Below are 53591 nucleotides of genomic sequence, written 5' to 3' on the forward strand. Positions count from 1 at the left end.
CTCAAAATTTTGGCTCAAATAAACTCAAAAAAACTTTTTTACAGGCTGGACATTCTTTCCTCCACTGAAGTTGGCTGAATCTTGCAAAACACCCTGCCCAGGTCCGTTCCAGGTTGGGGAGACGCCAGCAGAAAGGTCTGGAGAGGCCGGGCCTTCCCACTGCAGAAAGTGGGCAGCAACGGCCTCTGGTGGCCAGGCCCCTGGATTGCCTCCTTCCCGTGCAGGCGTGTTACTGATTTCCAAGGGCTTCGCAGGGCTGGAGACTCCTGAGAGGGTCGGGCTGCACCACACTCCCTCGTATTGCAAATGGGGAAAGTGAGGCCCACAGAGCAAGGCTATTTTTCCCAGAAGTCACTTACAAAGGAGAACTGAGAACGGCACCTAGCTCTCCGCTCCACGCTTGTGGTTCCAAGGGACTAGTGGTTTTTCAGATTTTTATTTTTAAACAAATCTTTAATTTTATTTTTAGAGAGAGGGGAAGGGAGGCAGAAAGAGAGGAAGGAAAAACCATCGATGCGGGAGGGAAACATCTTTCAGTTGCCTCTCGCAGGCGGCTGGACTCCACAAACCGGGTGTCCTGACCGAGAATGGAACCAGAAACCCCTCGCTTTGCTTGCGGGGCGGGGCGGGGCGGGTTGCGGGGCAGCGGACGAAGCACAATCAACTGAGACACACCTGTCAGGGTGACTGGTGTTTTTATGAATCGGCACTGTTTTAAGCGCGTTTGGAGGGACGAACCCTTTAAAGAATTCCAGAAGGGCGAACAATCAGCTCTTAATAAGGTACTCAGCAAAAGAAAGGCCTACAGAGTGCTTTTAAGGGAAAGTATAAGATTTATTTCCGGGATTCTGAATACTTTCGCCGCCGTGGTTAATCCCGGGCTCTCAATTCCTCCCTCAAGGCATCTTGGGAAATGTAGTTCCAGCTTCGCCCAGACGCAAGGTGGCGCCGTTCTTGGAACTGCATTTCCCAGAGGGCTGTGCTCTCCGACTCCGTAACGGGGCTACGGAAGCGTGGGGCGAACCCCTCATCCAGTGCTTTTTAAATTCTCAGGGAGGATGACTGACGGTGGACAGAGGTCTTTAGGTGCGCAATCCGTAGGCTGCGTGGCCTGGCAAAAGTGGAAGCAGACACCTTGGAGCTGGCCCTATAGCTCTGCTTCCGGTCGCGGAGCAAATAGCCGAGGCGCTGCGTCTCCTTTAATTGCGGTGGGCGGGGCGCGGGGACGCGACCGGTGTTGCTATTGGCGGCGATTAGGGGCGCGGAAACTGAACGCACCGTAACGGCAGCAGCCGCTGCCACCTCGGGCTCCTCCGGCGCCTTGGGCGCCCTGGTCCCCACCATGGCCGCGCCCTGTCCGGTAAGTGCTGCCTTAGTCTCCCCCCGGGACTATGGCCACCTGGCCGCGGGTGGCGAGGCGGCGGGTGGGACTCCGGGTTCCGAGCCCGAACTCTCGGCCCTAGTGCAAGGGGCGCTGGGTCGGGGCACCTAGTGGGCGTCCCGGGGAGCACTCCGCAGCCCTTGTTTTGGGAGGTTGTTTCCAACGTGCCTGGCTTTCTGCCTGGGTGGAGAGTCTGGGAGGCTGGGGGGTGACCTTTTTATCCCCGCAAGCATCTGAGGAGTTGAGCCGAGGGCCCAGACTACGACCCAGGCATTTTGACCCCTAGTGCAGTGCTCTTTCCACAAGACACTCCCCCGGCCCCAATACGTAAACCACCTTTGGGGGAGATGAAGAACCACACGGCCCGTGGGATTGGCGCAGAGGGTGTTGGGAGATTTCAGGGGTGAACCTAAACTTGCCTCTGCCCACTGAGCCTAGACGTGGGCACTGCCTTACTCTTGTTCTTCCCAGAGACGCGCGTGAGGCGGTTGCTGCTCTGTTGGGGGCTGTCCCCCAGCTGCCACTCCCTCTGGTTGCGAGGGAGACTCGGCAGGTGTGTTGGGAGTGGGGCTGGCACTGGGCCATGGGGACCTTAGTTTTGGCTACAGCTCTGTAGGTTGGCAGTGGTCCTGGTGGGCTCCCTGGTGCACCCCAAATGCTTCTTTGAGGTGTCTGATATTCCGGGCAGAGGGAGATGTTTGTACCCCGGGATCGAATTCCTCAAGTTCAGGAGGAGCTGGCCAGGAGCTGCTGTTGGATGGACAGTCTCCGGAGTATTAGCTCCTAAGCAGGGTCGTGAACTCGGGCTTCTCCCTCGCTAGGTGGGGTGCTGCCACCAGGGGGCCTCTCCGGGGTGGACCTTTAGGTTCACCGGCCATTCCATAGCGGGGTTGAGCGTGTGGGGTGTGGTTCCTGCAATGAGGGGTGCTGGGACACCCCAATTTTCTCTCCTTCGGCTAAAAAATAACTTTATTGAGACGTTATTCACATAGCATAAAATTCACCACTTTAAACATAAAATTCAGTGATTTTTAGTGACGGCTTCGTGATGTTGTGCAGCCGCCATCACCGGCTAATTCCAGAACAGCGTGTCACCCCAGAGAAACCCCCCCACCCACTGAGCGGTCACTGCCCGCCCTCCCTGTCTCCCTCTCCCCCCCAGCTCCTGGCAAACCCTGATCTGGGTCCTGTCCCTATAGACTTGCCTGTTTGGGGTGTTTGTGTCAATGGAATCAGACAGAATGTGGCCCTTTGCACTGGCTTCTTTCACTAGGGATGTGTTTTCGGGGTTCATCCGTGTTGTGGCGTGTGCCGGAGCTTCGTGGCCTTCAGGGCTGAAAAATACCGCTCATCACGTGGGCGGGCCACCTGTTGTTGATCCATTCACCTCGGGGGGCGCCCGGCCCTTCCACTTTCTGTCTTAGGCCATGACCCTCGCACACTGGTCTTTGAACACGTTTTCGGTTCTTTCAGGGGTTGGCTTTGAACTGCTGGATCATTTGATAAAAACTCTGTTTCAAGTTTTTGAGGAACTGCCAAGCTGTTTTCTACAGGGGCTGGTTTTTCTTTTTCTTTTTTTAAAGGTTTTTAAAAAACGATTTTGTTTATTCCGGCTGTCTCCCATTTTCATATGAGTTTTAGGGTCAGCTTGTCAATTTCCGCCCCCAAAAAAGGCACCTGGGATTTTCTTAGGGACTAGGTTGGTGTGTAGAACAATTTGGGGAGTATTGCACCTTAGAAGTATTAGTTTTTCTGGTCCATGCAGATGGGATGTCTTTCCATTTAACTAGTTCTTCCTAAATTTCTTTCAACAATATAGTTTTCACTGGGTACATTTTGTACTTCTTTTGTGAAGTTATCTGCATGTTACATTTTTAAAAAATATATCATAAATGGAATTGTTACCTTGCTTTTTTCAGGTCGTTCCTTGCTGGTGTACAAAAATATTAAAACAGCCCCGGCTGGGGTGGCTCAGTGGACTGAGTGCTGGCCCGGGAACCAAAGGGTTGCCGGTTCAATTCCCAGTCAGGGCACATGCCTGGGTTGCCAGGCTAGGTTCCCAGTTGGGGGCCTGTGAGAGGCAACCAATCACTGTAGCTCTTACGCATTGAGGTTTCTCCCTTCCTTCTCTTCTCTCTAAAAATAAATCTTTAAAAGGGTATCAAAACGATTGACTTTTGTATGTCGGCAATGTATCACATACCCTTGCTGAACTTGTGTGCAGTTCTCCCGGTCCTTTAGGGCGCCAGGCCTAAGTCCCCCAACCCCCGGCCGTCACGGGGACAGGCTCAGCCCTGGGACAGCCTCTTCTCTCCCGGCTGCCACACTCTCGACCCCGCTCTCCCCAGGAGGACCCCTCGCTGGAGAGGCATTTTAAGGGACACCGGGATGGAGTCACCTGTGTGGACTTCAATCTCAACTCGAAGCAACTGGGTAAGAGGGGACACCTTGTCCTGGGTGCCGGGTTATGAGCCGGGAAGGCCAGTCCCCACCTGGGAGGGGGGCACGGGTGGGCACAGGATGCGTGAGGACCCACGTGCTCTGCCCAGACCTGCCTCTTGCTCCCGGCTCCCGAGCTCCCTTCTGCGTGCAAGGAGGGTGGGGGGCAGAGTGGTCGGGGGCTTCCAAAGTCAGCACTGCCTCTAAGGGGGGGACCGGGTTCCGGGGTTCTCCCTGAACACCCAGCCCACTCTTGGGTCCTGTCCTTGGGTCTCCGTGGAGTCTGTCGTCCGCAGCAGTGTGGGCACGCCTAGCTGGAGATGCCCACCAGGAGAAGGGTGTGGAATAGTGCCCTCCTCCCTCCCCCGCTGTCCTTGTGCTGCAGTTGTGCCCCCGGTACCCCTCAACCTGGCTGCTTGGGGGCGGCGGGGTGGGGGGGTGGTCACGGCTGCGCTTCCTGGTTTCCGTGGGCAGGATTCCCCCTTCATCTTATGGTCAAGGTCTCCTGCCGGGGCTGCTGGCCTTGTAGTCCCATAGGATTAACAGGAAACAAATCATTTTTGGCCCCTGTTGGGGACCTCCTCTGGGCTCCTGGGGGGTGAAAGGCCCAGTGGGCCGGGCTCGCGCCCCAGGGCTGGGAGGCCCTGCTCTGCAGTGCCTCAGGGGTGTTTGGGGGACCTGGGAGCCACCCCACGGGGGTCGAGTCTTCCCTGAGGCCCCCTGGGTTGCAGCTCAGGGCTGGCCACGAAGGGCATCTCTTGGTCCGGTCCCCACCTGGGCCTGCTCCAGACTCCTGGTCAGCGTTCGCCAGCGGTGTGGCTGGTGCCCGTGGGGACCGGGGCTGCCGCTCCCCGCTTCACGGTCACCCCGGAGTCCCGGTGGAGGCCTGAGGCCTGCCAGAGCCAGGGTCTCAGGGTCCCTGTGCCCCTCAGCCAGCGGCTCCATGGACGCGTGCCTCATGGTCTGGCACATGAAGCCCCAGTCACGTGCCTACCGCTTCACGGGCCACAAGGACGCCGTCACCTCCGTGAACTTCTCCCCTTCCGGACACCTGCTTGCCTCGGGTTCTCGGGACAAGACGGTCCGCATCTGGGTGCCCAACGTGTGAGTCGCAGACTGGGAGGGCCCTGCCTGAGTCCGAGGCCCTGGTGCCAGCACTGTCCCCACCCTGGCTCTGGACCGGCCACGGGGGGGGGCATCTTCCCCCTCCCAAGGAGGTGCCATCAGAAGCTGAGGCTTCAGCTAGGAACCCCCCCATCAGGCTCAGGAGGGGAACTCGGGGTGGACCCCAGTCCTGTTTTGGGGTGGGGGGCGCCTGCTTTTGCCAGCACCCGGTGGCCGGGGCCCTGCTCCTGGGGTTCTCGGGTATTCGGGTGGGCGTGGGAGGGTGCCGCCGACTCCGGGTGCCTGCCCCCACAGCAAAGGCGAGTCGACTGTGTTCCGAGCCCACACGGCCACCGTGAGGAGCGTGCACTTCTGCAGCGACGGCCAGTCCCTCGTGACGGCCTCCGATGACAAGACGGTCAAGGTGTGGTCGACTCACCGCCAGAAGTTCCTGTTCTCGCTGAGCCAGCACATCAACTGGGTCCGCTGCGCCAGGTGCGCGTCCGCCCCAGGCCCTCGGGGAGCCCGGGCTGGGGCAGCAGAGGGCTGCGGGGGGCCGGCACCGCGGCCGGGGGAGACGCCACTCCTCCACGTCCCGAGCCGCACCCCTCTGCTGGCCGGTGGGAGGGTGCAGGGACAGCTCTGATGTCATGAGTGGCTGCGTGACCCATCAGTTATCCTGCGGCACACGGGGCGGGACCTTGCCCCCGGGCATGTGGTGGGCAAGCGGCAGAGCCGGGGCTGGACCCGAGGCTCTGGCGCTGAGGCCTGCCCGCTCTCTCTCCTGGGGGCGTTCTGCCCCGGGTCACTTTGGCTGCAGAGCCGCCGGACGGGGGCAGTGCCATGGGACAGGCTGATGCAAAGGGCCTCCCAGGTCCCGGAGTCGCAGACACAGGTCCGCCTGCTGCCCCCGTCTCTGTCCTCTCGACAGAGACCTCGCCTGTGGAGTCTCTCTCCGGTGGGAGAGTTTGGAGGAGTCTGGGGACCCTGGACCCCGTGGAACCTGGGGTCGGGGACTGTGGCTTTGTTCTGGGGACCCCGTGCAGGTTGCTTGTTCTCCAGAGCACCCGTTCCGTTGTCCTGAGGGGACTCAGGGCTCGGAGAGGCCTCCCCATCGGGCTTCTGAGAACGGGAGGGGCCAGGCCAGCAGACAGGGGTCAGGTCTGCACTGGCCTTTGGCGGGGCCCCAGGGCCCCCACTCTGATGGGAGCTGTGTGCTGCTGACCCACTCTGACCTTGATGCCAAGCAGCGCCAGCGGCCAGCGAGAGCACCACTGCGTGCTGCGTGCGGTGGCGGGGGCCTGCTGTGCCTGCCGCAGCTCACAGGGTCGCCGGGTCGGAGCAGGGTGTGTAGCCCCACCGGTCCCCGGGGCCTGGCAGTGGGCACAGCAGGCAGGTGCCGTGCGAGGTGGCGTGTGGCGCCCGTGACGCCTGCCAGCCCACCGTGCGACTGGTGCCCGGCCCGACACAGGTTCTCCCCCGACGGGCGGCTCATCGTGTCCGCCAGCGACGACAAGACCGTGAAGCTGTGGGACAAGACCAGCCGGGAGTGCGTGCACTCGTACTGCGAGCACGGCGGGTGAGTCCCTGGGCCCTGCTCTGCCTGCGGGGCCGGCAGCCACGGCGCTGCTGCCCCGGGTCCCCCCTCTCCTGTGTGGCTGGAAGCTTCAGCCTCTTCCCTGGCAGCCTCCAGGCGGGTCGTCCTCGGGGCACCCCCTCCCTTCACCCTCTGGCTCTCGGGGCTGTGACGTGTCAGTCTGGCGGTTGCGCCCAGATCCCAGAAGGCACCTGGCTGTGTCCTCTGCGCTGGGGGCTCTGCCAGCAGAAGGGTCCTCTCGGCCCCGCAGCGGACGGCGGCTGTTTACGCTGCCCAGTCATCAGGAGAGGGAGGGGCCTGCGTCTGCGCGGGGCCTCACCTGCCCTGGGTCCCCAAATGAGCCCCGTCTCTGCCCCTGCTGCCGGGGCCCCGCCTGAGAACTGGCCATGACACCAGCCTGGAGGCCCCGCGGGGCGGTGGGGGGGGGCGGTGAGGGCCCTTGGGTCGGGCAGGGACCCTACAGGCCCGAGCAGCCGGCTGGCCCTCGGCCTGAGGACTGGTTCCCGTCCCCCGTCCCTGTGTGCAGCAGGCGACGCTTTCTGGTGAGCCCAGCTCAGGTCACTGCAGCCACTGCTGCTGCCGCCCACTCCTGCAGAGACAGGGAGGGAGGGGGCGTTTGGGGACAGCGGGGCCAGGTGTGGGGCGGGACAGTGCCGGGTGTTGGGTGTCTGCTCTGAGCCGGTGCAGAGTTCCTGAGCCCGGGCGGCCTCGTCTCTGCAGCTTCGTCACCTGCGTGGACTTCCACCCCAGCGGCACGTGCATCGCCGCCGCCGGCATGGACAACACGGTGAAGCTATGGGACGTGCGGACTCACCGGCTGCTGCAGCATTACCAGCGTGAGTGTCCGCGAGCAGCCACCTGGACCCAGGCTGCCGGCGTCCGGCTCATCACTGGGGGCTCACGGGGGCCTGAGGACAGCCCTGCGGGCGGGGGGGAACCCCAGGGCGGGTGGGGTCTCCTGGGGCTGCAGTCTGAGGCGTGGCTCTCCCGAGTGAAGCCTCCGTGTACCCGGCGCCCACCACGCCCTCTGTGCCCACTTAGGAGTCACAGCCCGGCCACAGGCGGAGCCCTCCACGGGCCACTGGCCAGGGCTCCCCTCGGGAAGCGCCCCTCTGGGGCCGCCCGTGCCACTGGCCTCCCCCTGCAATGGGGGCTCTGCCCTCCGGGTCCATGGTGGCACCCTTGACCCGTGAAGGGGCCAGGTCTGTTGAAAGAGGTCAGTGTTGGCGGGACACTGGCTGCCTGGGGTCCCACGGTGTCCCCCACAGATGTGGGGCTGTGAGCCGTAAGGAGGGTCAGTTCAGCCCGGTCTGGGTTCGGGGGCCAGCCCCGGGCCTCACCCCTTCTTTAGTTGTAACCCTGGGAAGGCAGGGCCTCGGGCAGTCGAGGTGGGTGGGTGGCAGGGGCAGACCTCAAGGGGTTTGGGGGAGGTGGCAGCCGAAGGGGCTGGGGCGTCTGAGCAGGTGTGACCGGCAGCGCCGCGGGTCCCCGGTGTGGGCCTGGGGCCCCGGGGGCACCTGGGAGGCAGTGCCGGCTGGTGGGCCTGTGGGCTCGGGCCGAGGCGAGAAGGGGCAGCGCTGGCTGTGAGAACTGGGGTCGGTGACCTGGGGCGGAGCTTAAAGTTCACGCCTGGAAATGGGAAAGGCGTGTCCGAACAAGGCGAGGGGCCTGGGGTTCAGCGCCCCTCCCCCCCTGCCCCCAGGAGACCCCCCTGGCCGGTTCTTGGAGGCTTGAGGACAGCACTGTCTTGGGGTGACCAGAGCGACAGGCCTTGCACGCGGGGGGAGCCATGGTCCCGGAAAGCTCGTGGTGGTGGAGGGTGGGCACTGCAGCCAGCTTCAGCTCCCGGTGGGGCCCCCAACCCCCCGGGCTTCCGGGGACAGGGACAGGCCTGCCTTGCAGGGCTGTGGGCGGGACGCTGAGTGGAGTGGTCCGTGTGGAGGGCTTGGACAGAGCCTGCCGCCAAGCGGGGGCCAGATGCGCTGCCCAGGGGTGAGGCTGAGGAGGACACCCAGCCTCCGTCTGGAGTCAGGGGGCCTGGAGTCCCGGCAAGGCCAGCCTGCAGTACCCCGCACCCCCACCAGGTGGCAGAGGCCAGCCACGGGCCAGGCCTTTTCTCCAGGGGAGCCCTGGGGTCTGTCGCTGACCTGTCTCTTTCAGAGACTTCTGGAACAGAGCTGCCCAGGTCTGCCTGCTAGTCAGAGACGGTGCCTCTCCCTCCCCGCCCCCCAGGCTCAGAGGCCTTTGTTCTGGCCCAGGCTTGGACTGGAGACTGGGGGAGGTGGGTGGGCGAGGAGGAGTGCGGGCGGGGCGGGAGGAAGGGCTGGGGCTGGTCGGGCTGGTCCCCATCTGCGGAGGGATTGGCAACAGGGCCTTCTCCGTGGGTTTCTGAGGCTCACAGTATGGTGCCGGGGCGTGTGGTGGGAGGGCCCGGCCCCCCTCTGACGGGTCATGAACTTGGCCTGGTGTTGGCGGGACCCACGGGGGAGGGCCTTGGAGGCCAAGCTCCGGCCCAGGTTCCAAAGACGCAGGCAGAGTGGCCGGGCCCGGGCCCGGGACCGGCCCGTCCCTCGAGCCGGGGGATGGGGAGCGTACCAGGACGGCAGTGCTGAGGGCAGCCTGGCAGGGAAGCCGAGAGCCTGTGGGACTGGTGGGTGGGCGTCTGTGTCCGGTGTCTGGGTGAGGGCCGGGCGTCAGGGTGGGGTGGGGTGGGGCGGGGCAGCCCAGGGGCCGAGGGCGTGAACAGGGGCGGGGCCACATCCTGGGTCCCTGTGGCTGAGGGGCCATGGAGGAGAAGGTCTGCAGGGCAGGGCGGGGTGGCGGGGGGGAACGGCAGAGCTGGGGTGGAGGAGTGTGGGGTCTCGTGCAAAGGGTGGCCAGGAGGGCATGACGCCAGCACTCGAGGAGAGAGGAGGGTTCTGCGGAGAGGTCCCCGGGTTCCTGACCCCTCAGGCTGGGCGGCGGGTGGGGCAGGAGGTCCTGCTCCCGCAGCAGAACCTTCTCCCGGAGAGCCACTCTCCCTCCCTCTGGAGGGCGGGCTCCTGCGTGCAGGCTGATTCCCCAGGAAGGGCTCCCAGGCCTCCGGCAGCAGGCACCTGAGCGGTTTCCCGTCCTGGGCCCCGGGGGAGCGTGTTTAAGGACACCGCATCAGCCAGAGTGTCCCCAGTGACTCTGGGGGAGCTCCAGGCACCCCTGTGTGGGCTTCAGGGTATGAGGTTGTTGGGCTCTTCTGCGAGAACTTGGTTCGCGGTGCCCTGGTGCGTGGCCAGCCGCCCTGTGGCCGTGCTCTGTGGGGGGCACTTGCTGGCCCGGGCCGGGTGGCCGGGGTCACTTCGGGCTGCAGCAGCAGGCGATGCCGCTTGTCTCAGGCAGGGCGTTCGGCTCTGGCCGATCACTGTGGGGAGCAGCTCCAGTCTCCCAGTTGGGCGGGATGGGGGGGGGCGGGGGGCGGGGCTGCGGCGTCCCCGAGCGCCTGTCCCTGCGGAGGTGGGTGAGGCTCCATATGCTCCGAGCCCACACGACGGCTGTTCAGACAGCTGAGCAGCAGTGCTGGTCCCAGAGCCGCGGTGTGCCTTATGGTTTCTGGACACACGCAGGTCCGTCACCCAGGGACAGGCCTGGGTGCTCGGCAGGACAGGGCTCCACCTCCCCGAGTCATGGGTGGGGGTAGACTGAGGCTCGCCCGTGGTCCTGCAGCGGAAGCTGTGAATCTGGGTCTCCGACTCAGGGCTCCCCCCCACCCCCCCAAGTCTGGTGTCTGCCCGCACCCCGCGCTGGGCTCCTCGTGGGTTCTGGTCACTGACTCGCTCAGGCGCCTGGAGCTCTTGGCCTTCCTCTGCCGCTGCAGCTGCAGCCCGGAGCCCCAGGGCCTCTGTCCACCAGGCCTCAGCGGACCCGCAGCCCCCCGCCCTGCCCTGGGTGGTCCCAGGGGGCTTTAATCCAGCTGTGCAGCCAGCAGGGCAGGCTCACGCCCTTCGTCACTTTGAGACCAGAAGCGTGGTGAGAAGGCAGTGCTGTGGCTTTATTTCTCTGCTCTTCCTGCCACTGGCCCTGCTAAACCCTCAGGGTGCGGTCCTCCCCCACAGCCTTGGATTAGACGGCGTCCAGACGGGAATGCAGAGCCCTGGCCGCCTCCCCGTGTGCATGGGTCTGAGCTGTGCGCTGAGTGGGGGGGGCGGTGCCCCGGCCCGGCAGGGGTCCCTGGGCTGGCCCGGCCGTGCCGGGATGGGGCTGGTTCTGAGTCTGCCGTGAGACTGGGGCAGCTCTGACTTCGAGGGCTCTCGTCATCTTGGCCCTGCTGGGCTCTGCCCCCAGGCCCGGGGTGATGGGCACCAAGGCGCCGGGCCTTCCTGAGAAGCTGCGATGGAGCTGTGGTGTTGCTGGTCCACAGGTCACCGTCCCCATGCAGCCCGCCCGGGCCCCACTCGCCCGAGTCCTGAGCCCCACCCGAGCCGGGCACGGAGCTGGGAGCGGAGGGCTCCGCGCAGCCCCTGCCTGGCGGGGCACGTGGTCTCGGGCGCCCGGTCTGAGTCCAGCGGCCTCCATGAAGAGGGCACTGGCTGGAGACCAGCCAGGGGGGTGGCCCGGACAGGGGGTCGAGGGAGGCTCGCCCGAGGAGGTGACTGCACAAGGGACTTCAGGGTCGGGCGAGAGGTGGGCAAGTCTCGCCCACCCGCGGAGAACAAGGGGTGGAAGTCCCACAGCTACGGAGCCGACGGGGCTGGGTGGCCGGGTCTTGGAGAGCCAGGGACGCCGGGACGGCTGGCAGGGGTTGGGCTGGGAAAGGGGGAGGAGCGGGCAGTGGCCAGGGTGGAGCTGCTGAGGGGGACACGGCGGGACTGGCAGTTGCAGGGCACGTCTCGGGCAGGGAGAGGGACGTCGGAGGCCCCTCTGCAGCGCTCCGCCGGGCTTGACCGGGCAGCATCCCCACAGCACCCCTAACTCGTGGGCGCCGTGGTGGAGGACACAGGCTCAGGGTGCTGGGTGCTGGCTCAGGCCACAGGGTGGGCTGGTGGGGGGCCGGGCCAGGAACCCGGCCCGACCTGTCTGCTCACTGCCCCCACACCCCTCCTCCAGGGCGGAGGCATCGGGGGCGTTTCCAGGGCCGCGTGGGAGACAGTGTCATGTTGCAACGCCCTGCTCTGCCCTGTGTGGTGGCTCAGGGTCAGGGGAGTCACTGTCTCTCTGGCCAGCTGCAGGCCTCCATCGCCCTGCACCTCCCACTGCCTGCCCTCTGCCCTATGCCCTCTGCCCTCTGCCCTCTGCCCAGATGAGTCTCCTCTTGCCCGTGGATGGCACCGCTGTCCTGGGCAACCCCTGTGGGGTCCTCACAGCCCCTCTGAGCGGTGGCTGCCCCAGCCTGGCCTCGGTCGGCCCCGACGGCTCCTCCCCAGGCTGCAGAGGCGCCCGGGCCTCCCAGCCCGGGCCTGACGGTGTCCCTTCCCCAGTGCACAGCGCGGCGGTGAACGCCCTCTCCTTCCACCCGTCGGGGAACTACCTGGCCACGGCCTCCAGCGACTCCACCCTGAAGATCCTGGACCTCATGGAGGGCCGGCTGCTCTACACGCTCCACGGGCACCAGGTGAGGGCGTCGGCCAATGCGGCAGGGAGGGGCAGGTCGGGCCCAGGTGGGCTGGGTCCCTGGGGCCCCTCCCTGCCTGGGCCACGGGGCGAGCCGCAGAGACAGGTCTGTGCCGGGGTGCTGGGCCTGGCCCCGCAGTGGAGAAGGGGCCGTGGGAGTTCAGTTGGGGGTGAGGGCGGGGAGGCACCTGGACGCGGTTGTTGGACTTCCCCTGGGCTCAGTGCTGACTGTCCCCTCGTGACCTCGGGCATCCCTTGGCCCCCCGAGCGGAGCCCTGGAACCCGTGCGCTGACCTGCCTCGGGGCTCTGCAGACACGCGGCCGTGGAGACTCAGCGGCACAAGCAGGGGGGGTCTTCCTGTGCGTGCCTTTGGGAGTCCCTGGGCTCGGGCGGGGTGGGGGTGTCGGACCGCACGGGAGCCCCGATGAGGCGGGGGGGCGGAGAGGGAAGGCCTTCCCACCAGCCTCCGCCCTCGCCCAAAGCCTCGCGCCTGAGCAGGCCCGCAGCCCTGTGCGGTGAGCGTGCGGCAGCGTGCTGAAACAGAGCTCTGTTTCTCGGTGTTTCCTGAAACATCTCAAGCCGTGCTCACTTGGTGTACGTCCCAGAGCTGCTTGGGAGAGGGGGTGGGCGGGCCGGGGGTGGGAGCTAAATCCGGTGTTCGCGGCTGTGCAGTGGGTGTTCGTGTCGCCGTGGAGCCCCGGGTGGCAAGAGGCGGCACACGGCCCCTGGTGCCGCCCCAGCCAACCCGGGCGTGGGCACGCAGCCAGCGCTGGGCTGCCGGAGCCTGGGGGCTCGTTTCAGGCTGGGCCCCCGCTGGGGCCGGGACGGAGGCCGGGGGGGGCCTCAGCCGGCAGGGAGCCGGGGGCCTGCGGGCTGCCCCTCGGGCCGCTCTGGGGAAGGGGAGCCAGACTCCTGGCCTGGGCAGTGGGGCACCTCCCAGAGAGGGGAGCGGACCTCAAGGTGGGTAAGAACACACTTGCCTCCACCTGAGCGCCCCAGCTGTGTGTCCAGCCCGCTGACCCCTGCCTGCGGCCCCCAGTGGGAGGCCGGGGGCGGGTGTCCTGAGCCGTGGTCAGCAGAGAGCCCCTGCCTTCCTGGGCAGCAGCCCCTCCCTGAGGTCCTCACCCCTGGCCTTCCCCGGGACACACACCAGCCCACGGCAGAGGCTGGCGGGAGAGTACAGGAGCGCCCCGCCCCCCCCCTCCCCCCAGGTCTGTAGAAGCAGCGGCCGGAGTGCAGGCGGGAGACCAGAGTGCCAGCTCCAGAGGCCCCGCGGGCCTCGCCGGGTGCAGCTGTCCTCCTGCCTGTGACTGGGGCACGTGGGGGGCGTTCCTGTTGGTTCGATGGCAGCCACCAGAAAACTTCAAAACCCTTCCCCCATGGTGGTGGGTGGGGGGACCTGGCTGGGCTTTTGCCCGAGCAGCTGTTGTGGGCACGAGGGTCAGCGTTCAGGCCTGCAGGGGAGTCAGGCGGGGGGCGGGGGGGTGGAGTGGAGAGGTCTGGACGAGCTGCAGGGCTGCAGGGTCACCAAGAGCTACGGGAGCTGAACAGCGTGGGCCCCTGTGGCTCGCCTTTGTAGCATTCCCTCTACCAATGCTTTGTCGTGGGAGAGGGAAGGAACTAGTTACCGTGGGCCCCTTGGTCTGGAGGCTGGCGTGGCGGGGGGGCCGTGTGGTGAAACGGCTGAGCGCCGGTCCCCCAAGGTCCCCCAAGCTCCAGGGCGGGTGGGGCAGGGGTCAGGAGGGCGAGGAGGTGGAGCCGGGCTTCGCCCAGCTCTCGTGAGGATCGGGCAGGACCCTCTCTCTGGACAGGCGGTGGCGGGGCCTGGGTGGGGACCAGAACCCAGACAGGTGAGTGCCTACGGCAGTCAGGGGCGGATGGGCTCCAGGCTGCTGGAGGCCCCGCCGGGAGCTGCAGGGACCCTCAGGAGCGGCGAGCGCACCAGCCGGTGGACGACCTCATCACGAGTGACGAACAGAAGCGAATAGGCCAGCAGAGGGCGGAACGGTCTCAGAAAGCGAGTGTGTTCTGTCTGACCACCGTCGGTGGTGGGAGGGACGCCTGAGCCCCTCGGTCTGGAAACCGGACCGCCCGCCGCGGTCACTGCTGGCTGAGTGACGGGGACCTCAGCGCGGAGGGGGGGCCGACCGCCCGAAGGGGAATGGCCTGGAAAGCACTGTGCACTGGAAACTTTTGGAATCTAGCTAAGATGCTAATCAGAGCCAAATTTACAGCCTTAAGCGAATTTATTTAAAACCAAGAAGGACTGAAAATAACCTGGTGAAGAGCTGAATTCGGGAGGCTCAGGAGGAAGGCGGAGGAGGAGGAGGAGCCCCAGCAGGGTGTCTGAGCAGCGGGTGGCCCACGGGGCTCCGGAGTGCTGGGAGGGGCCGGGGGAGCGGGCCTGGGCGGTCGCCCTAAGGCCACGCAGCCCCTGTGCTGTGGTCGGCACACCTGAGGGGCCCCTGACGGGCACGCACGCAGATGGGCGGGCAGTATCCCGAGGAGGCGCCTCTTTCCAGCAGCCCCGAGGCCCCCAGTGCACGGGGGTGCACGGGCGCTGTGGCGGGGTCTGTGGCGGGGACTGCAGGCCTCCCGCCTTGGGGCTCCCCTGCAGCTCCCTCCCGGAGTCTCCCGGCAGCTGGGCCGGGGCGGGCTTCTAGCGCTTCCTGCCCGCAGAGCTCCCAGCCCCTGCCTCCTGGTGCCCGCGGCCTGCAGAGCCTGGGGCTGCTGGCCGCTGCAGCCGCCCTTGCTGGGCTCCCAGCATCCCGTCCCCCGGTCTGGCATCTGGGGGCTGGGTGACGACGGGAAAGGTGACTGTGACTTCTTGGAAGCCTGCCACCCCAGGCCCGCTCCGGGCAGGCAGAGCGCGCCCAGCGTCTGGGGCGCTCTGTGTGCTGGTTTCCTTCCCTTTTCTTTCTTCCCTTTGTTTTTCCTCAGAAGGAGAGTAAGCTTTGTCATTTTGTTTTTATGTTAATGTAGCAGAGCCACATGTTGTTGAAAACTCAAAGTATGGGGGATTGCAGAGGTTGCCCAGAGCCCAGTGGAAATCGCCTGAGGCCGGGCACGCGCACCCACGCCCGTCCCGTCGGTCTCGTTAACCTCGCAGCCCTCGGGCACTGTCACCTACAGGGGCCTCCGAGCGACGCTCAACCTGCCCCAGCCCACACCCGGGCCCTGGTGCTGCTGCTGTGCCCCAGCGTTTCACACCGCGCCGACTGCACCGGGGTCCCACCGGGAACGACGGGGCCCCTTCGTCCCATGGGGAGCCGGGCAAGACTGCCGGCTGCTGTGACTCCTGGCTGTGACTCCTGGCTGTGATTCCTGACGGACACAGCAGGAGGCGGTGTCGCTGCCCCCGAGGGAGCGTGAGTGCACAGACCATCCCCAGGACTAGGGGTCAGTGCAGGCGAGGGGCTCCAAGCCAGGCCCAGCACTTGGGGTTAGCTGGCCTTGAGCCTAGCTTCTCTCCCGCACCCCCCGCCATGGGCACCGTGGAGAGGAGCCCTGGGCAGATCCCAGCAGTGTGGGTGGACAGCTCCCCCCTGCCCAGCAAGCGTGCCTCTGCGGAGCTCGGTGGGGGGAGACGGTGTGGGCTGAACACACTGTCTCCCCGAGCAGCCCTCACGCGTGTGGCAAACAGCCCCCTCTCTCCGCTGGGAGATGCTGCCCCACCCCGGGGTGCTGCTCAGGCCTGGCCGCTCAGGTGGGACCCTCAGCACCTGGGAGCCAGAACGGGCACCCCCGCCCCCCCCGGGTGGGGTGTCCTGTTGCTCCTTTGGTGACCCTGCCCCAGCCCCCCTCTGGCCCCGGTGCTGGCCTCTGGGGTCGTCTGGGGCGCCCTGCTGCACCTGCCACCTGGCTCGTCCTCGGGGCCCGGCACTTGTCCGGTCGGCTGCAGGCTGGTGTGGGCGGGCATGGCTTCCTCGGAGGGCCGAGTCCTGGTCTCGACACGAGGTCTCGGGTGAGCTGGCGTGCCTCTCTGGCCCCCTTGGGAAGGGGGGCAGAGGTGCTGGCCTGCCAGGGCTGCTCAGTTCCCTCTGCCCACCCACAGCCCCCCAGCCCGGCCGTGGTCCCGTCGCTGGTGCTTGAGGGCCTGTCAAGGTCTTGGGGTGGCCAACATGCACACCTGCGCACCCGCAGGTCCCCCCGCGTGGGCTGGGGAGGGCCGTGGGCTGAGGGAGGCCCTCAGTCCTCTTCCCCGTGGCCGCGTCCACCAGCCCCAGGTCTGTCCCCGCGCGCTTCAGGATCTAGAGTGACCGTGGGTGTTTGCTCTGTCCCGTTTGTCCTGCAGGGCCCCGCCACCACCGTTGCCTTTTCGAGGACGGGGGAGTACTTCGCCTCTGGAGGCTCCGATGAGCAAGTGAGTGAGGGCGGTCCAGGGGTCTCTGCCGAGGCTGCCCAGGATGGGTGGGGGGCCAGGAGGCCGCAGCCGGGTGGGGTGCTCAAACCGGGGCCCTAGTCTCGCCGGGGCAGGTGCCAACCCGGTGGCCGAGGCATGACACCCTCCCTGCCCACGCCGGGGCGGGGGATGGCGGGGCCTGGGCTGCTGGTCTTCAGTGGCACCCCCCCCCCCCGATGAAGGCTCGCTCAGAGGGTTACTGGACACCGACAGCAGGCCTGGTGGGGTGGGCTGTGTGGCCGGGGCTCTGCCTCTGTCTGCACGGCAGCCCTGGGGGCAGGCCCCGGTCGCCCACCCTGTGCGGGGGGGACTGAGTCTCAGCCGCCGCCCTCTGCCCCCGGCTGCCTGTGGGCTGTCGAGGGGCCGGCGTGTCCCAGCTCCCCGGCCCAGAGCGCCATGCGAGGACGCCGGTCCTGCTTGGTCGTCCTGTGGGCGGAGGCCCTGGGGCCCCTGCCCAGACGGCCAAGCACCGACGGCCTGGCCCCTGGGAGGCCTCAGGTGCTGCAGATCCTGACCTGGGGGGCGTCCAGAGTGTCTCTCCCCTTGGTGCCGGGACTCGCGGCTCTGAGGCCGGGGCCGGGGCTGGAGTGGGGATCCTCACGCCGGCGGTCTGGGCCGGAGTCCGTGTGTGGACGGCCCCTCGCAGCGCGACGGGCCGGCTGCTGCCCGCGGGAGCCCTCGTTTTCGTGGGGGGTCGTGACAAACGGGGAAAGGGGACGGAGAAGCGGTGCCCCGCGGCCCCAGTGCCCCGAGGGAGCTGCCGGGCGGGGGCCGGGGGGGCCCTCTGAGAGGTGGAGTCGACGCGGACGCTTCAGCCTGGGGACCCCGCCCCACGGAGCGGCCCAGGGACAGTCCAGGCAGGAGAGGCCCCCGAGTGCGAGAGCCTGCCGGGGCGCAGCCAGGGGAAAAGCCTGCTCCCCGGGGAGGAGGGGCGGGTCCCAGAGCCGGGTTGGGGTGTCAGGCCGGGGCTACTGTCCTGGCCCGGCCCATTTTCCCCATGAAGGACTGGGGGGCTTCTCCCTAATTCTGAGTGCCCGTTGGTCTCGAAGGTGATGGTCTGGAAGAGCAACTTCGATGTCCTGGATTATGGAGATGCCCCGAAAGCGCAGAGGCCACCAGCCACGCTGGCCAGCTCTTCCCGGCGTCTGGTGAGTAGCCTGGCCGGGCTGTCGGAGGCTGGGGGCCGGCGGCCTGGGTCCCAGTGGCCAGCACCGGGCTCGGGGGCGGCGGGGGTTGGAGGCTGAGGCTGGTCACAGGGAGGGGCCCCTAGTAAGACCCTGTCACTCAGCAAACGACCCTCTGGCCCTGGTGGTGCCACTTCGCTTCACGTCTGCCGTGGACAGGCAGGACGCGTGGAGGCCGTCAGGGTGGGCGGGCTCCGGCCGCCACCCGTGCGCTCCCTGCAGGGCCCAGGCCCGCCCGGTTCCTGGAGGGCCCGCGCTGAAGCCGCAGCTGGTCGGCGCAGGCCGCCCCAGCGCTCTCGCTTCCTCCGCTTTCACCATGAGGGGAAGTGCCTTGCCGCAAACCACCTCTGGTGCTTCTGTCGGCGGGAGGGCGCGTTCGGTGCTCCTGGACGCACCCAGTTAACGGCGTTTCCGACAAACACGTGGGGGAAACGGGTGCCTGGGAGGTCGCGCTGGGCTTCGGCGGGGCTCACCGTTAAAGCCGAGGCCGTGGAGCCCGCGGGTCCCAGGTCCCAGAGGCTGCAGGCTCTGCAGGCCTCCCCCCCACCACCACCCCCGGGCCTCGGAGGGAGCGGGGCCTCTCGCACGCCCGGAAACGCCCGGGCAACAGGAAGCCTCTTGCCCGAGGCTCCCGCGGGCCAAGGCCGGCCGGGAATAGAACCGGGAAGCTGGAGCAGAGGGACCCTCCCCCCCACGCTCCCCTCCCCTTCCCCCTCCCAGGGGTGGTGCTGCCGGGATCTTGGGAAGGTTGGTGCCCCCCAGTACGGGGCCCTGGGCTCCTGTTCCCAGAGGATTGGGGGACTTACTGGACACGCTGCCTCTCATCCCTTCGGTCCTGGCTCCGGCTCCGGGTGCAGGGGGGCACCTGCTCTCCCGAGCCGTGGGCCTCACCGTCCAGGGAGAGGCCTGTGGGTGGGGGAGCTGCGGGACAGGGCAGGGCGGGCGCGGCGGGCGGACGCCCGAGGGCTGGGGACAGCCGTGCACCCCCATGCTGCCTTCAGGCCGCAGCCCGGCCCTGCGGTGGCGCGGGGGCTCTGGGGTCCGGGCCCTGACCGTGTGGTTCCCGGCACGGACCCCCCCACCCCAAGCCTGGGTTTCTAACACAGGCCCAGTTTGTACAAACGTCTGGCTGCTCAGCCCGCGGAGCCTTCCAGGGGTGATACTAAGTAACAGGAAGAGACCTTTAGAACTCGGCGTTGGTCCCTTACACAGGAGAGGACGCTTGCCCTGCCCCCGTGGGCCTGCCTGGTGCCGGGGTTGCACCTAGTGGGCGGTCTGGAGGCGGGCCACGGGCCCGCTTCTCCGAGAGCCCACGAGCGCCACCGCTGTGCCCACGAGCTCTCGGCCTGGGACCTGACCCCAGCCCTGCGGGCGCACTGGGCCCCGGCCCCGGCCTCGGAGCTGCGTGCATCATGCCTGGGCACTCGGGGGCTGTAGGAAGCCCGCTGGGCCAGGTGCTGGGCCTTGAATTCCTGACCGTGGGGCAGTTAGATTGCGGCAGTCGGAAGCCACGGGGCAGGGCAGGGCAGGGCAGGGCAGCCTGTGAACCCGAGGCGGCCCCTCCACCCTGGAGACCCCTGCCCAGACCTGGCCCTGGGTGTGGCATGGAGCCCCGCGTCTCAGGAGGAGGCGGCCCTTGAGCCCACTCCGAGGAGAGCCGTGTTCGCCGCCAGAGCTATTTTCAGCCTCTGGTTGAAATTCACAGCTTATTTTTAGGCACATTTCATGTTGAAAAGCAAAAGCCATTTCCCAGCCCTTCAGAACGAGGATGAGGGGCTCCGTTTTCTCCCCGGCCTCGGCTGAGTCGTGATGGAGGGGTCCGGGGCTGTGGCCGGGGGCTGCCCCTGCCCGCAGGGCTGCGGCGAGGCCGGGCGGTGCCCAGCGGACGGACACGCGCTCCCCAGGGGCTCGCGTGGGGCCCCGCGGCCGTCCGCGCAGCCTGTGTAGCTCTCAGCCCCGCTCCCCGCGTGGGCCTGGCCCTGGAGCCTGCGTCCTCACGGGCCTGCCCTGCCGCCGAGGCGCGAGGGCCGCTGCGTCTTGGCTGACCTTGGACTCGGCACCTGCCCCGGGGCTGGTTCTGCCTCAACCACGGAAGGAAGCGTTTTGAAACCACTTTGAGCAGCAAAGATTCATTATCTGATTGGCTCTTGCCCTGCCCCCAAACACCTCTCCGAGCCCATTATGCAAGTGGGAGGGAGGGTTGTGCCGTGGGGGAGGGGATTCCTAGTGCAGAATTCTAGGTAATTCGGTGGAACTGAAAACCCACTTCCTGAGTTCCCTGGGCCGCCTGCCCTCCAGCGCAGGTGGTAACCTTGACTTCCAGGGCCGGGCCGTCTCCGCTCTCCCCCCTGGAGCGACGCCAGGCCCGCCTCACCGCGGTTTCGGGAGCAGGGGGCACAGGCCAGCGGGAGCTTGGAACCGTGCCGGGCACCTGGGAGGACTCACCAGGCTCTAGCTATTTTTAAGATGTTTCTTTCCCTTCCTCTGCCCGACCGAGAGCTCGGTGAGCCCCTGCCCCCAGTCGGGGTGACGGCGCGTCCAGACCCTGTGGGCCGTCTGACCGGGGCCGTCCTCCGTGCCGGCTCCGCTCTGCAGGCTGCGCCCGTGGGGTCCAGCAGGTGCGGCGCTTCCTCGTGGGAGGCCCGGTCCTCGGTGCTCCCAGACACGAGAGCCAGGCCCCCCCACCCCAGGTGGGCGTCCTCTCTTCCCCCACCCCCAGAGCCCCTTGGGCCAGGCGCCCAGGGCCTCGGAGCCCGTTCTGTCCCTGCACGGGGAGGCCTCGGTCACTGAGGGCCTCGGACCCAAGGCTCCACTCACCCCGAGGATGGCCTGTCCCCTCCTCCAGGCCCCTCCGACTCAGGCCGAGGCCCAGTGGCTCCTGTACCCTTGCTCCAGGGTGTTGCCCGCGGCTGGGCCTGACCTAGGTCTTCTTGAGCCTGACCCCTGGCCCAGAGGGGCTTGGCCCTGAATCTGGCCGGCGCTGAGGTTCTGGGGCTCCAGGGTGAGGCCGCTGAAGGTCTGGGCTCTCACCAAGGAGGCTCTGGGCCTGAGGAGCTCTAGGGTCCGGGTGGGGGAAGGGCTTGTCCCCACCTGCCTTGTGGATTTGCTTTCTCTCTGGGGAGGGAGCATGGAGGACACGGGTCTCGTACTGACAACACCAGTGTTCGGCTGGCGTTTGCTTGTTGTAGTGAGGAGAAGCGTGGATTTGAGGGGGTGCTTGGCAGATGTGGGTTATGGCGGGGGTGAACCTCAGACGTACAGGTCTTAGAGAGGAGCTTCTCCTCTCCGCCCTTCCAGGCTGCTCCTGGGGGCTCTTGGCAGCAGGGGAGTCGGTGCCCAGGCCGCAGGCATCCGGAGAAAGGCTGGTTTCCTGGCGCCCGGGCTCCCAGCGCGTCCTCTGCCTGGTGCCTGGGCTCGGGGCATCCGTGGGGCCGAGAGGGGCCTCCCGATGTGTTGGGGGCTCGGGCTGAAGAGCCGGCCTTGTCCACAGCCCCCTCCGCTGCCGTGAGGGTGAGCCTGGCCCTCGGCCACACGAGGCGCAGCGCTCCGGGAGCCCCGGCAGCTCACCCGGGGCCTCTGTGCCCAGCTGTCTCCCCGCCTGCCTACAGGACAGCCCTCGGGCACTTTTCACTCCACGGCTCCTCTGTGGAAGACCACTGCGGCGTGGTGGCAGGGCGTCCGGGCGGCCGTGGCCCTCCCGCTGCACGGCAGTTGTGGGGAGTGCTCTGGGTCTCTCAGCTCCTGGGGGAGGGCAGAGGAGACTAGAGTTAAAGCAGATCCAATACTCGTTACCAAACTGTACAATTTTTAGGAAGTTTTTTGCTTGAAACAGCACGTTCCTGGACAATGGCTGGGGGAGGGTGGCTGCGCAAAGCTTAGGAGCCCCGGAGACTCCGGCTCCTCTGGGGCCAGGGACGGGGGGGGGGGCGCTGGCCCTCCCCTCAGGGTCCCACCTGTGGTGCCCACCCCTGGGAAGCAGGCGGGACACCTGTCCTCCTTCCAGAGGCCACAGCTGTGTTGGGAGGGGCCTGGGCCGTGCCCTGGCCAGCGTGAGAGACCTGCTGCGCGTCCGTCCCGGGGCGGGGGGGGGGGCCTTTGATGGGCGGGAGGCCGCCGTGGGCAGCGGCTTGGCCATTCAGTGGGCCTGCGGGCAGTGCGGGGAGGAGGCAGGCCTGCCCACGCTGGACATAGCTGCTGGAGGACGCTTGCTCGTAGCAGCGCCCTGCGTCACCCCATGGCTGGGACACACATGGCTTACCCCGGCCCCTGGTCTGTCAGAGGGCCCGCTGCCCGCGTGACCATGGCATCCCGGGCGGGGACGGCGGAGAAGGGTCTGCCGTGGACGGGAGGTTCTGTGGCCCTGGGGACTGCAGCGTAGGAGGCGCTTGGGCAGCTGCCGGCGGCCTCTTCCTGGACAGCAGCAGGTCCTGGGTCCCCTCCCGTGCAGTGCTGAAAGAGAACCTCAGCTCCCCCCGCCCACCCCCCCGGGCTCTTCAAACCCAGAGGCACCTGCTGGGCTCTGGTCGCCGCTAGGCAGGCAGCATGTGGCTTTGTCTCCAGCCAGGGCGTGCGTTAGAGGCAGGGCGGGGCCCTGCTGGGCCCGCTGCCCCGTCCATCCTGGGCCTGCCCCGCCCGCTGGTGCTGCTGCATCCGCCCAGTCACCTGGTCTTGAGTCCTCAGGCTGCTGCCTCCTGCCCTTGCCCTGCAGATGGGGTGCCTGAGTCAGCTCCCCTCCTCCAGAGCCTGGGGGACTTGGGGGAAGCTGGCAGGAGACAGTGCCTGACACCTGGCCTGAGGCGGCCTGGCTGCTGTGGCCCTACATGTAACCCCGCCCCCCCCAGGGAGCGAGGGAAGGACCAAGCCCCCCAGGGCGGTGGCGGTGACCGATGACTGCAGTGGGGATGGAGGGTGGGCTGTGGGTGGGCTCTGAGCTGCCCCCTCGAGGGGCTGGCGGGAGCTTCCTGCCCCTGGGAAGCCCCGTCCATTCTGCAGGCAGTGGGTCCCTGTCCAGAGGACAGCGGCCTGCTTCTCAGGAAGAAGGCCCAGTTAGTGACCTAAACCACCAGGAGACAGAGCCGCAGAAATCCAGGGCAGGCGTTGTAAGACGGCCACAGTGTCTTGACAATGGACGACCCTGACTCTGGAGTCCTGGCCATGCCTGGTGGCGCTGCGTCCGCCTCTGTGCGCGTCACAGCACGCCTGGACGCGCCCCTGGGCACGCGCACGCACCTTTGGGAACTCCGTCCCCTCCCTCCAGGGTCTCGGGACTGCTTAGGACTTCCCTTCCCCCGGCAGCCGGGGGTCGGGTTTGCGGCCAGCGGGGACCCCACAGCTGCCCCTGAAGAAAGAGCCCGAGCTGCGGGCAGCGGGCAGCGGGCAAGAGGCCCTGGCGCCGGGCGGCTCCCTGCGAGGCAGGTGCCCCCAGGTGGGGCTGGGCACTTCCTGCAGCGCTTCTGTCCCGGCCCTGCGGACAAGCCTGCCCTCTGTGCGAGAGCCCGCGGAGGCCACCGGCGAGATGCAGAGCAGAGAAGGTGGACAGGAGCTGAGGCCGTTGGCCCCTGAGTGTCCCTCCCTCCCTGTGTCCCCCGCCTTCTCCCTGCTGCTGCTTCAGACCCGCCACCGGGGAGTGGAAGAAGTGACCCCCACGAGGCAACAGACCCCGTTGCTCAAGCCTGACTGCGGTGCTCTGGGCCGTCCTCCCAGGGCGGACAGCAGGTTGTGCTTGCTGGGGCAGCCCTCCGCCCCCGGACTCAGCTCCTCACAGGCCTCGCTCGTGTGCCGGGGGGCTGGGTCCTCGGTCGCCTGTGGTGCCCAGCATGTGTCTGGAAGGGGTCGCTCAGGACGGCCGAGGTCAGTGGACACGAGTCTGTGGGCAGCGTGGGGGCAGCGTGCGAGCCCGGGGACAGGCCCTGGCTCTCGCCTTCTGGCAGGTCGGAGGGTCCCCGGCTAAGTGAGGAGGCCGTTTTCTGTCCTGGTGCGTCAGCCTGGCCGGAGGCGGGGGCACAGGTGGCCTGGGCGCGGGAGGGGCCCGAGCCTGCAGGTCCGGGCCGGAGGTCTCAGCGCTGCTTCTGCTCTCCGTGGAGCAGAGCCCTCGCAGCTCGCGTGCTCCAGATCGGGTGGCAGCCCTGCCCATGTGGTGCACGGGTGCTGGGTAATCCTGTGTTCGTGTTCTCACTGGTTACCATGGAAAAAATCAGAACAGAGGGTTTCCATGGAGATTATCTTAAAATTAGTCTCTCTGAAGGTCCGGGCATTGCCGCAGGTTCCCTGGATGCTCCGAGTGCCGTCCGGGGCTTTCTCGGTGGCGGCGCCCACAGACCTGCCTCCTGGGCTGGCGGAGGCCGGGGCGCTGGGCGGGGTGGCCCTGTGACTGTCCGTCTCTCGGGGTCCCGCTCGCCTGGCCTCGGTCGGCTCTGCAGCTCATTCCTGTGAGAAGGCCCGGGGGCTTTCTCTTCCTTATTAAGACAAGCAAACATCTCCGTGTTGTGGGCATTTGGAGCAGCGCAGGAGGTGGGGAGAAGAAGGGTGTGATGGGCCCCACGGACCCGTCCCCGAGCCGCGGCACCGGCCCGCACTCCTTTCTTGGTCTCCGCACGTTTCTGGGAGAGGCGGGGCCTTTTCACTGGGTCCCAGACGCGTCGTCGTCGTACCCCAAGACAAGACGGTTCCTGGTTACATAACTGCAGTGCTCTTGTTCAACAAGACGAACAATTTCTAGTATAAGACGCCTAGTCCCTAGTCACACATTTCCGCACGGTGTCTCGACTGGCGTTCGGTGCTTCCTGTCGGCGCAGAGGGACATGGAGACGTGGGGAAAACCCACGACCCCCTCCCCTCAAGGTCCGGTGGCGCAGCGGCTGCACGACCTTGGCCCAGAGCCCGAGCTGGGCCGGGGGCTGGAGGAGCTTCCGGGCCCCACCTGCCCCCGCCCTCAGGGACGCGTGGCTGTGAGCCCCAGGACGCCCCGTCCTGGCCCAGAGGTGTGTCCTGCAGGCAGGTCGCCTGCGGCCAGCTGTCCCGGGGCCAGTGTCCTGTCCACTGGGGGCACTGTTTCTCTTCATAGCCTGCAGTGGAGGCAGGGGGGGAGGCGATGTCACTGGGCCCCCGCAGCGCAGCTGTGTGCGGAGCTGTTTTCTAGGACAGGGAGGCTGGGGGGCCCCGGGGGGCCCTCAGGGCAGCGGGGGCTGAGTGAGGGCTTGGCTCACCTGCGGCCGGCCCCCTCCGCGGGGGAGGCAGGCCTTGCTCCTGCTTGAGACGCTGCACGAACCGTGACTTGCCCAGACTGGGAGCAGCGCCCAGGTGTGGCTGGTGCCTCTCACGCTCTCCGTTGAACTGAGTGCAGGCAGGGTTTAAAATAGCCAGCCTTTGTCCCCGAGGTTCCAACCCCAACCCCAGCAGTGACAATGAGCTGCCTTCAAGTGGGCCTGTAAATAGACTGCCGCCGTGCCTCTTTGTCGCTGCCGAGAGCCTCCGCGCCGCCCTGACACGCCGCCCTGCCGCGCGTCCTCACGGGGGGCCTCTCCTCTGGGTGGCAGCTGCAGCCGCCCGCAAGCCGGGCTGACATGCGGAGTCGTAGTGACAGCCACACGTCGCCTTTGAAGAGCCACGGTGCTCCTCCAGGGTGAGCCGCACAGGGAGCACCGCGACTCAGCCCGGGGCACACCCGGCGGGAGGCCCGTTCCCGGGAGCCCCGCGGCGCTCTCACCAAAGAGCGCACGGCCTCGCTCCGGTCACGGGGAAACACCAGGCCCAAGTCGAGGGACACCTGACCGTACAGCTGATGAGTGCTCTTCCAGAGGGCCAAGGTCGCGAGAGACCAGGGAAAGCCGAGGGGCTGGCTCCACTGCAGGAGACGAGGGAGGAGGAACCGAGTGCAGCGGGGGGTCCTGGGTCAGAGATGGAAGGGCAGACAGCCATCTCTGCTCTGAGCAGGTGTTAACGGTTGACCACCCACCCGCTAGAGGGGTCGCTCTGTCGGGTCAGCCGTGGGGTTGCTGTGGGAAAGCTGCAGCCACTCCTGGCAGCCGGCCTGCTGTCTGTAGACAGGACAGCCGCTGCCTGGGAAACCCCGTCTGGGGACAGCCGGGTGCTGACAGCCGGGGAGACGGAGGCTCTGGGCAGCCCCGAGCTGTGACACTGGCTTTCTGCACTTGGAAGCCGTGATGCCGGACCAGCAGGGGACCTCACAGGCCGCCCCGGGCACCTGCAGCCTGGGCTTGGCCCGTCGGCGGTGCCCCGTGGAGGGGTAGTGACTGGCACCCTGGGAGCAGGGCGGCAGTGACGGGCCGTGTCACAGTCACTGCCGTGTCGAGGAGCAGGGGGGCTCCCAGGGCGTCTCAGGTGCACCGGCCTTTACAAAGAGTCAGGCCTAGTGACCCCTGAGTAGTAACGTTCACCACGTGAAAAGGTGAAGCGTTCTCTGCGCTCCGACAGACGCAGAGTCGCGTAGTCACTGCCGCGTCGAGGTGGAGAGTGACTCCGCCTTTCCCCCCGAAGTGGCCTCGCGCCTCTTTGTAGTCGGTGCACCCCCTTCCCAGCCCCAGTCACGGGGCGAGCGTGTGGTTTTCAGCGTCGGGCATCAGCGGCTCATACAGCTGTGTGTTCTGTGTGGTCTGGTTCCTCTCACTCCGCCCGACCATTCTGAGATCCACCTGTGCCGTCTCATTGCCTTTTCCTGCTGAGTGGTGCCCCGTCGGGTTGTTTGTCTGCCTGCCAGTGGAGTCTGGGGTATTCATAATTTTTGGCTCTCACAGATAAAGCTGCTGTTAACTTTCATGCACATGTCTTTCTGTGGATATATATTTCCGTTTTCCTTGGGTAAATACCTGGGAGTTGGATGACCGGGACATGCGTGTATTTGTCACTTTGGGGGACCGCCAAACGGCTTCCCCGAGTGCCTGCACCACCCCACCTTCCCCCCGGCGGTGAGGCAGGCCGCGTCCCTCCGCCTCCCCGCCAGCGCTGGGCGCGCTCGGTCGCTCTAACTGTAACCACGCCAACAGATGTGGGGGGGTGTCTCGCTGTGGTTTTAACTTTCATTTGCCTCATGGCTAATGATGTAGAGTGCCTTTTTTTCTTTTAATTCTAGAGAGAGGAAGTGGGGGAGAGAGAGAGAAAGAAACTTCGATTTGCTGTTCCGTTTATTTATGCATTCACTGGTTGATTCTCGTATGTGCCCTGACCGGGGATCGAACCTACAACCTTGGTGTTTCAGGACGGTGCTCTAACCAACTGAGCTACCCGGCCAGGGCTGTAGAACATCATTTTAGGTGTTCGTTTGCCATCTTTACATTTTCTTTGCTGGAGTATCTGTTCCAATCTTTTGCCTTTTTTTAAAAAAATTAGACTGTCTTCTCATTGAGTTTTGGAGGTTGTGTATGCTCTGGATATGAGTCTTCTGCCAGTCATGTGACTTGCGGGGGTTTTCCCCCGGTCTGTGCTCCGTGTTCTCATCTGAATCGTGCCTTTCAAGGAGCAGATGCTTTGAGTTTTGATGCAGTTCCTCTTTGAACTTGTGCTTTTGTGGATCACGCTTTTGGGTGTCATGTCTAAGAAACCTGTGTGACCCAACCCAAGGTCACAGAGGTGTCTCCCTGTACTTTAGAAGAGAAACGTACGTCAGCATTGTCGATCTAGGTTCTACTTTAGCCTACGATCCGTCTTGAGTTACTTCTTTAACATGGTACGAGATACAGGTTATGTACCAAAGTTCATTTTTTTTTTTTGCAGGTGGAGATTCTGTTGTTCCAGCAGTTGTTAAAAATACTCTTTTCTGTACTAAGTTGTTTGTATACCTTTGTTAAAAATTAATTGGCCTGGCCCTGAGTGGTGTGGCTCAGTGGATCGAGTGCCGGCCTGCGAACCAAAGGGTCACAGGTTTGATCCCCAGTCAGGGCACATGCCTGGTTTGCAGGCCAGGTCCCCAGTAGGGGGCGCGCGAGAGGCAACCACATGTTGATGTTTCTCTCCCTTCTCCTTGCCTTCCCCCTCTCTCAAGAAATAAATAAATAGTTTTTAAAGGTTAATTGGCCCAGTGTCCGTGGGTCTGCCCCTGGGCCCTGTCTGTCCCGTCGCTCCGTGTCTGCGTTGGCCAGAAGCTCACGGTCTGGGCTGCAGCTTCAGCCCGAGTGCCAGGGTCACGCAGAGGTGAGTCCTCCAATGGTCTTCTTCTGAAGACGGGTCTGGCCTTCCTGCTCCCGTTGCCTGTCCGTGTAAATGTCAGATCCAGCGTTCCCGTTCCTGCAGGTGGTTTGGGGGGAGTGGGCGTCTGAACCCAGCCAGGCCGTCGGTGCGCGAACGCGGCGCGTTTCTTCATGGACGCGGGTCCCCTCGGTGTCCACATCGCTGTGTCACAGTGGCCAGCGCGCAGACCTCGTGCCCGCGGTGCTCGGTCTACGTCCGAGCACTCTGCAGTGGGTCGGGCGGCCACCCCGGCCCGGAAACATGCGTCCGCCCGGAACGCCCGGAACCTGTGAGTGTGACCTTACCTGGGGAGGGTCTCCGTCACTGTGATGAATATGAAGCTGAGGGTCTCCAGATGAGCTCCTCCCGGGTGACAGGGTAGGCCGGAAAGCCAGCGGTGGGGGCGCAGGGAGGAGACCCCGGTGAAGGCAGGGCAGAGACGGGAGTGCGCGGACCCCTGCAGCCCCAGAAGCGGAAGAAGCGAGAAAGGGCTCTGTCTGCGTGTCTCCAGGGGGACTGCGGCCCTGACGACGCCTTCCCTTCGGACCCCGAGAGAATCCGTTTCTGTTGTCTTAAGCCACCGAGTGACCGTTTTCTAGAGCAGCCCTAGGAAACAAGCAGTACGTTTTTGGGGGTTTGGTGCTGTTGGAAAGATAACGGCCAAGAATGTTTTAAAATCAACAAAAGGCATCAAACCACAGATCCAAGAAGCTCAGGGAAATGACAGGAAAGCTGAAGAAATGGAACAAAGGAGAACCCCATACAAACTGCACTGAAGCTTCTGGAAACCAGAAAAGCTCAAAGGCGGACAAAGGAGACGCCGTGTGCACAGGGGTCGGAGGCCGGGGTCACAGAGTCGTTCCCCCGTGAAAGCACACGAGCCAGAAGGCACTGGAGTAACCTCTCCAGAGTTTTCACAGGGGAAAAAACCATCTGTTAACCCAGAGTTCTATACTCAGCAAAAACGTCTTTCAGAAATGGAGAAATAGAGACTTTTTTCAGATACACCAGCACACTTTTTAAAAAAAGAAATCTCTTTTTTTTCTCCCTCTGGGAGTCCAGCCACCACGTGTTTGCAGGGGCAGCAGGGGAACCGGGGACCCCAGGCGAGCTTCCCACAGAGTCGGACCGAGTCCTCCACCCCAAGTCTCCCCTGTTCTCCTGTTTTGATGTTACGATGTTTTGATGTTATGATTTGGCAAAAATGGAAGTGGTCAACTTTTCCTGGCTGGTATGACTCAGTGGTTTGAGTGTCCTCCTGCAAACCAAAAGGGTCGCCGGTTCAATTCCCAGTCGGGGCACGTGCCTGGGTTGTGGGCCAGGCCCCCAGCGGGGGATGAACAGGAGGCAACCACACGTTAATGTTCTCTCCCTCCCCTTCTCCCTCCCCTCCCCTCTCTCTAAAAATAAATACAACCTTTTGTTTAAAAAGCTGTAAATAGAGCAGCAAAACATTTTTTAGGGAAGGAGGGAGGAAGGAAGTTAGGAAGTTGTGGACTGGCGCGGCCCCGTAGGCGTGTGCGGGGGTGGATGCTGCGAGGTACCCGAGAGCCACTGGGCAGCCCCCCCCCCACCCTTCCGTGTCCGACGCAGCCCAGGTCCGGTGTTCCCCCTGTCGCTGCCCTGCGCATCCTGCCGCCGTTGCTGCCCACGGCCCTGGCGCACGTGTCTTCCCAGTCTTGCCCGTCACCTCCTCTCCGCTTCGTCGCTCGCTCGGCCCCGCCCTTGGGGAAATGCCACATCTCCAGAGGGCCCCGGAGTGCAGGCGAGGGGCTGCAGTGCGGGGGGGTGGGGGACGGGGGGGCGCGTGGGGCTCTGGGCCCAGCCGAGGAGAGCACGAGCCTCACCCGGCACGTCACTCCCACAGGGAACAAGTCCACAGGGGGTTGTAGGTCCCTAGACCAAACGGGGGCCCCTGCTGCTGGGTCCATGGGAGCCGGGTGGCTTGGGAAGACCCGCGCTTTCCAGGTCAGGGGAAGCCCCGCCTGTGCGCAGGGTGGTGCCCGATTTGGGGGACGTGTGGGGCCAGCAGGAGTCTCCTTATGCAGTCACTGTCCTTCCAGGGGTGGGGGGAGTCGAGGGACTGGCTTGTACCTTTGGAGACTGAAGGAGCTTTGGCAGGAACCCCAAGCCTTGTTGGAAGTAGCCGGGGCCTCAAGCCCACAGCTGAGGGTGCTGTCCGGCCCACCTGCCCCCCAGCCCCCCAGCCCCTCCAGTCCCTCCAGCCCCAACTGCCAGGCGCTGGATCCCCCTTCAGTCACAGCCTCTGCTCCGAGGGGCAGGCCTGCACTGAGGGGTCCCTGCTGTGGCCTTTTCTCCCCGACCTTGGGGGCCTTTGTCCCCACCAACGCCCCCGTGAGCCCTCGCTCAGGCCTGAGGCCCCTTTCCTCTCGTTGTCCACAGCTGGAAGGGGACTTCCCTGTCCCCGCGGGCGAAGGCAGGAGCCAGGAGACGGTGCGGAGCCTGCCACCGGAGCCCGGCAGCGTGCCGCAGGCGCTGACCAGCACGCTGGAGCACATCGTGGGCCAGCTGGACATCCTCACCCAGGTAGGCCGCCCCCCGCTCAGGAACGTGGCCGCGACGGGCCCGCTTCCGGCCCCAGCGAGTGGAACGAACGGCAGTGCCCTGACGAGCCACTGGACCCCCCAGATCGCCAGGGCCAGATCCTGCCGGGGCCTGCCCGCCTCGTCCGGTGGGTCCGGCTGTCCTCTCTTGGGTCCTGGACGGTCAGGGGCTGCCCTTGGGCCAGAGTCCTGCTCAGGACGGCCCGAGCTCCTGCCATGGGGCTGGGTGACAAGAGGCTTATTTCCTCCGTCGAGAGGCTGCCTCCCGGGGGCAGGGATGCGGCACCCTGCGGTCTGGGCCAGAGACGCTCGGGGGGGCTGCCCGCAGTGGCCGCGGAGGGGCTGGGCCTCAGCCCTTCCCCAGGCCTGCGCTCCTGTGGGCAGTTTGCTCCCTGGGGCCTGCCCACGCGGGGCATGGGCAGGCCGTGTCTCCCTGGGCCGGGCCGGGCCGGGCCGGCTCGTGCGTGTCCCTGCACGGGGTCGGGCAGGAGCCCGGTCTCCCGTCCATCTGTGGCCGAGACAGACGGCGCCCCCACCCAGAGAAGCTGCGGGCGAAGGCTGCTGCCGTCCAGAGGGGCTCGGGGCGGCTGCGGCTTCCTCCGGGGCCTGGGAATGGCCTTGGTTGGGTGGGCTTTCCTGTGAGGCCCTGCGGGCCTGGAGTGGGGCGGGGGGCGGGGCCTCACTCTGAGAGGGGGGACGAGGGAGGCTCTGGAGGTTTGCTCTCGCTCTTCCGGGGACCCAGTGCTCTCCAAGGAGGAGTCGAGCCCAGACCGCCAGGAGGGGCCCCTGTGAGTATTGTGTCTGGGACGGGCAGCCCCCAGCGGGCCTGCGCGGCTCTGCCGGTGGCCACAGCGTGGCTGGCCTGCAGCCCTTGGCACCCTCGCAGAGGAGGCACCATCTCGGGCATGGCTGGGTGCAGAAACGGCAGTGTGAAGCCTCGGACTCAGCAGGACCGGCCGTTTGGGGAGCGGTCCGGGCCCAGCTGCTGGACGGGGGAGCCCAGACGCCGCTCCCCAGGGCAGGGGAGCCCACGGGCCCGTCGGGTCCCTGAGCGGGTCCTGTCGGGGGGTGGGGGGGCGGCAGCCCCAGGTCGCCCAGGCCCCCGGGGGGCTGGGGGCCGCTGCGTGTCGTCAGGCCTCGGCGAGTCGGTCCCCTCACACGGTTGGCCGACACGGCAGCCTGTCAGAAGTGGGGCGCAGATGTCGTCCAAGGCTGCGGTCCCCGCCCCGTGCTCGGCCCCTGGGGCCGGAGCACAGCAGGGCCTGCCCGGGGCTGGCGAGGAGACGCGCTGGGACGCAGGCCAGTGTCGGTGGGGTGTGCGGCCCAGGCCCCCCCCAACCCCCAGCTCGGGGGGTTAGCGCCCCGTGGGTCCCAGGAGCATCCGGTTTTCTGGGTGGTGGTGAGAGAACTCACTTTTTATTGCTTCTCCTTTGGGGGCAATGAGGAAAAGCCCGTGTTTATGGAAAAGGAGTTGCCGTAAAACCACAAGGAAAGCAACTCAGCCGGGGTTCCTTGGTCATGCGGCTAGTCTAGCAACGGAAAACTCTGTTTCACGTACTTCCCGCGGAGAGTGGGCCCCCCGTGGGGCGGGGCGGGGCGGGGGTGCGGGCAGCAGAGGGGCCCCAGCTCAGTAAACGACGCGGAGAGGCGCGCAGTCGGACTGTGGCCCCGGGACAGACCCTCAACCGCTGTGCGTCAGCGGCAGGCTGGGCGCGAGAGGGGCTGTGGAACAGATGGTCGCTGGGCCTGAGAGACTGGGCGGACCTGCTCTGGAAACCGGGTTTGTTGGTGCCTCAGCGTGTGTGGGGTCCTGGGCGGGTTAGCCTGGCAGACGTCAGCCCAGGAGGGAGGCTCCGCCCCTGCCCCTCGGAAGGTGAGGACAGGGAGCTTTTGGTGCTCATCAGATCAGGACGGAAGGTGGGAGGGGGTGCACCCCCACTTCCCGCCGAGGCCAGGAGGTTCCCTCCCTCCCAAGCCAGCCGGCAGGGCCCCTCCAGCCCGCCCACCCTTGCCTCCCTCCCCTCCCTCCCCTCAGGCCCGCCAGGTCCAGGGACCGGGCCCGGGGAGCATTGCAGGCGAGGGCCGCCTTTAGGGGCCGGGCCGGCCGGCGCAGGCCTGCGTGCTGCGTCCCCAGTGCCCACAGCCCGTGCCCCCTCGGCGCTCAGCGTGCCCCTCTCGTGGGCCAGCGGCTGTGCCCGGGAGCGGGAGGCCGGTGTGAGCAGGAGCAGGCAGAACCCCCATCCGCCTGGCGCGGGCACCGGTGCGGCGTCGGCGGGCTGCTCGAAGGGCTGGCGTCCTCCCGGGGCCGGGGCCGACGCGGGGCCTCACTGCGGGGAGGCCGGCCGGCCCTGCACATGTGGATGCGTGTGCACGCGTGTGCGCGCGAGCACTCCCAGACACGCACGCATGCACGCGCGCAGACGGGAGGGACGGAGATGGGGCCGGCAGGAGGCGGGGCAGAGCCGGCCGGCGCTGGGCCCGGCAGCCCCTCCGCGGTGCTGGCTCACCAGGCCCCACGGCGGGAGCCCCTTCGGTTGCATCTGTTTCAGATCTTCAGAGTCTGAGTGAAGTCAGACCACGCCACGGGGGAGATTAATCCCACATTTTTCCATCTCTGCAATGAAACCCCAGGCAAGTCTGACGTCCTGTGTGGCACAGCCAAGGCGGGCGCTGAGCCAGTGGCCAACCCCAGGAGGTTGCCCGCCGCCTGGCTCTGTTGCCCCCGTGACCTTGCTGGGTGACCGTGCCCTCTCCTTGAGACCCCGGGCAGCTGGGACCCTCTGTCCCCTGGTATTCGGGCTCCTGTGTTGGGGGTCAGGGGACTGAGGCACCCCAGCCCCCTGGGGAGTCTGCCTGGCGGGGGGCACAGCAGCCGCTGGCTGGGAATGAGCAGAAGGGTTAGGGCTAGGGTTAGTCCCCACACTCGGAAGCCAGGCCACTGGAGTTCGCGGCTCACGTTTGTCACGTGTAAGCTGTGTGACTTCAGGCGAGTCGCTGATGTCCCCGTGCCTCAGTTTCCTCCCCGAAATGGGGGCGATGAAGGCCACGGCCGCGAGGAGGGCTGCTGAGGGGCACTCGGCGCCTTGGGAGCAGCCCCTGGAGCGGAGCGTCGGGGACCATCAGTCCCCCACCCCCAAAGCCCGGCCCTGGTCCTCCCGCTGGTCTGCCCTCGAGCCTGGGCCCCCGCCCAGTTGTGAGGGCACCCAGCCTGGCTGCTGGAAGGCAGAGCCGAGAGAGCGGCCTGGCCCCCCGGGCCCAGCAGCCGGGGGTGCTTGGGGCAGGCCCTCCTTCCTGGCCGCCTCGCCCAGACAGGCCTGCCCTGCGGCCGGGACCCTGCACTGGGCAGCCCACGTCAGGCAGAGCCGTCTCCTTTACTGGCACCCGTCACCAGCCCGCCCTCCGCAGGGCCTTCCTGAGGGGCTGGGACCTCTGGCCCCTGTTCCTCTGGGCACGGGCAAGGCAGGGTGAGGGGCTGTGCTGGCCGCCTGGGCTCAGGGCCACGGGGTGCCGGCTCGGCGGCACTCCTCGCCCTCTTCCCTGTGCCCGGGGCCCGCAGGCAGGCCGAGGCCACAGGCCACCGTGCGCCGGGCACATGGCGTGGGGCCGTGGCTCCAGGCTGGTCAGCGAGGGGCCCGCCGTGAACAAGGCCGCAGGGCGTTACCGGGGATGCCTGGCGGCCTGAACCTCTCCCGGATGCTCTTCCTGCCTCCCGCCGCCCCAGCAGCCGGGCGGTGTGGCGGCGCGGCAGTGGCCCTGCGCCTGCCCAGCCCTGGGGACACCTCCCCCCCGGTGGAGAGAAGGCTTGTCGACACGCGTGCTCGCGGCCCAGCGTTTCCAGGACTCGCTCCACACCGTGTTCTCCCTGCGGCCGGGGCTGGAGTGGGGCTGCGAGGACAGTCCGGCCCTGGGCCAGGCGGCCCAGCTGGTTGCAGCGTCGTCCCAGACACCCGAGGGTCGTGGGTTTGAGTCCCAGCAGGGCACATAACGCGGCTGCAGTTTTGATTCTCCTGTCCAGGTGCCTGCAAAAGACAACTGATCAGTGTTTCTTTCTCTCTCTCTCCCACTCCCCCTCCTCTCAAAAGCAATGAAAAAATGCCCTTGAGTGGGAATTTTAAAAAATAGAACAATTGTGAAGCAGAGAATACAGTGCTAACATAGAGTAATCCTCATTCGTCCTCCTCCCGCCGGCCTGTCCTTCCAGCCCGTGGGGCAGCCTGGTGGGCAGGACCCCTGGCTGGTGGCTGCCACCCAGCATCTTGGCCGAGGCGGAGGGGGTGGAGAGGTGGGGCCCCAACCCAGCAGCCTGGCGGGGGGCGGGGGGGCTGCAGGGCTGAGGTGCCGGACTCGTTTGAAACCTGTTTGTCTATAACGTGGTGGGAATCTCCCCCTGAACCCCCCAAAGAAAGGGCCCCCCGCTGGGCCAGCACACCGGGTCCGGGGGCCGGGTGGGAGGGAAGTAGGCGGTGTTTTTCTGCTCAGAGAAACGTAACATTGACAAATGCAGCGGCTGTGTCTCCACGGCGCTGAAGGAAGGACGGGGGGCCCCTGGAACTAAGGGGGGGCCCGGAGACTCGTGGTCACGCCCCTGCTGCTGCTGACGTGGCCCTGCACCCCCCACAACCTCTGCGCCTGGAGGGGGGGTCCCTGGGAAAGCTCTGGAGGAGGCGGGAGAGGAGAGCGCTCCCCCGCCGTGGCCTGGTGTCGGGGCCATCAGAAGAAGTCTGGGTGAAGAGTGGTTTTGGTGCTTGGCTCGGTGCGAGCAGTCTCGGCAGCCAGTGGAAACTTCCAGGAATGCTGCTGTGGGCCGGCCCGGGGCTGTTTCCGCTGCCGCTTTTACGAGACGCAGACCCCTTCCCGGCCAGCAGCCAGCAGCCAGCAGCCAGCACGGGGGTGGGGCGGGGGTGGGGGGGCCATCTCGGCCCAGCTCTGGCCCTCAGGGCCCAGTTCCCAGTCCCAGGGGTTCCTCAGCCTGTGCCGTGGCCCGGGGCGTGGAGCTGGGGGGCCCCGCCAGCTCAGTCAGGAGTGCTGGCCGCCAGGAGGGGCAGCCCCCACCAGTGGCCGGCGGCACGGGGGACCAGCAGCCCCAGCGGAAACTCCTGCCCCGGGACGTCAGCGGTCCACTCCGTGTGTGAACGGGAAGGCGCTTGTCCGCTGGACCGGGGCCAGGAGCCTCCAGGGAGCCCCTGGGGCGGTGGCGGAACCTCCCGGGAAAGGCCACGGGCAAACGGGGAAAATTAGCAGGAAGTTTGTTTCTTAGCTGACCCGGTTCTGAGGCCTGTCCCCAGTGGGCTCGCCCAGTGCCCGGCGGGGGCCTGGCACGCATAGGCCCTCAGCCAGCCCGTGGTGAGGGGAGTGGGTGGTGGGCCCCGCCGCCCACCAGCAGGGTCAGGGTGGGCATGATGGGTGGGGCGGGCCCGTGGGGAGCAAGGCCTCGGCCTCCGGAAGCCACCGTGACAGCAGGCGTGTCCCAGTGGCCAGCGCAGTTCGGTGGAGCCGCTGCGCCCCGTGCTCAGTCCCCTCCTGGTCTGCAGGGGAGCTGTGAGCTCAGCGTTGCCCTTCCCGTTCCCGAGGGGGACATGGGCTCAGAGCTGGGGGGCTGGGGCCTGCGCCCCGGGCCCCTCGGACCCAGGCGGGGTGCCTTCCTCGGAGGGCGCGGTGCTCTCACCTGCGGAGTGACGATGGTGGGTGGTGTCTGGGTGTTCACGGGCAGCCTGGCCCCGGGGCAGCAGTGGTTCTGCTCCGGAACTCCAGTCCAGACACCAGACCGCCAGGGCCAGGGACGCCCGGCCTCGGCTGTCTCGGGAGTGACCGAGGGCTCTGGGACCTGCTGCCACCTTTCTCTCGCCGTGCCTCCCCCCGCCCGCAGACCCCCGAGAACAACCGCCAGAGGGTGGGGGGCGCAGAGGTGAAGGCAGGAGCTGCCCCAGTAGCCCCTGGAGGTGCGGGGCCGGGCGGGACCCTGGGCAAGAAGAGCTGACCGCTGGCCTTCCGAGTGCGGGCGGAGCAGGACCGGCGTGGGGGGTCCCCAGGGCGGCGCGCCTCCTGAGCCTGAGCACCTGCTGTCTTGCAGACGGTCTCCATCCTGGAGCAGCGGCTGACGCTGACGGAGGACAAGCTGAAGCAGTGCCTGGAGAACCAGCAGCTAATCATGCAGAGAGCACCACCGTGATCCAGGGAGCAGCAATTAGGAACTCAATCGATTTGGGGGGCGGGCAGGCAGGGGCTGGTGCTGCGGGACTTGGGGGAATACACAGGGTTCGGCGCTGCGGGAATGGCTGCGGGGACGGCGTCCGTGCGGGGCGCGGGGGCTGTGCCCTTCCGCCCGCCCTGCGGTCTGCGCTGGAGAAGCTCCGCCCGACGCAGGAGGCCCCGTCGGCACGGCCCACCCGTCCACAGCAGACCACGTCTGGTTTGACGTAAAACCACTTGAGAATGTTTGCCACCCTGGACTTCTAAGGAGCCCTGGGACCCCGGCTCCCCCAGGGGAGGGAGCCCCAAGTCGCTTTAATTCACTCGCCGCGCAGCCGAGACACGGGCTGCTCCTGGAAGGCTGAGCTGGGACCTTTCGGAGACCCTGATGGAAGCCCCCCCGCCATGGGCCTGGTGACTCCGGTCCCCCCAGAAGCGAGCACTCTGGCTTCGCGGCGGCTGGGGTTTCTGCTCTAGCCAGGACCTGGTGGCTTCCTCTGCGTGCACACGGGTGAACGAGTCTCAACATTAAAACGAATTCTATGGAAGCTGTCATAGAAATGGCTCCTTCTGAGTGAGGCCCCTGCCAGGGCCCCCCCCCCCGAGGCCTGGAACACCCTTGTGTGCATGGGGGAGCGGGGACAGCCTGACCCCTGCCTCCTGCCTCCTGCTCCCGGCTGGCCCCAGCCGGCTCCCATGGGGACCAGCAGGCGCCTGCATTTGCATCGGCTCCTTCCTCCACGCCCGTGCGGGAAGCCCGGGGTCTGGGTGTCCACGCGTCTGGGTGTCCACGCTGTCGGCATTTGGCCCTGGGCCCGGCTGTCTGGGGAGGGTTCCCTTCTCCCACGCACCTGCCAGGGCGGGGGGCGCTCGGACTTCCCGGGAGCTGTCAGTGCCGCCCACTAACGAGGGTCGTGGCCTCTGCGGCTTCCAGGTGGGAGCGGGGCCGAACGCCTGGGCTGCCTCCCCAAGCCGGGCGGGGGGAGGGCGCAGGCTGGGTCGGGCTTCAAGCGCTGCCTTTGCTCCTCCTCCGTGTGACCTCCACTGGTGGCATGGCCCAGGTGCTCGTGCGAAGAGGTGGTGACGAGCCCCCTCCAGGTGATGACGAGCCAGGTGCTGCCCTGGGCCCCCTGCCCTCCCGCCACCTGTCCCGCTAGGACGGCGGGCCCTGCTGCAGGTGACCCACTCCCCGGGGCCCTGCTGCCGCCCTCGATGGGGCCCGCCGGCGTGCGGGTGAGCTGGCGGCCTCTGTCTGAATTGGTAGGTGAGGCCCTCAGCTGCCGTGGCAGGTCAGGGTCCCCCATCCCTGGGGGCTTTTAGGGAGAGTCCGGGCGGCCGGCCCCAAGTCTGCTCAGAGGGGACACGGCTTGAGGGGCCAGCCCTGCTGCCCACCCCACGCTAGCTCTCCGGACTGCAGACCCCTGGGCCATCCTGTGCTGGCGCCGGGCCTGGGGCTGGAGCTCCGGGGAGCTGGGGCTCTGGGGACGGGAGCTGGTGGTCCAGGGAGAGCCCGTGGGTTCCGGGAAGGGGCCGGGCGGCGGCGGCGGCTGTGCCTGGAACCCCCTCCGGTCACACCTGTGTGAAGTGTCCGGAGGGGCGCCCCCACCACACACCTGCCACCTTGTCCTGTGGGCCCCCTTCCTGGAACTCGGCCCCTGTGCCAACGGGGATGGGGGCTGGTGGTCCGAGGGCCCCTTGGCTGTGAGATTTGAGGTGGCCAGTTACAGCCACTCGACCCCTTGGTCTCAGCCATGGGCAGCCTGAGGTGAGGAGGGGTTGAGCCGGTAGGGGGCTCGGGACAGCCCCCTGCTCTCAGCGAGGCTGCCTTGGGGCGGGGGTGTGGTCGCCTGGAACCCTGGAAACCCTGCCGGCTGAGCCCGTGGGAGCCCAGTGAGTCGTCCCGGCCGGCTGTCCCAGCCCCCTGTCCTGAACCTTGCTGTCCTAAACGACTCGCTCAGGGTGGCCCCCATGACTCCCACCTTAACTGGTGTGTGATCACTTAATGGGACAGAGACCCCCGGGGGTTCTCGCCAAGCACCCCTGCCCCCGGCTGCCGAGGGAGCCCCCTCACCGAGGTGTGTCCCGGGGCATCCCCGTCCCGCCTCCCGGGAGCCTTGCCGCCCGTACGCCCTGTCGCCTGGCAGGCCCACCCCAGCCGACCGGCCGGCAGAGCCCACGGAGAGCCAGGCCGGGGTGCTCCCCCTTCGTGTGAGGCCGCCTCCAGCCCGCCACCCACACCCCTTCCTGTGGCAGGGCCCTGGGCCCCCACCAGTGAGGGGCCTGAGCGCCAGGGCAGGAAACCCGGGTGGGACGGGACCCCGAGGCCCCCCTTCTCAGCCCTAAGCTTCTCTCAGGCACAAGTGTGTGTCCCTGAAGGGACCCCGCCACCGTTCGTGGGCACCTGGTGGGCAGGGCCCTGGCCTGCGGGCGCCGGGCCGGTGCCGTGTGCGTCTCAGCCCCGCCCATCACTGTTCTCCCCAGCTGGAGGCACCTGCGCTCGGCCTGGGGGGCCGAGACAGACAGCCACGGGTGCCCCTGAGCGCCGTGGTCCACACCAACCTCGTCCCAGTTACCCCGTCCCAGGCCTGACCGAGGGCACAGGCGCGCTGCTCAGCCGGCCTCCGGCCCTCCGGCCTCCCCTGGCCAGCCTCCACCCAGGACCAGGACCTCGCCTCCACCTGGCGGATCTCCCCAGAACACCGGGGCAAACGCCAGGCCCGCGGGCCAAATGTGGGCCTCTACCTTGTTTCTGTCCCGCGGCAGTGGCGGGCTCCCTGCCCCAGTGAAGGAGCAGTGACGTGTACACGGTCCTCAGTGACACTCGGCCCCTGGAAGGCCGCCGCGAGGCTGGTGCGGCCCCCGGTGACATGAGTTCGACACCCCTGTGGGTGGTTCTAGAGTCCAGGACCACCCAGCCTCCCCAGAAGCCCCTGCAGTGCCCCACCCCACCTCTGCCCTTAGCCCCTCCAACTCGGACCCTGGCCAGGGCCACCACCAAGCCAGGCCCTGGTGCCCAGGGGCAGGGCGGAAGCGCTTGCCCGCTCCCCAGGGCAGTGCGTCCCCCGCCCCAGCCAGCTCCGCGCCCGTGTCCCCTGCCGTGACAGCCGCTCCTGGGCTGGCCCCCCAGGCCCTCCTGCAGCGGTGCGCTGCTGCTGCTCACGGGAGACAGGCGCTTCCTGCCCGGGCCTGCGCTGGCCCCTGTCCCCACCCCGTCCCCCGAGGCCCCTGTGCCACTGGCCTCGCTCCCGGGGTCGCCCTGGCCCTGGGATGGGCCCCAGCTCCCCAGTGGTTGCCCTGTGCCCTGGAATAGGGCCATTTGTGAGGCCAGCCGTGCCCTCTGAGATGTTCCGGGCCCTCCTGTTGGGGACACGTGCCTCTGGTTGGGAGACCCTCAACCCCGTGGGCCCCTCCGGGGAGGGCAGGGAGCCCCGGGCTGCGGGAGGTCAGGTGCGGGCCCTCCCGACTCCCCCCAGGGGCTCGGGCCTGCCCCCGCCAGGAGCCAGGGCTCGCCCCCCCCACGCCCCTGCTTGGCCCTGGGCCCGCCCCATCTGTTCTCCATTGCAGCCCGAGTCTGCGAGATTAAAACAAACAGTAAAAAGAAAACTTGTAAGACAGCTTATATCCTCCCTGCTCAGCACCGCCCCGTGGCTCCCCAACCCCTCCCCCACCCCAGTGCGGGCCACAGCGCCCACCACAGCCGGGGCAGCCTCCTCCTGGATCCTGCCTGTCCCCACCCCCCTCTGCTGTCACCTGCCACTCTCCCCTCCTCACCCCCCTCCAGCCACATCAGCCACCGCACCGCTCCTTGGACACACCGGGCAAATTCTGGCCCCAGGGCCTTTGCACCAGCCATTCCCGCCGACAGGGACGCTCTGGCTTCCCCCTTCGTGCCTCGGCCTCCTGACCCGCAACATGGAGTGAGAGCAGGCGTGGCCGCGTGGGGCAGTGGGGAGACTCGATCAGACACACCACACGAGAACCGAAGGGCAGGCTTTGCCCCTGCTGGGCGCCGGCGCATGACCTGGGAGGTGGCTGGAGGTGGGGGCGCAGGGCCGGGCCCCCAGCGCCAGGCTCGGTCTCTCTCGGCCGGCCAGAAACCTGCGGCCCAGCCAGCGCTCCTGCGAGGGGGCCCTGGGTACCCTGTGAGGCCCTCAGGCTCCGCCCCCCAACTGCGCACCCCCTCCCACACACTTGGCAGCATGGATCCCCACAGCCTTTCCCTAGCGAGGCTTCCAGCTGCCTGGCCCACCTCGGTGCCCATGCACGGCCCCCACTGGACAGGGAGGGAGCGAGGGAGGGCAGCCATCCCCACAAGCCAGGCCTCCCTGCCCACCTGCTAGCCGAGGGGGCAAAGGTGAGGGTGTGGGCTGGCCGGGTGAGTGTCCTGGCTGTGCGCAGGGACCTCCGGTGGGGCGGGGGCCGTGGGGCTGGACCTGGACAAGCGTGTCGCTGCCCGCTGGCTGGCTGTGGTGGCGCTTCCTCAGCCACGGCCCCTCCCGCCCTCGGGGCTCTGTCCTGCCCCTGATGGCTCAGAACCCCAGCAGAGCGGGGCCAGGGATTGGGGGCTTTTCTGTGTGAAGCAGAAGACTGGGCCTTCTAAGGGGTCTCTCCCACCACCGCCACCACCCCCGCCCCGCAGACCACTGGCCTGGGGTCTCCTGCAGGGGCCCGGGAGCCCGGAGTCAACCCTGCAGGTGAGGGGTGGTGCCAGGACCTGGGGGAAGAAAGTCTCCCCCAGCTCTTGCCTCTTCCACCCTTCCCCCCCCTTCTCCCCGGCTTCCTCCAGAGCACGTGTTTCTCATCCCCACTCAGGCCCCTCTCCCCTCCCCAGCCCGCTTCCTCCCCGAGCCATCCATCCCTGCATGTGGAACTCATTAGGAGACCCTCAGGGCTTGTAACCCAACTCCGGCCTGGGCACGGGGAGGGGCCCCCTCCACAGCCCCCATCTAGAGGGCGGTGCAAGGGCGGGGGACGCCCTGTGTGGCCCCTGTGTGGCCCTGTGCAGCCGCATGCTGGAGAACGGGAATCGAGCACGGCCAAGAGCCGGCTGAGGCTGGCGGGGCAGCAGCTCGTCTCCCTCCCCCCAGCCTGCTCCCTGGCGTCACTCCGCCGCGGAAGCCCCCCCCCCGGGAGCCAGGCTGGGGGTGCTGTGGATCCCGGGGGCAGCACGGCAGACCTCGGGGCCCCTGGAGAGCCTGAGAGGGCCGAGGGGCTCTGAGCTGCAGCCCGGACGGCCCCCAGCTCCCCACCCGAAACCGCGAAGCAGAGAAGGTGGTGTGGACGGCTGCTAGGCAACGTGAGGCCGTCCTGTCCCCAGGAGGACATGCCCAGGGCACGGTCCCACACGCTGGCCATGGAGGTCACGTGAGGGACTGACACCGCGGCCCCAGAGTCCGGGGAAGGCCAGGCGAAGGCAGCATAGCCAGCGGTGTGCCCGCAGGCCTCGTCAGGGCCTTGACCACGGTCCCGTGCGGGGCGGCTGGGGCCGCGGACCTCGCCGACCGTCCCGGGCATCTGGCCACAGGGGGCCTGTTCCTGGAGGCGCCCCCGGCGGGCCCGGCATCCCACGGAGCCCACGTTGGACAGCTCTGCAGCGAGAGCCCCGAGGAGGCAGGAGGCCTGGGCCCACGCGGCCCCCTGGGAAAGGGCCACCGAGGTCGGAGCAGGCGCTGCTCTGGTTGGGTCCGAGCAGAGGGGGGGCGACCAAAGGGGTGACGGCGAAGGAAGGGCGAGCAGGAGGCAGCGGGGCCGAGGCTGGGAGGGGGAGCCGTGCCCGAGCCGCGCCAGGGCCCTGGCGACCCATTTCCTCCCTGCGCTTCCTCCTGCGAGGGCAGGCGGGTGGGTGGCCAGGCGTGGGCACAGAGGCGGAGCCTGGCCCACAGGACAGGACCTGCACGGGCAGGCCCCGGGTGTCGAGAGAGCCCACGTCGCCGCCCCCACCACGGGGCCTCATGGCGGGGCTGCCTCCGGCCCCAGGCCCAGAACTGCCGCTGTCTCCCGTCTCCGTCCCCCACGGCTTTCCCGTGGGGCGGGGCCGCTGCCTGCCCCCCGCCCCAGGGCCTTCTTCTCCCCACTGTCCAGGCCCAAGGGGTGTTTGCTGTCACCTCACAGCAGTCAGTCCTGCAGGAGCCATTGCCCCCACTTTACAGAGGGTGGAAACCGAGCCCCCGAGGGGGCGGGCTGGTGGTTGAGGCAGCATTAGAGCCAGGTCTCCAGGGGGAGCTCCCCCATCTCCACCCCCTGCCCCCACATCTCACCCCCACCCCCTGCCCTGCCTGTCCCAGCACACGTGGCATGCTCACGCCTCGGGCACCTGAGGGCCGCAGTGGGCTGTCCCGCTGTGGTGCCCAGGCCGGCACCCAGCAGGGGGTCAGCCCTTGGCCTTGGGCCAGGCCAAGCAGCTCATGGGTGTTGGGGGTCCGTGCCCAGCACCGTGGGCCCAGGAGCCCCTCCCCCTGCCAGTGCCAGTGCAGACCCTGCCAGCTGCCCTGCGCCCCCCCGGGAGTCAGGTGGGCAGAAGGTGTTGCCCCACTCTGTGGATGGGGAGTCTGAGGCCCCCCCAGGGGCCGCCTGGGGCCGCAGCAGGCAGAAGACCGTGCCCCCCACTCTGCTGGGGCTCCACTTCCTGCGGCGGCACCGCGGCCGGGGACTCCAGCCGGTGCCCCAGCCCATGTGGGTGGGCCAGGCCCGGTGCCTCTGGGGAAGCTGCAGAGGCTCCTGGGAGGGTTTCTAGGGGGGGGCTCTGGCGCCCCTCACGCCCGCCAGCCCCAGGCCGGAGGCTGTCCCATGCGGAGGTGGAGGTGGGGGTCAGGACAGAGCTGTGTCCCGGTGGGAGAAGGCGGAAGCCATGGCTGTGGGGGGGAAGGGGCGGGGGCCCCAGGCAGAGCTGGCCCCTGGCCCGCCCAACCTCCAGCTCAGGGGGCTGCTGGGCGCCCTGAGACGCAGAGGTCCTCGTGGGAGCCCTCCTCTCTCGCAGGAGACCCGTCTCTTTGTGGGAACTCGTCTCCGAGGTCCTGGGGCGTGGGCCCCTGTGGCCGGAATAGGGCTGGGTGGGGCCAGGAAGGAGAATCCCCAGACTGTTTCCTGCCCCCGGGCTCGCCTACCTGGGAACCGAAACACTCCCCCCCCCACCCCGCCCCTCCCGTGCAGCGCCAGGCAGGTGCGAACGGCTGAGCCCGTGGGCGGGCCCCCGAGCCCGCCACCGGCGGCGATGGGGCTGGGCGCTGAGGCCTCAGTCTAGCGACCTCGTGCCTGGACCGGGCCAGCTGGCTCCCAGGACATGTCCCCAGCCTCATCGTGGTCCCATCGTGACCGTCACTGTCACCACCGGTGCCTCGCAGGAGGGATTCCTGAAAGACGGGGCTGCGTGGGCCGGTGGGGAGAGGACCAGACAGGCCTGGGCAGCAGGCAGAAGCGAGTGAGGCAATTAGGCCTGGCAGCCACCGAGAGACTTACCAGCACCCGCCTCCCGCACCCCCGCAGCACAGCCCGCCCAGGCCTCTGGCACATCCGCCCGCCGGGCGCCCCAGGAATTCCCAGCCTCCTTCCTCCACCCGCCCGGCCTCACAGGTCAGACCGGCTGTGAGGTTCGGAGCTGGAGCCTGCCGCTGCTGGCCCCCCTAGCCCCCAACCTGTAGGCTGGTTGGGCGAAGACAGACCCGGGGTCCCCTTCTCCTGACCCCACCATGGTCTCCTGCCTTTTCCCCTGCCTGGGGCACCCTCCCATGCCTCGCCCCCATTCCAGCCACCAAGCCTTCAGGCCCTTCCTGGCAGTGGTGGCCTCAGAAGGCTCAGAAGCTTGGAGCGGGAGGCCAAGGGTGCCCTGGTGGCCGGAGGGGCAGGCAGCTAAGGACACCCGGCCCCTGCACAAAGCGCTGTCTTGGGTCCCTCAGAGCACCGTGTGGGCTCACGGGTGCTGCCCGGAAGGCCTGCAGTGTCCTGAGAGGGAGGGGACAGCACCCAGATAAATACTCCAGGGAGGGGGTGTGAGAGCAAAGGGCTCTGGCCCTCGCCTGCCTGCGGCCTGGGGGCAGGGGACTGGCCCGCCTGCACTTCCCTGGATCCTTTCCTCCTTCGCCCCACCTCCCTCTGAGCCCCACGGGAATCTCCCAGGGGCCGTCCATCAGCCGCTCCTGGCCCTGCAAGGCCTCGGTGCCAGCAAGAGGGGCTCCCAGCCGAGTGGGAAACTCCCACCCAGTGCAGCAGCCCCTCCAGGGTGGTGGGTGCAGGACCGGGGCCCAGCCTTGTTCAGCCTCCAGGGACCCCTGAGGATCGGCCGCTCCTGGACAGTGGAGGGAGCCCTCGCTGAACTGGAAACTGCGGCCTGCCTACCGCCTGAGGCTGGGATGAGGCATGGGGGGGGGGGGGGGGAGCCCTCCGGCAACAGCGAACCTCAGCCTCGCTGCGGAGTGGGCAGGCTGCGCTGGGCAGGCGAGGCCCAGGGGGCGAGTGCAGTGAGAGACCGCCGGCCGGCGTCACCCCCAAGACAGGGAGAGCCCGTGGCGGTGTACGCCACACGCTGACCCCATGCTGGCCGCAGGGGTCCAGAAGGAGGCTGGTTCCGGTTCTGGCTCAGCCACTTCCCAGGTGCCTGCTCTGGCTCTGGGGGACAGTGGGTGTTGGGGGGAGGATGAAGAGACAGAGGAGGGAGCTGGGAGAGGAAGGTTCCGGAAGAGGAGCCAGTGTGTGCAGAGACCCTGAAGAGACAGCAGGGAGGACATCGGAGGGGTGGGGCTGGGGGAGCATTCAGGGGAGGAGCAGGGCCAGGTCACCAACAGCCACACTGGCCACAGAGGGGGACTCCACACTGGAACCGTGGGAGACTTTGGTGCAGGGGAGGGCCAGGCCCGAGTCACATGCTCGCAGATCCCTGGGGCTGCGGCTGGGGGGTGGGGGGCTGTGGGATGGAGGGGTGAGCTGAAAGGAGGCTGGGGAGATGGGCCAGAGGTGGGGGGCAGGGCCCAGCCTGGGCGGGCAGCAGAGAGAGGCCGGACCGGGTCCTGCGAAGGGTGAGGCGCACGGGAGCAGAAAGGGCATTTGACGGTGCCTGAGCTGTGTACGAATGGCCCCCCTCGTGTGCGGGGAGTGGCTGCCCGTGCCTCCGGTGTGTTGCCCTGCGTGGGTGGTCCACGCTGCTGCAGACACGAGAGCAGCTGGTAGAACAGCAGCTCCCTGGGGCTCCCCGTGGACCGTGCTTGGGCCTCCTCCTGCAGGAGTCTGGGCCCCCACCCCCTGCCACAGCTCGATCCGTAACCACGGGCCTCAGTTTCCCTCCCATCAGATGGGTTGCCAGCCCTCCCCGGGCTGATGGGAAGCCCTGAGCCTCTGGGGGGCGGAAGTCCACGGCGGGCAGCCCCAGGCAGGGCTGTCCGCCCTCCCCTAGACCACTCCCCTGACTTATTCATGTTTGTGTGTTTCCGTCCCATCACCTGGGCCACCGTGACTCAGCCCGGCCCACTGGGCGGGTGAGTAACCGGCTGGGGCTGGAGCCAGGCCCTCGGAACAGCCATCTCCCTTCCCGGCCTCAGCGCCCCCATCTGCGGAGCAGACGCGCCCGCTCTGCTCGCCGCGCCGGGGCCGCGGGGCGAAGGCGGGGCTGCGCGTGTGAAGGCGGCAGTGCGGGGCGTGACCCCTGTGCCAGGTCCGGAGCCGGGCCCGCCTGCTCCCGGGCCCAAGCCAGCCCTGAGCAGAGCTGGGACGGCGTGCGGGCCCCGGCCGACCAACCCAGCAGACCCCCATCCCTCCTACTGATTGACTGATTGATCTTTTAAATTTTGGTTTTTAAAATGTATTGATCTGAGAGAGAGGGAAACATCGATTTGCTGTTCCGCTTATTGATGCATTCATTGGTTGATTCTTGTACGTGTCCTGAGTGGGGATCGAACCTGCAACCTTGGCATATAGGTACAATGCCCCAACCAACCGAACTACCCGGCCAGGGCTCCCCCATCCCTCCCAGGGGAACCCGTGCCGGCAGGAGAATGGACTGGAGGGAGGGCGGGGTGGTAAGGAGGGCCCGGCTCACCCACCCCAGACTCCCGCAGGCCGAACTGCCCTGAGGTGGGTAGAGGGGGCACTGGGGGCCCCACGGGGGAGGATTAGGAGAAGGAGCGACTCAGCTGGAGTCAGGCAGGGCAGTCCTCCTGGGGCGGGAGCAGCTGATTTCAGAGTGGTGGGGGCAGGGAATGAGGAAGGGCTGAGTCTGGGGCGAGGAGGAGGAGCAGGAGGTCCCCGTGCAGTGAGCTGGGGGCAGGGGTAAAGAGGCCACAGCTGGTCTGGCTACGAACTGAGGCCGTAAGGAACCGAAGTCTGAGGTCTGAGGTCTGAGGTCTGAGGTCTGATGTCCCTTGTCGACCACAGCCAGCCACTGGTCAGGCCTGCTTCGAAGGGTTTTGAGGCCAGGACTTGGCTCAGTGAGAAAGTGCTGTGATTGACTAGTAATGTCTGCCAGGGACAAAGCATCGCTGACTGGTGACCATTAGTCCTGTTTTCCATATTCTATTTTCTATTTTTAGGCTGGCCCCAGTGGGCTGGGTATGTGGCTAGGAGAGTGGCTGCAGGGACCCAGGAGGGGTGGTTGGCCAAGCGCCCCCTGCCACTGCTGGGTGGGGAGCTGGGGGAAGGAGGAACTATGTCAATCCTCCGAGGTCCCACCCATTGCCCTACACGCTCCCTGGCCGAGGGCAGGCACTCGGGAAAGGCCTGAACACCGGTGGAGGGGAGGCTGCCTTCCTGTCCCTCTGCTTCACTGGCAGCTGTGGGGAGTTCCCACATCTCCCAGGCCCTGGCTGCCGTCCTGCCGGGGCTTGTTCCCTGACACTCCTGGGTGTGACCCTGTCTGCCACCTGCTCCGCAGGGCCCCATCTTCCTGCCCCTCCGCCCTGTGCACCTGGGCAGCGCATGCAGAGGATGAACAGGCACGTGGCTCCCCGGCACCCGAGCTGGCAACAGCTTTCCCATGCCATACTGTCACCCCCCCCAGACTGGCAGCCCCTCTGAGTCCCACCCAGAGCTTGTCACCCTGCGATCCCAACACCAGCTAATAGGGCAGGGTGAGCCAGGAGGGCTGGGGAAGGGGAGCATGGCTTCCACCCCTCAGTAACCACCCTCTGTGGGCACCCCTCCAGAGACAGCGGCAAGTGCCCAGACACACAGGGTCTGTGTGTGTGTGCATGCGTGTAACGGTGCATGTGCACCTACGCTCTGTGTTTTCTACCCTCGAGCACCGGCTCTGTGTCTGTGTGTTTCTGTATACCCACACATGTCCGCAAGCACCTATGGAAAGACAGGTAGGTTTATGTATTGTGTGTGTCCTCACGTGTGTGTAAGGGTGTGTACAGCCAAGGCTCCTCCTGTTCAGGGCAGAGGACTCGTCAGGCCTTCCACAGACATCACCTGTTCTGACTGCAGCACAGGCAGGCCCCTCACCAAAGGGCAGGGAAGAAGCTGTCCCAAGGTTCAGGAGCAAGAGGAGTGACCCCCAGTCTGGGCCTCGGGCTGGGCTCTGATGACACATCTCCCCCAGCAGGGTGCAGCTGCCTGGGGTGGAGGCTGCCATCACAGGCTGCAGGGCGAGGACTGCCCCAGCCCCTGCTCTGCACTCACGGTGGGACGGGAGCTAGACTCCTACCGGGCATCTGCCTTCCTGGAGGCTGGCACCTCAAGTTTGTGCTAGCCTCTCGGGACAGAAGGGCAGGGAACTGACCGACCCTCCTCCCTTCCTCCTCCTTGGGCAAACGCCACTCAAAACACGGTGGCCCATCTCTAAGAAGTCCCCAAACACCAGTGGGAAAAGGAAAGTCTGCTTCTACTATTCTCGAGACATAGCTGCCGGGTCACCAAACCACGCACACACGTGCATGGGGGTGCAGCCCAGCTCACATCAAACATCCCGCTATCACGGTCACGCCTTGCCCTGCGGGGATGGCCCCTTCTCTGGTGGTTCCGGGGCTGGAAGTGTGCAGACAGGGAGGGCCGCTCCTGACTCGCCTCTGGGTTTGGGCCTGGCTCCTGGGCGGGCGGGGAGGGAACGGAGGTGGCAGGGCGGGGAGTGGGCCTGCTGAGCAGGCCCCTCTCCTGCGGGCCTCAGGCGAGAAAGGGTCTGAACCCCGGCAGGAAAGGCCACGTTCCTGAAAAGGGGGCGTGTCTTTGACCCCAAGGCCCTTGGGGCCCCAGGTTCCCTCATCCGGCATCCTGGAGGGAGGCTCACCATGGCAGGGCAAGGCCCTGGGCAGGGACAGCTCTACCCTCTTGCCGTCTGACCGTGAGCAAGTTCCTGCGGTGCTCTAGGCCGTGTAGGTCAGAGGGTTCTGTGCCCCCCGAACCCCCAGCCCCACACACCCGAGGGTGGCTCTCCATGGTCCATTTTACTCAATGTGTCTAGCTGTTCACAGCTGCAGGAAGGGCTTCACTCGGGACCGCAGGCGATGGGGGCCAGGCTGAGTGTGGAGCAGAGACCAGGGAGCCACCCCAGGTCACTCAAGAGGGAATCCTTTCCTCGGGTGGGTGGGTCTTCCTATGCGTGGGGGAGGGGATTGTGGGGGTGCAGGGGAGATTCCAGTTCAGTTGTGCCCCCTGAGAGAGAGCGGTGGTGGCCAGCTCCCTAGGAAGGATTCCCTGGCCAGCAGGCTCTCTCCCCTGGGGGAGGCCAGCCTGGGGTGGGGGGCACTGCTCAGGTCTCTTCTTTGAGTGCTGCCAGCCAAGGGGCCTGTCCTCGGAGAGGCCCTCTCCTGAACGGCAAGGTTTGTGATGGACTGGCTAGGGGCTGTCCAGGCCAGCAATCTCCTACACCTGGGCCACCGAGGCCCGGAGAGGTGAGGACCACAGAGCGCGAGGGCAAGTGGCAGTGCAGACGCCGGGTCCTGGGCCCCTCAGCCCTGCAAGCTCTTTCCAGGGGTTCCAGGGCCCAGGGAGCTAGGCTTTGCCCAGCAACGCCAGGACAGCCATGGGCGATGAGCCCCGCTTTCGACTGCGATGCTGTGGTCTTTCTGGGGCTGTGACTGCGGGAGAGACCTCTGCATCTTTGCGACCCAGCTCTGTGGCCCGGGATGGAACGCTTCAGGTAGACTATCCTTTGCAGGGAACACGGCGGGGAGCGAACGCCTCCAGGGCCGCCCCTCTCCGTGCCTTCCGGTCCGCAGAAAACTCAAGCCGTCCGTGTTGCAGGAACCTCCCCCCCCCACCCCGCCGCCCCCTGCCCCAACCTCTCATCCCACTCCCTCCAGCGGGCAGTGGAGGCGAGGTGTCCGTGAGCCGACTAGCCTCGGGCAGAGTGGGAGGGGTAAACCCGAAGGAGGTGGGGGCCCTTTGCCCGGCGGGGGACGGGCCAGACTAACCACCGGGTCCAGCCGCTAGCTCCCAGACTCCGCAGGAAAAGCGCGGCAGACTCTGCGCACGCGCGCCGCTCGAGTCCAGCCGCTTTGTTCTAGCGCTACCTGCGGCTCCATTCACCTCCTCTGCCCCGCCCGCTAGCGAGCCGCTAAGAAGACCCCGCCCATTCCCGCTCTGGGTGGTACCGGAGGCGAGCCCCGCCCCTCCCTCACACTTCTTCGGCCGCAATTGGCCATCTGCGCGGCGCGCTCCCGCCTACCGCGAAAGTTGATTGGTGCTTTGAGAAGGAGGTAGGAGAAAGAGCGCTGACTGTAAAGGGGTGCTCCTCTGCCCTCCCGCCCCTGTGGAAAAGTCACGTGGCGCTTCACTCCGCGCCTGTCACCACCCAGCTTGGAAAGCTTTCTTAAAGGGCTCCCTCTCTCCTCCCAGGGCTGGTCCTTTCCAGGATTTCTCCACCCCTGCCCACTGTGGGTGGCACAGGCCTGGGCCGTCCTACTCCACCAGCCGCCCAGGTGCTGATTTCCGATCAGGCTAGGTGGGGTGAGACCTCTCGCAGGTCTCGGAGCCTGTAGCCGTCACAGGCACTCTGTAGTCCCCTGAAACGGTGACCGCCTAAACACAGTGCTTGGCACGTAGTAAGCGGTCAATTTCCTTTTGTTGAATGAACGCGCTGAGAAAATGAATGAATAGGGTTGACAGACAGGAAGAGGGGAGGTGGGCTCAGCGTGACCGCCCAGTCCTCGGGGAACTCTGCTTCTGTTAATGAATCTGGCGAGGGGAGGTCAGGCTCAGAACGCCCCCTTGTAGCGCCGTTAGGGTCGGGCGAGCAGGTTATAGGAGACACAGGAGGGCGTCTTGGCCGGGCCCTCTAGGCGGGTCATAGCCAGTTCCAGGCCAGGCGAGACCGAGGCGGCGCTGAGTCGCGGCGAGGGCCCGGGCAGACGGGGTCGGGAGCGCGCCCTAGTTTCCCGTGGGGAGGGGCGGCGGAGGCGCGGCTCCTTTAAGCCGGGGCGCCGGCCCCGCAGCCCCGCCCCCCGGAGGACGCCTCAGCGCGCGGCCGCCCGAGCCGCCGTTTAATTGGGGCTGTCAGGCCGCGGCGCGCGCGGAGGGCCGGGCGGGACGGAGGCCGGGAGGCCGGGGCGGCGGGTACGCAGCTCGGCGGGAGGCGGGCGCCCGGAGACGCGGCTGGGGCCCGCGCGGCCGGGGCGCTGTCCCTGGGCAGGGCTGCCCGGCCCCGGCCCCGGGCCACCCGCACTCCCCATGAAAAACCAGCTCCGCGGCCCCCCAGCGCGGGCGCACATGTCGGCCTCCGGGACGTCGGCGACTGGGGACACCGGGGCGGGGTCGGAGCCCGGTGCGGGGTCCGGCGCGGGCACCGGGGCAGGCGCAACGACGGGTGCGGGGGCTATGCCTTGCAAGAGCGCCGAGTGGCTGCAGGAGGAGCTGGAGGCGCGGGGCGGCGCGTCCCTGCTGCTGCTCGACTGCCGGCCGCACGAGCTCTTCGAGTCGTCGCACATCGAGACGGCCATCAACCTGGCCATCCCGGGCCTCATGCTGCGCCGCCTGCGCAAGGGCAACCTGCCCATCCGCTCCATCATCCCTAACCACGCCGACAAGGAGCGCTTCGCCACGCGCTGCAAGGCGGCCACCGTGCTGCTCTACGACGAGGCCACGGCCGAGTGGCAACCAGAGCCCGGCGCTCCCGCCTCTGTGCTTGGCCTGCTCCTGCAAAAGCTGCGCGACGACGGCTGCCAGGCCTACTACCTCCAAGGTGAGGGCAGCACCGAGACCCCGTCCTGGACTAGCGAGCCTCCGTGGCTTCCAACGCCCCTGCTGGAGGCTGCTTTCCGTCCACGCGCCCAGCCTGTCCCGTAGGCGCCACGTCGCCCCCGGCCCACATCCGCCCCTCCCTGGAGCCCTGCCCCAGCGGTTTATCCTGGTTGGGGGGCCCCTTCTGCACCTCTTTCCGGGTACAATTCCAGAGGACCTGACAAACTTTCCCCCTTCTGGGCTTTCCTTTTTAACTGTTGCTGGCGCCATGGCAGCGCCCAGCTTCCAGCTGAGCCCCTTGGAGAAGGGAGGCGCCCCTCCTGGGACACCCCCCCAAAAGCGACAGGGCACCCAAGGCCAGCTCCTCCAGCCTGGAAATGCATGTCCCTGAAAGTCCAGGGTTCAGACGGGATCCTCTCTCAGCACCACCCCCAGGGCATAGGGACTGCTTGGGTTGGGGGACTCCAAGCATTCCCGCAGGTATCTCCCTGGCTGGGGATCACCGCCTCTTGGAGGCATCTGGGCGGGGGCTGTGAGTAGTAGTATCCCTGGCTCCAGCCCTGGGTTCCCGCGGCTCTGTCCCCAGCCTGCTGGCCAGAGCTTGCAGAAGGGGGAGGCAACACTGGGGGGCGAGTGGCTGCAGCCGGTGTTTCCAATTAACATTCCAAAATGGCCTCTCGCTGGCAGTGGGGCGGGCAGGGAAGGGAGGGGAGGGGAGGCCTGCGGCACCCTCGGGCGCAGGGCCCATGCCTCACTGCAAGGCATTCCCCATTTCTTGTCCCTGTAAAGCCCCCAGTGGCCCTCCTGCTCTGTGAGTCCAAGGCTCTGGGGGGGGGGGGCTGGTCTTGTATTCTAAGTGGGGGATTCTGGAAAGGTAAAGCTGGGACCTCTTTTATGAACCTGCCCCTGCTGGGGGAAAGGACCAGCCAATACTGTCACTCTGCTCTCCCTGACTGTGGTTGGGGGTGGGGGACAAGCCCTGGACTCCGGGTCAGGAGGCCAGGCCCTCTCTGCCTCTGACCCAGACACACCTCTGGCCTCTGCAGTGTCATCCGGAACAGAGGTTTGCGAACCCACAGGTGCTGGCCTGTGGTGGGGTTGTCTGCTTTCCTTTATCACTGAGCCATTATTGGGCACCCGTGGGTGCCAGCTGCACAAAGGAGCTGCAGCAGAGGGATAAGCTGGAGCTTGTCCTCAGGTGCCCTAAGGGCGGTGGTGTGACTGGGGCCGTGAAGCCTCATGAGTAATGGCGTGGAGCTCAGGCATGTGACTTTACCTCCTGGGGCCTCAGTTTTCTCATCTGTGAAGTGGGTCATAGGATAGATGGGGAGAAAACGGGGAAGATGCACGTGTAACGTATGTGGTGTGGCCTGCGTTGGCTGCTAGTGGCGCTTGACACGCGGACCCATGGCCACTGTCGTTGGTCTGGGGCAGCCAGTTTGGGCCGGGGTCGTGGGCTGGCGGCACGGGCAGCCCCTCACCCAGGCCCCGTCTTGCCCCGGCCACAGGTGGTTTCAACAAGTTCCAGACAGAGTACTCCGAGCACTGCGAGACCAACGTGGACAGCTCGTCCTCGCCCAGCAGCTCGCCGCCCACCTCCGTGCTCGGCCTGGGGGGCCTGCGCATCAGCTCCGACTGCTCGGACGGCGAGTCCGACCGAGAGCTGCCCAGCAGCGCCACCGAGTCCGACGGCAGCCCCGTGCCGTCCAGCCAGCCGGCCTTCCCCGTCCAGATCCTGCCCTACCTCTACCTCGGCTGCGCCAAGGACTCCACCAACCTGGACGTGCTGGGCAAGTACGGCATCAAGTACATCCTCAACGTCACGCCCAACCTGCCCAACGCCTTCGAGCACGGGGGCGAGTTCACCTA

The 53591-nt window shown here is 66.9% G+C and overlaps 2 protein-coding genes across 2 annotated transcripts in view; both read left to right on the top strand.

The window, feature by feature from the left end:
* Positions 1-1040: 1040 nt before the first annotated feature.
* POC1A (POC1 centriolar protein A) lies at positions 1041-37151 on the top strand. Its single transcript, XM_045857481.1, has 11 exons — positions 1041-1360; positions 3730-3814; positions 4753-4924; positions 5240-5419; positions 6396-6503; positions 7242-7357; positions 11969-12102; positions 16397-16465; positions 17554-17652; positions 30274-30417; positions 36505-37151. Exons 1-11 carry the CDS (start codon positions 1343-1345, stop codon positions 36601-36603), a joined length of 1224 nt encoding a protein of 407 aa, XP_045713437.1. The 5' UTR covers positions 1041-1342; the 3' UTR covers positions 36604-37151.
* Positions 37152-51014: 13863 nt separating this feature from the next.
* The window catches only part of DUSP7 (dual specificity phosphatase 7), a 7308-nt gene continuing 4731 nt past the window's right edge, over positions 51015-53591 (top strand). The window contains exons 1-2 of the mRNA XM_045857410.1: positions 51015-51723; positions 53231-53591. The exon at positions 53231-53591 is cut by the window's right edge and continues 74 nt beyond it. Coding sequence (XP_045713366.1) covers positions 51213-51723; positions 53231-53591 — 872 coding nt within the window. The 5' untranslated portion in view covers positions 51015-51212. The remainder of the gene's footprint in view (positions 51724-53230) is intronic.

The sequence above is a fragment of the Phyllostomus hastatus genome, unplaced genomic scaffold (assembly GCF_019186645.2).
Source record: "Phyllostomus hastatus isolate PE091 unplaced genomic scaffold, TTU_PhHast_1.1 phas_scaffold_129, whole genome shotgun sequence".
NCBI lineage: Eukaryota > Metazoa > Chordata > Mammalia > Chiroptera > Phyllostomidae > Phyllostomus > Phyllostomus hastatus.

Excerpts from the sequence above, each read along its gene's own strand:
- POC1A (XM_045857481.1), top strand. Across the intron at positions 6,504-7,241 it reads TCGTACTGCGAGCACGGCGG|CTTCGTCACCTGCGTGGACT; the intron begins GTGAGTCCCTGG and ends TCGTCTCTGCAG. Across the intron at positions 12,103-16,396 it reads ACACGCTCCACGGGCACCAG|GGCCCCGCCACCACCGTTGC; the intron begins GTGAGGGCGTCG and ends TTTGTCCTGCAG.